Raw genomic sequence first — 72089 nt, forward strand, 5'->3', positions numbered from 1 at the left:
AACATTCATGAGGTGACCCCTCAGGCTCCCTTATGACTGTGTCAGTTGGAAAACAAAAAGAAGTAACATCAAAATTGCCACATCCTTAAAACCTCACACTTGATCTTCCCGGCAGTGCACTGTGATAATGATGATGGCTCTGTCTCCATAAAGATAGAACTCATTATTTTTGAGATACATATTTCTACATCAATTTCTGAAAGGAAATTAATCTTCCAAGCAGCTATAATTGCAATGCTCTTCTCTGTGCTCTTAATTCTCATCAACAATAGCAACAAAAAAAGTAACAAGAATCTCACCACTAAAACATCTAAAACTGCAATTGTCAATTACCTGATATATATCCTCAAGAGAGGTCTATGAAGCCTAACAAAAAGTCAAATATTCAGTTACTTTCACTAGAGATCACTGACACATAAAGTAGGCAGCTCTCCAAAAAAACATAGTTCACCTTTACTAATGCACAGCACATGTGCCCAAATAAGATATTGGTTTTAAGTTCAGAATTCTGACACTAGGCTCAAGATTGCAGCTAAATATGAAGACCAGCAGTGAGAAAATGGACATGTGAATATCTTTCCATTCACTCTTTTCCCTTAAATTCAGCTGACTTTATGTGTTAGGTGCCTTGAATCCCCAACTGAAAAGTGCTTAGAGAACTGACACAATTCATCCAGCACTATGAATTTCTCTGAGAGTTGTCTGGGCTTGATCTAATCTTCAGTTTCTCAATATCTCAGAAACTCATTTTCTTCATCTTCCAAAAAAACACAATACATTGCACTCCCAGCAGCTGAAGTAGTAGCAGCTGCTTACACTTTCCTCTAAGAAGGCATCAGGTCCAGGTACAAATGTGGTACTTCTTTATTCCATGGCACAGTATGATCAAGACATGCACTAAGAGTGGCCTTCTTGAAAACTGAACTCAAATACACCTCTGGGTATAGCATGCAGTTTCTAGATGATATGGATCTAGCACCCCATCTGGAGAACACCAGGGGCAGTATGGACATGCAAACGCATGGCTGGACAGGATGGAGGGCTGGTCAGGGAGAAATTTAATTACATTCAGTAAGGGCAAATGTTGAGTCTTGCACCTGGCAAACAACAACCCCAGGGATCAGCACAGGCTGGGGACTGACCTGTTGGAAGGCAAAGAAGGAGAAAAGGATTTTGGGGGTCCTAGTTGATGGGAGGTTGACCATGAGCCAGCAATGTGCTCTTGTGGCCAGGAGGGTGTTGTGGAGGCAGGGAATTAATGTGGCCGAGTCAGGAATTTTATGGAAAAACAGAGTTATTTTGTTTTCCCAAAAACCTGCCCCCAAATTTAGAAATTAATTCAGCTTTAATTAGCAGATTGAGAAGATCTGCAAGGATACCATAGGTAATTTTGACTATCTGGGAAGTCAGAAGCATCCCCACTATTAATCAGGCTGACACATTATGTTTACTCACAGGTGAGCCAGGCTGGCTGAAAGGAAGGGCGCTCCAGATGCTTGTCCCCTCGCTCTCTTTCAGAAGGGTCCAAGGATCGTTAAGGACTACTGAGCCTGCACAAAGGATGCTAATGGTGCAAACCCTCCAAAGCAGAGCTCCTGCCCCTCAGGAGCTTGTCCTTCCGAGCGCCAGGGGACTCCTGCTGAATCTATCCAGGCGCGGGGGGAGAACTCTAAGGTGAGCACCCCATGGCGGGAAGCCCCCCAGTATTTATACTCTGGCTAGACACAGAGCAGAGTTAGCACTGCCTGGACGCGAAGGGCTCAGCCGATCCCAGCCCGATCCCAGCGCGGGCACTGCACAGGGCACCCCTCGTGCCGGAAGGGCCCCTTGCTGCCCCCCTCAGGCCTGCAGGGCACGGAACAGGCCTCTTCCCGCCTTTTCCTCCCCCATTCCAACCACTGAGGGAGAGGAATTTAGGGGTATACAGGACTCCAGGAGAGAGGGCCAATGCATTCCAGGGTGTATTAGAAGGGCTGTGGTTAGTAGGTTGAGAGAGGTTCTCCTGCCCCTCTACTCTGCCCTGGTGAGGCCACATCTGGAGTAGTGTCCAGTTCTGTGTCCCCCCCCCCCCGTTCAAGAGGGGCATAGAACCGCTTGAGAGAGCCCAGCACAGAGCCACAAAGGTGACTAAGGGAATGGAACATCTCTGTCACAGGGAGAGACTGAGGGAGCTGGGGCTCTGCTGCTTGGAGGAGACTGAGAGGTGAGAGGTGACCTCATCAACGTTTATAAAGATGTAAAGGGTGAGCGCCAGGAGAATGGATCCAGGCTCTGCTGGGTGATGCCCAATGCCAGGACAAGGGGCAATGGGTGGAAGTTGAGGCATAGAAAGTTTCATTTAAACATGAGGATTCTTTTCCCTGTGAGGGTCACAGAACAGTGGAACAGGCTGCCTAAGGAGAGTTGCTCTCTACAGCTACCTGGAAGGAGGCTGCAGCCAGGTGGAGGTTGGTCTCTTCTCCCAGGCAACCAGGGACACACAACGGAGTGCACAGCTTCAAACTGCGTCAGGGGAGGTTTGGGCTGGATGTTAGGAAACTCTTCACAGCAAGTGTGATTGGCACTGAAATGGGCTGCCCAGGGAGTTGGTAAGAGTCCCTGTCCCTGGAAGTGTTTAAAAAGAGACTGGACGTGGCACTTGATGCCACGGTTTAATTATGTGGTCTTGGTCGATAGTTGGACTTGATGAGCTCGAAGGTCTTTTCCGACGTGATTTAATTCTGTGATTCTGTGAACACCCATCTCCAGACATATGATCCCCAAATGTTAACCTCTTCCCCTGGAGAAACATTACCTATTTTAGAGTAAGACGTATTCAGCACTCGAAGCGGGCTACCCTGCACTCGGACGGTGGCAACACAGCACCGGCGGCTGGCTGGGCCAGTGCCCTATTGTCTCGCCGCTCTCCTGTGGCGCCGGGGCGGGAAGGAACTGGCGAAGGCGGGAGGGGGTGCGAAACCGGCCGCAGGAACTGGCGAAGTCCAGAGGTGCGCTGTGTGTGGCAGCTGGCTGCAGCCCGGAAAAAACAGTCTGCTTCTGTTCCTTTGGCTCCAGCGGAGCCGCGCCGCGAAGGTGGCGGCATCTTTCCGCCCTCAGGAGGCGCCGGCGATGCCAGCCGCGGCCGCGCCTCTCTAGTAAGCCCCAGTGCAGCCCCGGCGGAATCAGCAGGAAGAGGAAGCGCAGCCGAGGTGGCGGTGGCTCCCTCTGGCGGAGGCGAGCGGCGCGGCGGGGTGCGGCGGGGGTGGGGTTGCTGCCGCCAGGCCGTGGCCCTGCCGCGGCCGCCTGTGGAGCGCCGCTGCCGGCGCTTTTCCCGTTCCCGCCCCGTCCCTCCCCCGCCAGGGCTGCAGGAAGCGGGTCTGATGTCAGCGGCGGCGGCCGCGGCGCGGCTCTGAGCGGCTCCCTTACCCCCGCCGCCGTTCCTTCGCCCGCCGCCGCTGGCGGAGGCGGTCAGCTTCGGCCCCAGGGGCGACCCTTTCTCTCCAACGGAGATTCGCGGCCGACGCGGCTGTCAGGCTTCGCAGAGGCCGCGGCCTAGGGCAGCCAGCGCAGCGTTCCGCGGGAGTGCGGGAGGGCGCGGGATGCGGGGTGGTGGTGCCGCCGGCGGGGCCTCCGCCCGCCGCCACTGAGGCCCGCGGCTGCCGCGGATGCGGCCTCGCCCCGCGCAGCGGCCCAGGGGGCGCCTAGGCCAGGCCCTCCCCGCCTTGCGCCCGCGCGGAGGGCAGGAGCCGCCCCCGCGCCCCGCGTAGCCCAGGCCCAGGTCCTCGGCTGCCCGGCGCCGGGCCCTCCGTCCCTGGCCTGCCCTGGCCTCTCCTCCTCCAGGTGAAAGAGGAGGGATGTCCGCTGCCGCCTCCGCTGAAATGATTGAAACCCCCCCGGTCCTCAACTTCGAAGAAATCGACTACAAAGAGATCGAGGTGGAAGAGGTGAGTGAGGGCCCCGCGGCCGGGTGGCTGCTTCGTACACACACCCCCTCCTCCCGTGCTCGGCCTGCGGCGGGCCAGAGGGACCAGCCTGGCGCCGGCCTCCGCCGCGTCGCATGCCCCCGCACAGCCCCCGAGGGCCCCAGGGGTTGCTCTGCCCAGCACCATCTCCTGCTGCGAAAGGGGCCGCGGAGGGTCCCTTGGTGTGCGAGGCTGTCGGTACCTTTCCCTTACCACCACGAGTGTACCTGCCCGGGGATTCCCTTTCTTCACTGGATGCTGCAGTGATTGGCACCAGAGAACAAAGGTGCTGTGGCTGGTAACAGAGTTGCCAGCTTACTTCTACCAACCCTGGGGCTGGGTACTGTACTCCGGGCTTTTATTTAAGCGGGATTGATTATTTGGAACTTTTAAAATCGAAGTTTAGCCGCCCATTTTGCCACCCACTTTAGTGTGGGTTGCAAACACAGTTGTCAAATGCTGTCACAAGAGGGAACTGTTAATTCTGATGTTTCTTTCGGATCTCTATTTCTTTATGTCTCTGCTTTCTCCTTCAGCCACTGAACTGAACCACTGTGTATTTAATCATCATAGCAGTGTAAATTATTTGCTACATTTACAGCTTTGTTTACTGTTGGAGCTTAGAGATCTTTCTTAATTATTTTGATTAACATAGGGTAGTAATGCTGCACTCATAGATCAGTAACATTTATGACCTGTACATGTGACCCAGAAAGTTATGTTCTTTTCTGTATAGCATATCTGGAAACAGTTACTTCTTCCCAGTTAAAATCTGCACCTTAAAATCTTACAGGATGGATGGGTGAAGTACAGAATCTTATGTGTACCTTTGAACTGTCTAGGATGGATGTGATGTAGGATAGCTTACATCCTTCACTAAAACGTTCAGTAGTATACCACAATGTTTAACTCTCAGAATCCCCTGCCAGCATCTCTACATGAATGAAGACGTTTCATGCAGATCCATACTGAATTTGCTGAGGCCAGCATGAACCTAACAGACATCCAGGACTGCCGAAACAGCCTTTGCACATTTATTCATAGATTAGCTTCTGACAGTAACAATTATCTTCTTTTTCTTTAAAAAAAGAAAAAAGTGAAAGTGAATTTAGTTTTGTGTAGTATCTTTTATAGATAGGGCAACCAGTGTCTTGAGTTAAGTAGTTTGCTAGGTACTGGTGTGTTCATAATCATTATACTGGGCTCGCATGCCCTGGGAGAGTTCACAGAACATAAAATCTGCAGTATATTCATAGAACACCAGGGCACTTCCTTCTGTATTCAAGTAGTAGTCTGGTAACTTTGGTTGTTGCCATAGCAGACACTGGAAATTCTTATCTTCCAAAAGGGTGATTTTCCCCTTTTCTATGAGTACAACAGGCAGGAAGATTTTTGACTGTGTAAGTTTAACCATTCTTCTTTCATTGTGTTTAACTGCTATGAAGTGAGAAAATTTCATAGTGTTTGAGAACTGAAAGTATTTTTGCATTTGATAGTGTGCTGATGGTTTTACAACACTTCACTAATGTCACATGCTTTGAGAGAAATTACTTTTCTCACCCAGAGAAGAAAATGAGGTTGACAGAAATTTATCCATCATAAAAAGGTGTGCTGTGATGACTCATAGAAGTGAGTATCACATCTAATATGTAAGACGTAGCACTTTGAAGGAATAAAACACTATACAAACCTTTAATCCTCCTGACAGCCTGTTAGCAAGGATTCTGTTGCTATTTGACACGTCAGAAATGTGGAGCTGCATAGTGGGTAATTGGTGTAACTAGACTTTATCATTCTAAGGTCAGTGTTCAGAGCTTGTCTGTGCCCTGCATACCTGCCTAGCACCCACTCGCACAGGACTGTATGTACAAAAATGTATTTCGAGGTGATGCCTAACTTGTGCTTTATTTAATATGATTGTTGCATTATCCTCTAAGTAGTATTTCTGGTGAGGTTGACAAAGCTCATGTGATGTAAGCCCAGGAACTCTTCAGAGCCCTCTCTGAGAAAATCCATTCATAGCTGATGTAGTATTTTGAGTTATGCTCACTGTACCTGTCCTACCAGAAATTATTGTCGGCAATGGGGATATCAAAGTGCTCAACAGTCTAAACATCATTACAAGGACTTTACAATAAAGTAAGTGAAAGAGAGACCATACTTAAGCCTTGTGTTTTTCATGATGTAGTTTGAGTCCAGATAATCTACTGCAGTCATAACGCACCTCCTTACAGAGGATTTTCTGTGCTCTCACTTCAGGCTGGGAAGTTTTTAGAGATTTTGAGATGGCTGTAAGGACTAAACATGGTCAGATTTTAATATGCTTGGCAAATGTCAGGCACTTCAAAATGGAGTGTCAACAGAGCTACACTGGGAACTCAGATGAATGCTAGTATAATCATAGCTTTGCTGTTGTATTATCAAAGCTGTCTTGTCAGCAGATAGCAGTCCCACTCTGCTGCTGGTTTATTAATAGATATTGAAGTTCTGGAATACTTTCAGGCCCTGAGTCCTTACTAATAAATGTGAGATCTATAAGTGTGCTTTCATTTAGGTTTGGTTGAACACTACCATGCATATGACTAACTGTACTGTAGTGTTACTTTCCACCAGTCAAACATGTCTCTAACTTCAAGATGCCATTTCATTATCTAAAATGCTTAGACTGAAATAAAATACAGAGATAATTATTTTGAATGAGTTGAAGTCAAATCAAAATTGGCATGATGAAGTGGGAGCAGGTTGCCCAGGGATGTGGTTGAGGTCACATCCCTGAAGACATTCAAGATCAGACTTAATGTGGCCCTGGGCAGCCTGATCCAGTTGGTGATGTCACTGCTAACTGCAGGGAGGTTGGGTAAGATGACCTCTGAGGGTCCCTTCCAACCCGATGCAATCTGTGAATCTTCAAAATTAAAAGGGGATAATGTAGCACAACTTGGATTCAGCAGAAAGGCTCCCTGCTTTAACCATGCAAAGATCAGACTCTGAGAATGTCCTCTCCAGTTTTTGGATATTGGACAAATCATTAGAAACTAAATAAATATAACTACGGAATTTATCTGAAAACAGTATAGCTGAAATCAAGTTAACAATAAAAAGCCTTATAGCCTTGTTTTAACGTCTTGTCTTTAATTCTAGCTGAAATACTGCTGTCCTCTCTTCCTTGTGGAGATGTTACATCTGAGCAATAAGCAGACTTTGGGTTTGAATTGGTTCTGGCAACCTGCTCCCTGCCACTCTTTCCTGAAAATCCCACAGCCCTTCCGCCATCATGTAACCTGATAACAGTCCCATACATGACCAAACCACAGACCTCTTCATCACGTGATGTGTGTGTGCCTTGGATCACACAGACAAAAGATGCATGTCTGGTCATGTATGCTGTGTCCCTGCCCAGTCACTGATGTAGCCAGGTTGGAAACCATTGCCATATTTACATAGTTGCAAATTAGTTTTGAAAAGTCTGAAAGCAGTTGTTTGGTGCTGTGCTGGTAAACTGTAGCATAGACTGAAGTGGTTATTAGGGAGTCAGGGTAATGCTTCCTCTGTGATCTACAGGTAAGCTTTCTAAATATTTATTTGCTTAAGCTGCTAGCAGCTAAGGAGATGCAATTTATGGCATGTTCACCTACTTTTGGTGTTCCTAAACCAGCTTAATAATTATGCTAAATGTCTGAGAAGTGTTCTTGCAATTGTGGAGCAGAGCAGTTCATAGACAAGAGAATGAGAAACAGACAATTGTTTTTTGCTGACCTTTATAGTAGTTATTTTTTTCAAGTTAATGAGATGCCCTTACGCTACAAGATAAAAATAGAATCATAGAATCAAGCATGTTGGAAGAGACCTCCAAGATCATCCACTCCAACCTAGCACTCAGGCATGTCCAAGCAACTAGACCATGGCACTAAGTGCTTCATCCAGTCTTGTCTTGAACACCTCCAGGGAAGGTGACTCCACCACCTCCCTGGGCAGACCATTTCAATGCCAATCACTCTCTCTGGAAAGAACCTCCTCCTAACATCCAGCCCATACCTCCCCTGGCACAACTTGAGACTGTGTCCCCTTGTTCTGTTTCTGGATGCCTGGCAGAGGAGACCAACCCCACCTGGCTACAGCCTCCCTTCAGGTAGTTGTAGACAGCAATGAGGTCACCCCTGAGCCTCCTCTTCTGCAGGCTGCACACTCCCAGCTCCCTCAGCCTCTCCTCTCAGGGCTGTGTTCCAGGCCTCTCACCAGCTTTGTTGCCCTTCTCTGGACATGTTCCAGTATCTGAACATCTGTCTTGAATTGAGGGGCCCAGAACTGGGCACAAGACTCAAAGTGTGGCCTGAGCAGTGCTGAGTGCAGGGGAAGAATAACCTCCCTTGTCCTGCTGGTCACACATGTAAGCTGCTGATGAACACAGAGTTGTTAGCTACCTGTGTTGTTTTTACATCCTGGGAGATTGTGTCCAGTTGTAGAACAGCAATCTGCAAAATTGGAGGAAGTTTGGGTGAAAACCATGGGTGTAATTTTGGACAATATTCTTGCATAGCTGATGTGAGTACAAAAAACTTGGCTCCCAGGACTAAATCTGTTAGAATTCTGTTCTGCATACTATTTCTCATCCTTTTTCAGAAAGCAAGGCTTTGGTGTTCAAAGTTGGGCATCCAGAAGCAAAGGCAAAAAAATTAGTCCATGGTGCAAAACACAGGGCAGAATTTTCTGTGATTTTACCCTAAACACATTTCTGATTTAATTCAAATTGCCTTTTTGCTTTTGTGTAGTTACACCACTGGAAGGTTCTCTTCACTAATCTAGTAAGAAAATAGCTGAAGTGTCAGCTGGAGTGTGAATTTACAGCAGAAGTTACACAGCCCTAATTTCATGTGGATGAATAGTATGCAGTAAGTGTTAGAAGATGGCTAATAAACTGCTTAAGCTGTTAATATAAGACTTTACACTGACTTCTACACATGCAAATCTAGTCAGTGAATCAATTTGTCCACTGTAAAATAAAGTATATTTTACTCTTCTAAAGGATGTGTGGCAAAGAAACCTTACAGGCTCTCTCCTGATCCAATCATGAAATAAAAATGTGTATTTATGAGATACTAATAAAGTCTTATGTCTGATGCTGCAGCTAAGGACAAAACTGTGTGACAGTGTAACTCCTATTAGAAATTGTAAAGGTCCTTCTCTAAGGGAAAAAAAAACCTAAAACAGCTGAACAAACTTTCCCATGTCTCTTACTTAGCCTACTCAGTGGATTCTAGCAGTATTTTACTGACTGCAGATGATTATTTGTTTGTTAAAGACCAGTAATTTTAGACTCTGCCAGCCCAACAAGCCCAAGTCATGCTGGAGTCCCTCTGAGTGCCTCATTACCCAGCATTTTTTGTCTAAAACTAGAATTCCCTTTCTGGGCTGCTGTAACAGAACAAACTGATTCATGTTAGAACATCAGACAAGTGTTCTGTGAATGTTTTAATATTATTGGTAATTAAGATGAGTTCCTGGGACAGATGTAAGTAAAAAGCTGGAAGGAAATTGTGACCTGATAGACTACTACCTTTGCTCAAGATGCACGCGTTTCTTGGAATGGCCAAGTCAGAGGGGGTTGGTTGTGTATTTAGAGCAAAGGAAGAACTTCTGGAAACACCCATAATTTTAGGAAGATCCATGATGGTACTTTAATTGTGCATAATCATAGAAATGTTTTGATTGGAAAAGCCATTTGAGACCTTTGATCATTGAGTCCCACCATTGTGTAATTCACTGTGAAGTCTGGTGCTAAACTTGTCCCTTAGCACCACTTCTGTGTGGCTTTCAAATATCTCAAAGGATAATGATACAGCCACCTCTGAAGGAGCTTATTCCAGTCTTCGATAACCCTTTTAGTGAAAAAGTTTCTTTTCATGGCCAATCTATACCTTCCCTGGTGAAACCTGAAACCCTATCCTCTCCTATGACTTGTTACCGCTGAGAATTGACCAACACCCACCTCCCTACAATCTCCTTTCAGGTAGCTGTACTGGGCAACAAGGTCTCCCCTGAGCCTTTTCCAGGCTAAACAAACCCAGTTCCTTTAGCCACATCTCATAAGACCTGTTCTCCAGACCCTTCCCCAGTTTCATTGCCCTTTGCTGAACCTGCTCCACACCTCAGCATCTTTCTTGTAGTGAGTGGCCCCAAAATTGAACTTCATTATTCAAGGTGTGACCTCACCTGTTTGGAGTACAGGGGGACAATCACTTCGCTGGTCCTGCTGGTTGTACTATTTCTGAACATGTTCTGAAGAAATTGAAAAGGGAATGTTTTCTTTATTAAAAACAGAGTTAAATTCAGATAGCAAACTCCCTATATAATAGTGGTACAGTGTTGTGCAGCTCTAGCAGACAACGACCTAAATGTGGACCAACTGTATCAGTTTGTGACAAGCATAAGTCATGTATGTTTATTTAGAATATAAGTTGATACATATTAAGGGACTATTTTTTCATTAAAGGATGTTGTGGGAGTTGTTTTGGCTTCTTTTAATAGAACTTTAAAACTTGGATACTAAATCTGAAGCAAATTATTTCATTTACTTAAAATCATGTGTGATTATTTATGGTATTTGGGGCAGAGGGAAAGAGATGACCCAGAGCAGTTTTGGGGTTTAGTTTTTTTATATTGCTATATGAATCCCAGAATGGGAAAGCAACATTTAGAATTGGTTTGAGCACCAGCACAAATAAACTTAACCAGTCAAAGAATGTAGCTGTAAGAATTGGCAGATCTGAAGTCCTTCCTAAAAGTGCTGCCAGGGTATTGGCCACAGTCATTTGTGGCATGGGGCCGATTGGCTTCAACCTGCTTAATAAAGCATAGCGCACACAGAGAAACCGAAGCTGGAATTTGAGGCTGGTTGAATGAATGATAGAAAATGTAGACACATATTTTTAGGGGCTTGTAAACTGTTGTTCATGGCTTCTTTTGGCACTTCATTTTTATTTTTTTATCTCCATGCTTTCCATTTGTCATACAGGCAGATGTGTGGAAACCGAGAAATATTTGCACCGTTTATTGATACTGTTGGAACTCTGCTACATAGAAAGAATAGAAGCAACTAAAGTTGAAAATGTGTTTAAGCTTTTAAAAAGCATTGTAGAGCGTTTCTTGTCTTTCTCTCTTTCCATCTTTCTGTTTGTCTTTCCCCTTCCATCTTGCATTGTGCCTGAAACTTGTAAGATGCAAGCGTTCAGTTTGTATAAAGCTTTCATTTGCAAATATACCAGTAACTAAATGGACAGATGCTGGTATGGACCTGCTGGAATGTGTCCAGAGGAGTGCCACAAGGACAATCAAAGGGAAGGCTGAGAGAGCTGGGGCTGTTCAGTCTGGAGAAGTCTCCAAGGAGACCTTATATTGGCCTTGCAGTATCTGAAAAGAGCTTAAAGAAGGAAGATGAGAGACTTTTTAGAGTGTCAGGTAGTGATAGGACTAGGGGGTATGGATCCAAGATAGAAGAGAGGATATTTAGATTAGATGTAGGAAGTTCTTCACCATGAGGGTGGTGAGACACTGGAACAGGCTGCCCAGGGAAGTGGTGGAAGCCCCATCCCTGGATGTGGCTCTGTGCAGGCTGATCTAGTGTGAGGTGTCCCTGCCCATGGCAAGGGACTAGATGATCCTTGAATTCCCTGACAATTCTGTGATGGTAGAAACTGCTGTCTGTCTGGAATCATGGCATTTTATTGATAGCGTTGGTTTTGCTGTGTTGTGGTTTGGGTTTTTTGGGTTTTTAACTACTTGTCTTGCCCCCCAAAACTGTAAACAGATGTGTCACATAGACGCTACTAGTTGTGAAGACAATTCTCCAAAGAATACTATGGCTGTAACCAGGGAGCTATTATGTTTTATTGCTGTATTATTTATCTAGCAAGATTATTTTTTCACTAGGTATCCAGCATACAGAGCTAACTAGCATGGAAACTTCATAGACAGAGAGAAAAACTTTGCATCTTTATGCTTCTGAGTGAATAAAAAGCCTAAGCAGTTAATGCAAAGTTGCAGTTAATTCTTCCAAAGTTTGGGTGTTTGATAGGAGAATATGTTGCAAGGAAATAAACAGAGGTGCATTTTCTTTTCTTGTTTTCCTATGGGGAGGGGAATTATTGCTTTGATTCCTTAAGACAAAGTATATCTTGAAGGTCTTAAGCTAACCACAGTCTTTATTTCCTGCACGATTATCAGTCAGTATAGTTCACATACTTACCAGTCAGTATCATGTGTCTTTGTTTGTGTACAGCGTTCGATACTATTTGTACACAGTGTCAGAGGTAATGTTTGTTCCAGGGCTCTTGTATGGTTCATATTCTTTAAATAAGACTTGAAATACATTATCTGGAAAACATGCAAATGGCACTTTATTTCCACACATCACTTTGTTGCACAGTAAAACATATCTTTTTACTGATAGACATTTTATAAGGAGAAGAATAAATTTGTAAATACTTTTCTGAACATTAAAGCTCTTTATAGCATTGCTGCCAGTTTAAAATGTGTTTGTGTTAGTTACTAACCAAGTGGTTCTTGGCAAACTTGATTCTGTGGAAGAGTAGGAGTGCTCATGTTCTATTTCCAAACATGTCTTCTGCCCTCTCTTTTCCTTTTTTCTCCTAGAAGATATGTAGAGAGGCAAAATCTTTTACCAAAAGAATGTGTTTATTTTTATATCATTTAGCAAACATACACAGTGCTACAGATAACTGCTTTTTATTGATTGGTTGTGTCAATAATTCCATTAACTGCACTTCATATAATTCAGAATATGCACTACTGCCTAAACATATGGTGTGCCATCGACAGCAGGAACGAGTGTGAAGAAACTAAAGTTCAGACAGTGCCTCCCTCCTGTGCTCTTAAGTTACTTAGTTCCAGCACACGATGTAGAAGGAAACTATGTAGTGTTTAAATTGTTATGACAAATTCTAAGACTTACTCCTTTAAAGAATATGTTCAGTGAAAATTTGAAGGAAGAAAAGAAAATGTAAGAGGAAACCGTCACATGCTGCATTCTGTTGATTATAAAGGATGTTTTTGCCATGAGTAAGATACTTTTTCTGGATTAAGTGGGAGAGAGATACTGGTCATTCACACAGAGTAAACGTCAAGTTTGTGTCAGAGCCGTCATTGCTTCTGACACTTGCTCCTTTCGTGTGCTGTCCAAGAGGCTGAGCTGCTTTAATGGAGGATGGGCTCTTCTCTGTTTTCCCTGTATCCTAGGTAAATATTCAGTGCATTTGTGTCCTCTTCTCAAGTTCAACCCTCTGCCTAAACAGGCACCAAGGCACTGATAAATTGTTATGAAACCTTGCCTGCATAGTCATTTATCAAACTCTTTTCACCAACCATAAAATTTATGTATCTACCTGATGGTCTCTTACAGCTTTCTATTACATAACTAAGATTTAGATTGTCTGCTAAACTCTTCCTTGTCATGCCTGACACTGCTTAGTGTTAGGTTTTGGAGGGGGGGTTTAGTGTTGTGGTGGGGTTTTAGTGTTAATGTTTGTTTCAACCCTGCGTTTTATTACTTATCATTTTCCCCCTATAAAGTACTTCTGATTCATGGAAGTTATTCCAGTTATCAACTAGAGCATGGCATAACAAAAAACATCACATGGGGCAGTATACTTATTTATGTTAGTTTCTTCATTGAATAGAGATATTACTTTAAAATGAATCAAAATGGAAAAAATAATTGTTTAGCAGATGAACTAGAAACACATATCCCAGTTCTTGGTATTAGATTTATCTTCAGGGGGCCAGTATGCAACTGTATTGCTTTAGGGGCTGAATTTGACTATGTAGAATCAAATGTAAGAGATACTTAGGCTTTTGTTGTTGTTACAAGTGATTACATCTTTATATACAAGTGAAAAACAATATATAAGGATACAGTGTGTACTATAGAAGAAGAGAAGACCTCATTGCTGTCTACAACTACCTGAAGGGAGGCTGTAGCCAGGTGGGGATTGGTTTCTTCTGCCAGGCACCTAGCAACAGAACAAGGGGATGCAGTCTCAAGTTGTGCCAGGGGAGGTATAGGCTAGATGGTAGGAGAAGTTCTTCCCAGAGAGAGTGATTGGCATTGGAATGGGCTGCCCAGGGAGGTGGTGGAGTCACCACCCCTGGAGGTGTTAAAAAAAAGGCTGGATGGGGCACTTAGTGCCATTGTCTAGTTGACTGGCTAGCTCTGGTTGTTAGGTTGGAGTGGATGATCTTGGAGGTCTCTTCCAACCTGGTTGATTTTATGATTCTATGATACTACATAGTAAAAATAATATAATAGTATAATATCTCCGTAGTACGTATATGTACATGTTTGGATATGTGCAAGTCTTCTGTAAGGAAATGCGTGACTGGCCAAAAAATGTAAGCTTACTCCCTCATAAACTGTTTTAAGTGGTTCAAACTAAATAGAATGTACTTTGTGATCACACGGTGTTAGGGGCTGGAAGGGACCTCTGGAGATCTTTGAGTCCAATCCCCCTGCCCAAGCAGGACCATAGCATCTAGTGAAGGTCACAGAGAAACACATCCAGGCAGGGCTTAAAAGTGTCTAGAGAAGGAGACTCCACAACCTCTCTGGAAAGCCTGTTCCAGTTGTCTGTGTCCTTTACAGTAAAGAAGTTCTTCCTCGTGCTGAGCTGGAACTTCCTGTGCTGTAGTTTACATCCATTGCCCATTATGGACAGCTCTTGTTCCAGTAGAAGAAGATGGGATTGTGTGATTTTATTCAAAACATGCTCAGAGAGATGAGAAAATACCAAGGGAGATTATCTGGGACTTTAAGCTCTTCCAGTGACTCACAGTTTCCAGTTTCTTTGTGTGTACTATTTTCGTAGACTGCTTGATATCATTCATATGGTTTGGTGTTTCCAACCTCTGTTGTGGTCTGCAACAGAACAGTTGGTGTGTGTTTTATTAAGAGAAGAGCCAAGGTCTTAGAGTGTAGGTGAGGAAGGAGGTTATAATCTACAGGTTCCTTTTTACATGGACAAAATGGGGCATGTTCTCTGGATCTGCTGTGGTTATCTTGAGGATTCAATCCATGAATCAGTGGTGTGGGAGAGTAAAGGTGAGAAGTCAGGAACTCCTGGAAAAGTATGTGCATGCTGTAATGTAAAAGAGAAAAGTACTTCTGTGTGTGTGTGTGTGTGTTAAGGAAACTATAAGAGGAAAATATCCCTGATCATCACCATTCCTGAGCAGCCATCTCTCATATCCATATATAACCTTCACAAATATTGAGCTTATTTCCCTTTTCTTCATCTGTCTTAATGCAAAGTCTTGATCTCTTTTTAATTTCTGCTTTCCCCTCTTCAAATCTGACCCCTGCTTGCAGACTTTCTCATATGGTAAAGTGAGAATGTAGAGTTGTTCTATGCTATTTCTTTATAAAGGGTGAGCATTAAGACAGCAGGGAGTTTGCATTGTTTTAGCATTGGGAATCACTTCCCTGATTTTCTTATAAGCAAATATAGTATTAGGTAATTAGGATCATATTTTCCTGAAATGTTAATAACAAAATGGTTTATATTTGTGTTTTCCAATCCTTCTATAAATGTTCTCTGAAGAGAGCTTAACTAAGTACCAGCTGTGCTTCGATGGCACAGTATTAAGCTGCTGCTATAAAACTTGGTTATTCTGTGTCTTCATTTTTCCAAGTTAAATATCTGTTTGTGAAGTCTTGCACAGCAAATGAAATAATTTACCGGTTTAACCCAAGTGTTTTATATTTTGTTGTAGGTTGTTGGAAGAGGAGCCTTTGGTGTGGTCTGCAAGGCAAAATGGCGAGCTAAAGATGTAGCCATTAAGCAAATAGAAAGTGAATCTGAAAGAAAAGCCTTCATTGTGGAGGTACAGTAAGTTTGCTGGAAAATGAGGGGTTTGCTAGAGCTTGTTTTCTTCAATTCATGGATATATTTAATATATTAAATGTCTGTGTTACAAGGTAAATGCAGCTTCTGGTACCAAGTACAGGGTTAAACCCCTTATCTTGCAGAACAGGCCACTTGTCTCAGCATATTTTGTTTACCATAAAAAGTGAAAGGCAAGGAAGGAGAAACACCACTTCTTAGATTCTGTCCCAGTGTAGAGTCAGGGTGCAGAAGTACCCACCAAAAACTTGGGGCTGATTAACTCCTCCAGGAACTACAGTGTAGGTTCTTCATACAATCAAGTCCATACTTCAGACTGTTTTTTTGGTGTGTTTTTTTTTGGCAGTTCCAATTATTTGATTATTTGTACTTCCATAGAAGATAGTACCTGTCTGTAATTCCTGTAAAGGCAATAGTTCTTCCCATTCATTGTCTACTTCAAAGGCAATAGTTCTTCCCATTCATTGTCTACTTCAAAGGCAATAGTTCTTCCCATTCATTGTCTACTTCATAAAGACTTTGAGTGGTTCACTAATAAACTTCTCAAGATAACATAACATATTCTAGAATCAGAAGTTAGGGGTGCAATTTAAATTAGGTGTTTTTTTGATGTGCTGCTTAATATTTAGTCAGGAAGCATCTGGGATGTTTAAGATACACAAAACATGTTAAAAATAAATCTCTTTGGTTTGAAACTGAAAAGGCAACACACTGAAGGGTTAAAAAAAAGCATATTTGTAATAGACATCTCTGTGTAAATATTTAGATGTTGTTCATTACTATAGAAAGTTTTCAGTGTTATTAATAGGAGGCTAATATAATGAGTAGACCTGATCAGTCTCCTAGCATATTTGTGTTTAAAGGAGATCTGAGAAGACAGCTCTGAAAATACTTCAGTAGTGGCTGGGGTTCAGGAGACCCTGCACAATGTAAGCTCCATTACATCTTTTTAGGACTTGTAAAGTATTCAGAAATAAGTAGTATTAGCTTCCTAAACGCTGAACAGGATAAGCTGCCTCAGAAGTCTGTGTAAAAGGAAAAAAAAAAATCTTTATTTGCTTCCCTCTTTCTACCTGCTAGGAAAGAAAATTTCAGTGCAAATTAGCCAAGTTATTAATCAACAGAAACAGTGGTGAGTTCTTGGAACTGTCACATTGTAAAATAAGGCAGCCAGTTAACGTTAGAGTTGTGGGGTTTGTGTTTTCAGAGAACACTAATTTTCTGTAGTGTGAATAAAGCAAATCCAATTTGGATTGTTTATGTAATCAAGACAATTGGGATTCCAAAACTGGAGGCTCCATGGAGAGCACTAAACCTATAGAAACCTTAACTGAACAGTGGTTCAAACTTGAGTCACTTCAGTACACCATGAAAAAAAGCCTTTTTTTTTTTTTTTGCATTTAATTTCTTTTGAATTATAATTGCAGTTAGACACAGACCCCATTACATACATTAAAATGCAAATGGGGACATCAGTCTTTTAATTCTTAACCACACTATCTAGGGTTATGCAGAGATGTCAAACTGTAATTGCTACAGTATATTGTTGTCATTGTTGTGGCATGTGAAGTATACAGCTGAAAATAAAGCATTAGGCTGTTTATTTTTTCCTGGTTTGAAATGAGTTGTGGTTTGTCTTGCAGCTTCGACAGCTGTCACGAGTGAACCATCCCAATATCGTCAAGTTATATGGAGCCTGTCTAAACCCAGTAAGTTACAGCTTTGCCAGTAGGAGAAAAGATGCTTAACACATGAAGCATCAATGCACAAAACATGTATTTTACATACAAAAATACATGCTTTATATATATGTTGTATGTTTAATCCATAATAAAGAAAGAAATACACAGATATATAGGTCAGTTTATATTTTCAGGGGTTTGGTTTTCCTTTGTCTTGCTAGAAGAAAGAAATTCAAGAAAATCTGACAGTTATTTCTAAACACCTGTTTGTCAGAGTGGCATTTGGTGTAGTACACACATAGTGTCACTCATACCTGTAATCCTATTAATTGCCAAATTTATTTCACAGAATCACAGAATTAACCAGGTTGGAAAAGACCTCTAAGATCATCAAGTCCAACCTGTCACCTAACCCTTCTAATTAACTAAACAATGGCACTAAGTGTCTCATCCAGCCTTCTCTTAAACACCTCCAAGGATGATAACTTCCCCACCACCCCAGGCAGTCCATTTTAATGCCAATCACTCTTTCTGTGAAGAACTTCCTAACATCCAGCCTAAACCTGCTCTGGAGCAGCTTGAGGCTGTGTCCTCTTGTTCTGTCACTGAGTGCCTGGCAGAAGAGATCAACCCCACCTGGCTGCAACCTCCTTTTCAGGTAGTTGTAGAAAGCAAGAAGATATGCCCCGAGTCTCCTCTTTTCCAGGCTGAACACCCTCAGCTTTCTCAGCTTCTCCTTACAGGGCTGTGCTCCAGCCCCCTCACCAGCTTGGGTGCACTTTTCTGGGCACATTCAAGCACCTCAACATCTTTCTTAAATTGAGGGACCCTGAACTGGATACAGTACTCAAGGTGTGGCCTAACCAGCAGAGAGTACAAGGGCAGAAGCACCTCAGTTTGTCAGAGTGGCATCTGGTGTAGTACATACATAGTGTCATTCATACCTGTAATCCTATTAATTGCCAATCAGCAACACCAAAAGAAAACACATCAGCAGTACATGATTCATAGCTTGTGAATCAGTTCCTACTCTCAAATATGCAGTCTTCAGGAATTGCTTCCAGAGCTGCCAAGAACCCCACAAATTCTCAAAGCAGAAAAGCAAGTACTGTGACAGGACAGATGCATCCTTAGCTGTATCTAGTATGGCTGTTTAATTGGTTAAAATAATGCTGCATCCATCTTTTTTTTGTATAGCACAATTGAAATGCTTTTGACATCATATTGAATGTGAAGGCTAATTAATTGCAGTTTGAAGCCAGCATTGTTTTTTAACATTGAGGGGAGGGAGGGCATTCTCTTTCCTGACTTGCAGCGTGGACTTGAGTATAAAACTGATTTCTTTTTCTTGTGTGTAAATATGTACCTATAAAATTAACCCTTTACCTCAGAGAAATTTTCCATTAGCTTAGGTATGGGGACTGAGCAGATCCTGTCAAAGAACTGTCAGTTTACAAAGACTGTTTTCCACCCCTATATTTAAAAAAACCCTATTTTTTGTCCCCTCCCTCCCCCCAAAGGTGTGTCTTGTTATGGAGTATGCTGAAGGAGGTTCTCTATACAATGGTGAGTATCATGTCAACATAGTGTCTTCCTGGAGTTGAAGTGCTAGTGTTAGTGTTGTACCCAAAGTACAAAGTTGCTAACTACATGTGTCTCCACCCTTGAAGATACCACCAAAGCTACCAGGACAATGTCCTGGGCAACTGGCTGTAGGCAGCCTGCTTGACTCTGCCTATTGGACCTCCAGAGGTCTCTTCCAACACTAACCATTCTTTGAAATTCTAAAAGTATTTTTAAGGAGAAAGGAATGTGCTTTATAAAAATAACTGTTCGCTCCACTGGCTTGTTTCTTATCAGTTTGGTCTGTTTTATACAAGTTATTTAAGGTTTTCCAGTGGAACATTTGAAAAGATTCTTCCTTAACTTGTAAATTCCCTGTAGACTTTATCAGGGGCTAGCTGAGAAAAAGCAACACCTTTCATATTGAATTTTAACATCAAAAACTATGAAAAACCTAATAACAGTTGGAAAATATCCTGACCTTTCCATTGTTTTAACAGTCTACTGAAGGATATTATCAGTTGCAGTAATGAGGTTTTGATAATTACTTAGATTCCTTAGAGCTTTGTGACTGGTATGTTGTTAACTCCTTTGTATCTCTTGTAATATGCAATAAAGTTCTTTTTAGTTTGTGCCTTTGTTTTGCAGTGCTACATGGTGCTGAACCTCTGCCTCACTATACTGCTGCACATGCCATGAGTTGGTGTTTACAATGTTCCCAAGGAGTGGCATATCTCCACAGTATGAAACCAAAGGCTCTCATTCACAGAGACCTGAAACCACCCAAGTAGGTTTTATGGTTCATATTTTGTATTTGTTTACCATTTGAATTTAAGATCATTTATAATAATTTCATTGCACTTGAAATAAATACAGAATCACAGAATTGTCAGGGTTGGAAGGGACCTCAAAGATCATCCACTTTCCAACCCCCCTGGCCATGAGCGGGGACACCTCACACTAGATCAGGTTGCTCAGAGCCCAGTCTAGCCTGGCCTTAAAATCATCCAGGCATGAGGCTTCCACCACCTCCCTGAGCAACCTATTCCAGAGTCTCACCACCACTTCTTCCTAACATCCAATCCAAATCTACCCACTTCTAGTTTCGCTCCATTCCTCCCAGTCCTATCACTACCTGACACCCTAAAATGTCCCTCACCAGCTTTCCTGTAGGCCCCCTTAAGGTATTGGAAGGCGACAATAAGGTCTTCTGGGAGACTTCTCCAGACTGAACAACCCCAACTCTGTCAGTCTCTCTCCATAGGAGGGGTGCTTCAGTCCTCTGCTCATCCTCGTGACCCTTCTCTGGACATGTTCCAGTGTGTCCAGATCATTGCTGTAATAGTGGCTCCAGAACTGGATGTCACCAGAGTGGAGCAGAGGGGCAGAATCACCTCCCTCGCCCTGCTGGCCACACTTCTCTTGATGCAGCCCAGGTTCTGGTTGGCTTTCTGGGTTGCAAGTGAACACTAGAGGCTCATGTTGAGCTTCCTATCCACCAGCACTCCCAAGTCCTTTTCCTCAGGGCTGCTCTCAAGCCAATCCCTTCCCAGCCTATATTGATGCTTGGGATCAGTATCCTTTAAGTGAAAGCTGTGCATTTAAAACTTCAGTTACAGAATGATGGTGCATGGTACAGGAAGTTAGCTGTACTCAGTTACTTTCTGTTAAACTGGAAAACATCATTCTCCTCTTCTGTTTCGTGGAAGACAATTTTGATAAGGATAAGGCTTCTAATCAGAGGCATTTTAACTGTCCTGATTTTACAGTGGGTTGTGATGTTCAATAAGAGAATATTAGATGGATATGTTTGGTTGGTTGCTTGATTTTAACATAATATTTAATCTGATATTAAAAACAACCCCAAGCAGCGCTACAGGATGGACACAGAGTGGCTGGAGAGCAGCCAGACAGAAAGGGATCTGGGAGTACTGGTAGATAGTAGGCTGATAGTGGCCAGTAGGTACATAGTAGCCAGCAGTGTGCCCAGATGGCCAAGAGAGCCAATGGCATCCTGGCCTGGATCAGGAACAATGTGGCCAGCAGGACAAGGGAGGTTCTTCTTCCCTTATACTCAACACTGCTCAGGCCACATCTTGAGTACTGTGTCCAGTTCTGGGCTCCTCAACTCAAGAGAGATGTTGAGTTACTGGAACATGTCTATAGAAGGGCAACAAAGCTGGTGAGGGGCCTGGAAGACAGCCCTGTGAGAAGAAGCTGAGGGAGCTGGGGGTGTGCAGCCTGGAGAAGAGGAGGCTCAGAGGTAACATTATTGCTGTCTACAACTACCTGAAGGGAGGCTGTAGCCAGGTGAGGATTGGTCTCTTCTGCCAGGCAAGCAGCAACAGAACAAGGTGACACAGTCTCAAATTGTGCCAAGGGAAGTCTAGGCTGGGTGTTAGGAGGAAGTTCTTGCCAGAGAGAGTGATTGGCATTGGAATGGGCTGCCCAGGGAGGTGGTGGAGTTGCCATCCCTGGAGGTGTTCAAGAAAAGACTGGATAGGGTACTTAGTGCCATGGTCTGGTTGACTGGACAGGGCTGGGGGATAGGTTGGACTGGATGATCTTGGAGGTCTCTTCCAACCTGGTTGATTCTGTGATTCTATGATCTCTTTCTCTGCGTGGCCATCCCCTCCATCCCCTACTTCTTCCCATTCCACTGCCAAAATATCCCATCACTTTCCATTGAAACAAAAATGAATACTTTTCTGCCCAGACAATTTGTTGATCTGACTCTTTTTACTGCTTCAGGTCTGACTCCACAGATTAGATGGAAACCCAGGTTTGGGGATCAGCAGGATCATCCCCTTTTGTTGTCAGCCTGTGATTATTACCAGATAAAATTATAACTTGAAGCCACATTTTAAATCTTGGATTCTTTCTTGTATCCCTAGTTTTGATTTAGACAGCTGTTAAGATGTAGCTTCAAGTGCTTTCATTTAAATAAATAGCTTCAGTGACTGACATTAATGGGAGTCTTGATCGTTTTTCTGCTGGTAAAATTGTTACAGCACTTGTTAGTTTTCAGCCTCACAGCTGAAAGACTCCTTTTGTCAAAATGTGCTTTGTGCTTTATTATGGCTCAGTTTATTTACTTAGAGTGCAACATCTTGGAATATTAATAAATGATAATATTTGTTGGATTGTTTTAAAGTATTTCATATGATCAGATCAGGCACAGGTGACCTTACTTATGTCTCACATTATAAAACACAAAGCACTAAGGAGCAAAGCCTTGGATACTCAACCATATTAGAGTGATAGTTGTTGGAATAAAACAATCAGTGGTTTATTACCAGATTATTCCATCCTTCCATTTTAACATTTTTGGGGTGTTTTTTTGTTTGTTTGTGACAGCTTGCTCTTAGTAGCTGGGGGGACAGTTCTGAAAATCTGCGATTTTGGTACAGCTTGTGATATTCAAACACACATGACCAACAATAAGGGAAGTGCTGCTTGGATGGCACCTGAAGTTTTTGAAGGTAACAATAATTTTCAGTGTCAATATGATATTTTCTTTCTAGAGATGCAACTCTGCAGGAATTTGGCATAGGAAATAAGAGCATCACGTAAGGTCACTATTTCAGTGAGTCTTGCAGAAGCCTAACATGTATAATCTGTATGATTCTAGGTTGCTAAATATTTTGGAGAGCAGCACTGAACTGACTCTCAGACAGTTAATTACATGAAGTGGAACCTTTGTTTGTGTCGTTGCTGAAATTTGCATATGGACTACCTTTAAACACCTTTATTTGTATCATTGCTGAAATTTGCATATGGACTACCTTTAAACACCTTTATTTGTATCATTGCTGAAATTTGCATGAAGACTACCTTTAAAAACCTGCTGTTTCTTATAAGTAAGCAAAAGGCAGCCAGAGGGCTTTTTTTCCCCAGGATTATGCTGTTTCTGAGATTCTTAAGTCATTTCAAACTCTTCTGACATTTAAATACACTGTCATTACTTTCACTGCTAGCTTTTATCTTTAGAATTGCCCTGTTAGTGTCTCTAAATTGAACATAATTGCCTTCATTTTTCAATCCCCCACTTACAAGAAACTCCATCTTTGTCTGCTTTTTTGTGTAATCGAGAGATTTGATGTACATAATAAGGAACATTCTTGTTATTAATAGTTAATTTAGTTAAGTAGGAAAACAAGATCTTTTGTGGGGAAGACTGATGACACGTGATAATTAGATAGGTGTAATTGCTGCATGATTATTAAGGAAATAATCCAGTGAATATTAGATTGAAGATTATACATCTTGTAACCAGTCAGCACTTTAAATTATCATTGTGATTAGCACAGTGGTTTGCAGAAGTCATCCTCATGCATTCAGGAGCAAGTGTCCTGGCTTTGATATATTTGGCAAGTGCAGCAGTGGTTTCACAGATTCAGTATCCTAGTGACCTCTTTTACTGGCCCTATTGCAGAGGGGAGGACCAAATTATCCATATCCATATACAGTTTTAGGGGGTGTTTCCTACTCAACACCACCTTTGGAGCATTTGTTTTGAAGGTGCCATTTTTTCCTGCATGTTGCTTAGACCCAAGGGTCATCTATTTCGCTCTGGTGCTTAAAGATCTTCTACTATGTCACTTCATAATGAGACATCTGCTCTGTTTCTTTAACAACAGCTAGAAATGCTTATTTTCTTAATATTTATTGATTTTTAAATTAAATTTTATAAATAAGAGAGGGTTGGTTTTTTTTTTTTAGAAATAATCAACTGGACAATCAGTGTTTTCAGTAAAAAGTCTTAAACTAAACCAGACTTTGAATTAAATATTGTAGTAGGAATTCCTCTGGTGCATGGATTCAGCAAGGCAGAGCAAAGAAAACTTGAATTGCAAATTCATTCTTGGGCAGCACTGAAAGCCTTCAGTTTACAGATGCTTTTAAATACTTTCATCTGAAAGCATTTACTGATAGTGACACAAATATCTGTAAAAGACCAAGTAATAGGGAAAGAAAGATAGCTTCTGTGATGCAGCATATCAAGTTGCTTTTGAAACCATCATTAAACTGCTAAAATTATCATGTCAAATTTCAGAATTGCTAAGTATTTGTTAATGCTGCTGCACTAGAATTCAGCAGTGCCCTAAGTGCTATTGATTCCTTTACAAACTGTTGTAGATGGCAGAGTTTTGTTGAAGTAGTTGCCCTAACATCATATCCCCCCCATTTTAAACATTAAGGCACCTGAAGTCTTGTGTACAGCTAAAACATTCTCAAGGAAAACAATATTATTTAGATCAGGATAAAGTGAAAGAAAGCAAGTCCTCCCTGGTGGTTTGGGTGTTCCCTGCCCCCCCCCCCCAACTTTGGAAATCACCCAGACTAGACTCAGCAGCTCTGGAAATTGAATGAAGCTTAATTCCACCATTTGAGTTATTTTGTATCTCAATTATACATATTAACAAAAAAAATCTCTTGGCCACTATGTCAGTTTTGATCCTTGTTTGAAGACAAGAACAAACCTGTCATCTATAGTCACACATTTATCATTAGCCATTCCCATTTCCTCTTAGTATTTACAGAGTATCCAGCCTTTCTTTGCAGCCTCTGAATATTTTCATTCATCATTTTGTATCACCTGTGTGTTTTCTGCACTTTTAACAGGAATCTTGGAACTATTGAATTTATGGTCAAAGAATATTAGTTAAGTAAGGACAAGACAAAACGTAGTAATAATAAACAAATAGGAAATAAGATGGTGAGGAGCTGAGGAATCTGCTGCTTTGTTCACGTCGTAGTTCTGCTAAAGACTAATTAAGGTCAATTGACATGACAGAGGTGTTATTGGCTGCCATATTGTGACTTGCCTGGAAGAGGTGAGTTAAAGAAGAAGATTTAGGGGAAGCAAGCAGAGTCAGTTAAATCCTGAATAAAAGAGCTCTTCTAAGCTTACCAAATCACATTTAATGTAAGAGAAGTGATGCATTTTATCATTTCAGGATGACTCCAGGTGAAAAGGATTGATTTCCAGAGAGAGACATCCTTAACAATACTACTGTCAAATGACTTCAGACTGAAGTTAGTGTGAATCAGCCAGATTTAGAAAACTCTTTCTCCTCAGCAAAACAAATGTGAAGTGAAAGGAAGCATATAGAGCTATTTATCAACTCAATCTGTACTTCTCTTTATGTCTTACATAGAAAAGAGACAAATTACAATGATGGCTTTCTTCCAGGTAGCAATTACAGTGAAAAATGTGACGTTTTCAGTTGGGGTATTATTCTCTGGGAGGTAATCACCCGTAGGAAACCTTTTGATGAAATTGGTGGTCCAGCTTTCCGCATCATGTGGGCAGTTCACAATGGTGAGTGGAAAATACTTCGTTGCATTTCACGTTGTATATTTGACCTATACATGTGCTTAAAAATTCTTAACCATGCAGCCTCAACTCGCTAGTTTTTCTGGTTTAGACTTCATTAAATATGCATTTTTGCCAAGGAGACTTTAAATAGATGCTGTCACTTTTGTGTCACTCTGGGGTTTGTGTTATTTGGGGGTTGGAGCAGCTCTGTTACGATGACAGGCTGAGGGAGCTGGGGTTGTTCAGTCTGGAGAAGAGGAGGCTCCGGGGAGACCTAAGGATGGCCTTCCAGTACCTGAAGGGGGCCTACAAAAAGGCTGGAGAGAGACTGTTTGCAAAGGCCTGTGATGATAGGAGCAGGGGCAATGGCTTCAAACCAGAGCAGAGCAGATTTAGATTGGATGTTAGGAACAGGTTCCTTACTGGAGGGTAGTGGAACACTGGTACAGGTTGCCCAGGGAGGTAGTTGTGGCCCCGTCCCTGGAGACATTCCAAATCAGGCTGGACAGGGCTCTGGGCAACCTGATCTAGTTGAGGATGCCCCTGCTGACTGCAGCGGGGGTTGGAGTAGACAACCTTCAGAGATCCCTTCCCACCCAGACCATGAGGCACTCAGTGCCATGGTCTAGTTGACTGGATAGGGCTGGGGGATAGGTTGGACTGGATGATCTTAGAGGTCTCTTCCAAACTGGTTGATTCTATGACTTTATGATTCTAAGACTCTACACTGTTTGCATTTCCTGCTATAGATTACCTAGCATATGAACAAACAAGGGAAAAGAGCCATGTTCTTTTTGTTAAGACACTCTTGTCTTAAGAGTGATCTGAATTACATGCTTCAGGAAAACTCACAACCCTTCTGGCTGGGAGAATGACAATTTTATTAGTCAAGTTAGTTTTTTTTTTGTTTATTTAAATTGGGTGTCTACACTAAATGTGTGAGTTCAGATGACTTGGCCTGTCTTTATAAGTGCTCAAAACTGTCAAAACTCCTGCCAGGACCATTAGACATTAAAAATGTCACTTTGGTTTTCATTTTTCAGAATAATAGAGCACAGCATCTTCTTACTAGTGGTGTAAGTTTAACAGTGTGCTTTTAGGTACCATGGCAAAACAGAGCTTTAAGAAGAACAAGTAACAGTGAAATATCTGCAAAGGCTTTTTGCCATTTGTGAAAGACATAAAGGAGGACCTCAACTTGTTCAAAAGATGCAATTAACCAAACAATCAATGAAGGCTGCTACTCTGAGTGTCTGTCTTTCAGTAATATATGATAGATGCTTAAGGTGAGCACAGGCATCCCTTTTGATGAAGAAGGGGAATGGATAGACAGTGATAGGATGGCTAAACATTATAGTCATAGTAATACACAGAGATAGATATTTTCAAATGGCATTTTTGAGGGAAGAAAGAGATTCTCCATTTCAGTTTTTCCAGACACAAGTTCTTGAGATTAGGAGCAATAAAAGCATTAACTGTAAAAGCAGGCATAAATGTAATGGTCAGAAATCCTCTGTGAGATTAGCCTTTAGGGGAAGACTATCCCCTGGTTTTGCTTCAAAACTTCTTTCCTTTAATTCTTTTCTTATTTTCACTAGGAAGGCAGTGGTAGGACACACCATCTCACAGAATCACAGTGTCAGGGGCAGGAAAGGACCTCGAAAGTTCATCCAGTCCAACCTCCCTGCCAGAGTAGGATCACCTAGAGCAGCTAACTACATATACCCCTGTGTTTAGTTAGCAGACTGCTGGAGAGAGATCAGTCAATGCCATTCATCTTTGAGTCTGTTTAACAAATGAAGGGCTTTTTCTAATTGCCGTTACAGGTACTAGGCCACCACTGATCAAAAACTTACCTAAACCAATTGAGAGTTTAATGACCCGTTGTTGGTCCAAGGATCCCTCACAACGACCATCCATGGAGGAGATTGTTAAAATAATGACACACTTGATGCGGGTATAAACATTTATTTTAGTACTTCCATCCTTTTTTTTGACCTGTTAAGTTGGGAAGTGGGATTATAAAAGTTATGCATTTTATCACACTCTAAAGGCAGGCTTGCATGTTTTCTCTTGCCTTCTCTTTGCTAAAAGTTATTACAGTGGAAAAGGAGATAATTCCTCTTCTTCTGGGAGAGGTATACTAACTCACAGGAGATTTCATTAAATAGTCATATATCTGTTTTAATGGATTACTAAAAGTAATTGGATATATTTATACTCTAAATAAATGCTTACAAACCTAATGCATAATTTACAGATAGAAGTTGTTTTGTTAAATACTATTTAAATAATTCAAAACAACTGTTTATTACTTTTCTTTTTATCAAGTCATTGCTGTTTTTTCACAGTACTTTCCAGGAGCTGATGAGCCTCTACAGTATCCTTGCCAGTATTCAGATGAAGGCCAAAGCAACTCTGCCACCAGTACAGGTACACTTGTATAAGTAAGGGGAAATAACATCAACATGAAATTACACAGCTGGATGATAAAGCACATTGTCACATTCATTTTAAGCTCACACTGGGACAGAAACCTTTCCAAAATCTGAAGCATTAGCAGGAATCTATTTTTTTTATTAAGACCTTATGCCATATCTTACTTAGTATTCTCATGCAATGCTTTTTGCTAAAGGATGCTTTTAATGGAGAAGCAGCAGATAACAGTAAAAGCTGTCTCCAGATGTCCACATTTAGTGTTTCTTCCCTTTTTTCCCCCCTAGAAAGTTGCTATGAATTGACACATGATTTAGATTAGACATTGGAAGGAAATTCTTCACCATGAGGGTGCTGAGACACTGGAACAGGTTGCCCAGGGAGGTGGTGGAAGACCCATCCCTGGATGTTTTTAAGGCCAGGCTAAGAGTGGTTCTGAGCAACCTGATCAAGCGTGAGGTGTCCCTGCCCATGGTGGGGAAGTTGGAACTAGAAGATCCTTGAAGTCTCTTCCAACCTTGACAATTCTGTGATTTTGTGATTTTTTTTTTTAGATGTTTTACTCTTTTTGAAAGCTGCACCTGCTTTCAGTTATCATCTCCACAATTTAAACTTGTAGTTCTTTTATGTTAAATACAGTAATTTAAATTAGAATCATAGAATCAATCAGAGTTACAAGGGACCACAAAGATCACCTTATTACAATCCCCCTGCCATGGGCAGGGGCACCCTACCCTAGATCAGGCTGGCCACAGCCTCAGCCAGCCTGGCCTTAAACACCTCCAGGGATGAGGCCTCAACCACCTCCCTGGACAACCTCTTCCAGGCTCTCAGCACTCTCATGCTGAAGAACTTCCTCCTCACATCCAGTCTGAAACTACCCACCTCCAGCTTTGCTCCATTCCCCCTAATCCTGTCACTACCTGATAGCCTAAAAAGTCCCTCCCCAGCATTTGTATAGGCTCCCTCTCAGATACTGCAAGTACTTAGTGGTGTATTCTTTTTCACTCCTTTTTGCATTAATGGATCTGTTGCAGTCTTGCATCTTGCCTTTCACTAAAAGCTTTACATCTTTGGTATTTTTAATGGGAACTTACAGCTGTTTTTCCTTGCTGCTGATTTCTAGGTTCTTTCATGGACATCACTTCTACAAACACGAGTAACAAAAGTGATGCTAACATGGAGCCAAGCGACTTCCAAGGAGCTTCTACCAATGACACTATTAAACGTTTGGAGTCAAAATTAGCACAGCAAATGAAGAACACAGCCAAGCAGCCGGTAAGCCAACCTGTGCAATTTTGAGCCACAATAATGAAACAGGCAAAGATAGACAAAAAGTAGCTTCATTTTATTTAAAAGGGAGTCATTGGTCTAAAAAAGAATTACACTGGAAAATTGGTGCCTTAATTTAGAAGCGTGACGTGAAAGGCTGCCCAGGGGAGTTGTGGAATCTCCCTCTCCGGAAGTATTCCAAACCCATCTGGATGCCTTCCTGTGTGACCTCCTCTAGGTGATCCTGCTCTAGCAGGGGGGTTGTCCCAGATGATCTTTTGAGGTCACTTCCAACCCCTGACATTCTGTGATTCTGTGAAAGGATTAAACGTCTATGTGAATTTTGAATGTGCTATGTTTTGTTTCCAGGACAAGGAGTAATGGTTTTAAACTGTCAGAAGGGAGATTTCAACTAGATGTTAGAAAGAAATTCTTTACAGTGAGGGTGGTGAGACACTGGAACAGGCTGCCCAGGGAGGTTTTGGATGCTCTGTCTCTGGAGGTGTTTAAGGTTAGGTTGGATGAGGCCTTGAGTGCTGGTTCTAGTGGGAGGTGTCCCTGCCTATGGTGGGGATTTTGAGCTAGATGATCTTTGAGGTCCCTTCCAACCTAAACCAATCTATGATTTTAGGATTTCAAATAGGATGAGAAAATACAAAGATTCTCTTGGGACAATGTTGACCTAATTCTACTCAGTTTTTCTCTGCATACCATTAGATTCTTCTGAAAGTTGCAGATATTTGGTTCTTGAATGCCAACAATACCTGAATTACTACCAATTATTGAACTATATGTGTTAAGTCACTTTTCCCACGCCCTTTATAAAACCTACATGCCTTTTTTAACCTACATACTGTGAGTATGACAGAGGGGCATCTGCAGAAGTGTTTTTGCTGGGTTTTTTTCTCTTCAAACATGTGTTTGTTGAAACAGGGTGATCCTGGCCGCCTCAGTTTACCCCCATCACGTGGGAGCAGCGTGGAGAGCTTGTCAGATGTCCGTGCACGACCCCAGTCAGCCCTTGTTTCAGAAGGCAAAAGGATGAGTGCTGACATGTCTGAAATAGAAGCAAGAATAGCTTCCATCACAGGTAAAACTAAAGGATGTTTGGGGGATAGACTAAGAAGGAGGGAGATGTAGAATGTGCATAGCTTTGCAGAAGGTTAATGCTATTAAGCATATGAAAATACTTATATAGTCTTTATTGTCCTTTATTCATTGGTAAGGAAAATGCCTGCATTAATGGTTGTACCCTCAACAAGGTTGAGTGTTTTAATGGGGTACTTTTAAGGTTGTGGAAGAGTTTACTTCTGGTGAATTAGACTTCTGCCTTTAAAAAAGAAATTACTGTCAGACTTCTAAATATGAGTCCTATTCCAAATGCACAACTTTCTCCTTTATGTTATTCCATCTTTGTTAGTGTAACTTTTCCTGAAATAACATTCCCTTCAAAATCTTGAAATAGTCTTGAAATTTAGAGATAGATATGAAGTTCAGCTTGTTCCCAAGTAACTTCTAAAATCTGCTTTGACAAATTTCAGAAAGAGAAATGTGCTTCTATTTTATTAATCAAATTAACAAAGCATTGGTCGCTTTTGGCTAAAAAAAATCAAAGAAGGAAGAAGGAACAATTGAAAAGAGGGGAGGGAAAAAAAAGAAAAGGCAGAGGTGTTTTGCCAGGTAAAAAAGGCAGAGGTGTTTTGCCAGGTTGAAAAAGGCAGAGGTGTTTTGCCAGGTAAGAAAAGGCAGAGGTGTTTTGCCAGGTAAGAAAAGGCAGAGGTGTTTTGCCAGGTTAAAAAAGGCAGAAGTGTTTTGCCAGGTAAGAAAAGGCAGAGGTGTTTTGCCAGGTAAAAAAAGGCAGAGGTGTTTTGCCAGGTAAAAAAGGCAGGGGTGTTTTGCCAGGTTTGCTTTGGGTAGCTATAAACTGTTGTGCCTAAACATTTCGTCCTTGAGTGAATTGGAATTCATATGTAAGTATAAATACACACTTCTATATAATGAAAGCAAATCTTTATTCTTCCCAGAAGAGCAAATTAATAAAACTGTGTATACTTGGCAAACACTTTTCCTGTCTCTTTTCTTCATCAGAGAGATTGTTTGTTGATCTGTGTGAACTTCAGGTTTTAAGTTTCATATGTAAAACATTTTGTTTGTTTGTTTGTTTTATGGTGTGGAACTACAGATTTAAATAATCAGGTCAAATTATCTCGGTTAGTGCTGGGATGATTTAGCTGTTCCAGTGGTTTTCCTGCAATCTGAAAATTAGGGTAGTCAAGTAGCTATAATTGATAAGAAAATATGCATCCTATTCTGGCTATCTTGTGCACCATGACTGTTTTAGTTTTGTTCTTCATTGTGTTATTATTACTCCAGGATCTTGTCTTTACTAAATGCTGAGGTTACTCATGATAGAATATTTATCTTGCCCTAAACACATTTTATTTTTGTCTTCTTATTTTAAAGCCTTGTTCCAAAATTTGTCTTTTGTATTGTCAGTCTTTGACTGGATTGTGTAGCACATCTCACCCTGAATATCTCTAAAGGTTTCCTAACACAGAAGGCAGCTGTGTCCTTCCCTGATAATAATAACAACATCTTGGCTTTATTTTAAAACATGTCAGGACTCATTTTGGTCACTGACACTCTAAAGTCAATGTAAGTTTTTCACATTGGTGGAGATATCCTGCCCCTCCTTCCTGTGAGTTTTCATTTTCCTGGTTTGTCTTCCCTAAATACATTGCTCTGGATAGTAGTTATTATTTCAGAATATTCTTAAGGTCTGTCATTGTTATGACTGTAGGGCTTCTTTTTCTTGAAACAAAAGTATATATTTGACACACTAGGTAGGGGGGTTAATAAATCTCTTCAGTGGACTACTAGAAATGAGGTCAAACTCATCTGACCATAAATTTTTCAAAAAGAGCTGAATCAGCACTGTATTGGTTTTGCTTTGGTTTTTAATCTTGTTAACTCTAACAGAAATATGCTGTGAACCTGAAAAATTTGTGGCTGAGTGAGAATTGAGCTGTTAAGAGTAAATCAAGTCGAGAGTTATTTAATCTTCTTGTCCCATCTATTGCTAGATTAAGGGTAGCTCACAGTGCACATCACCATTACTTAAGTTTGAGATGGCTAATCTGCAATGTTCTACCTCTGGAAGATGTATTCAGACATTTCTCTAAATGGGAATTACTTATCTTAAGCTCCATGAGTATTAAAATTTAAAAAAGCATTATTAGATTTGTTTCCAAAGTATATAATTGTTTATTGAACAGCAGTCAAAAATTAAAAGCTTGGTACTCAGTTTGCCAAAAAAAAATTCTCTAGGAGGACAAAGGAATGGAAGGCAGGAATGACTGCAAGGTGTAATAAGTTAGCATGTTTTGAGAGACAGATGTGATTTCCTTTTAAAAGCAGATGATTTAAAGAGTCAGGAATACCCACCTATTAACCTTGTTTGTAAACCAGTTTGTACCCAACACTAAAAGTGAAAACATTCTGTAAGTTCAGACAGTTGCAAATCGATGCAGGGTGATCTGAAACAATTGAATTTGTTCTTTGTTTGGATCATGACATTTGATTTTATTTTTCCCCCTTTCTTTTTGCCATGCTGCTTTTCTCTGTTTGACTTTTGTGTTGCTAACTATAACTAATTACACAGTGTTGTAACAATGGCTAGTTCTGCATTTTTTGCTTCTTAACAGTTGCTTTACTACGTGTCAGCATGAGTGGAAGGCAATGCAGTTGATTCTGCATGACCCTTTTTTTTTGCATGAACTTAGAGTTTAACCAAGTTGATGAAAAAAAAAGAAACCAAAACAACAATAATGCAGTATTAGGGATTTAATAATTTTTGCTATTGCTCTTTTAGTGTCTTGCATGTGTATTGTATATGTGTATTTTTTCAGCCTATTCCAAGCCTAAACGAGGCCATCGTAAAACTGCTTCATTTGGCAACATTCTGGATGTCCCTGAGATCATCATACCAGGTATCGCAGACCAGGTGAACGGGTCAGTTGGTTAAGATGCCGGAATAATGATCAGACTGCTTGGAATACTTCTTGCTCCAGTGGCTCTAGGACAGAACTAGAAATTAGCCAAACAAATAAACAAACAAATTTACACACTGCCTCTTTTAAGAGGAGCAAACTTACTGGTGAAGGATTTGAACGTTCTAGTTGAGTGATAATTTTTAATGCCTTTGTAAAGAGGAGCAAGACTCCTGGTCCTTCACCAGGAGGTGAAGGTGAACTTTCTACTTCTAGTTGACTTTGAGGGATAGTTTTTAATGCCTCTTTAAAGAGGAGCAAACCTCCTGGTGAAGGATATGAACTTTCTAGTTGACTTTGAGTGATAATTTTTATGCCTCTGTAAAGAGGAGCAAACCTAGGGGTGAAGGATTTGAACTTTCTAGTTCTAGTTGACTTTGAGTGATAATTTTTAATGCCTCTTTAAAGAGGAGCAAACCTACTGGTGAAGGATTTGAGCTTTCTAGTTGACTTTGAGTGATAATTTTTAATGCCTCTGTAAAGAGGAGCAAATGTATGGGTGAAGGATTTGAACTTTCTAGTTCTAGTTGACTTTGAGTGACAATTTTTAATGCTTCTTTAAAGAGGAGCAAAGTTACTGGTGAAGGATTTGAACTTTCTAGTTCTAGTTGACTTCGATAAAGCTTTTTTTTTTCCTTTGTGATCTTCTTACAGCACAGGTTAGGCTACACCTTGAGTACTGTACCCAATTCTGGGCCTCTTGTCTTAAGAAAGATGTTGAGGTGTTTGAACATGTTCAGACAAGGGCACCAAGGCTGTGAGGGGTTGGGAGCACAGCCCTACGAGGAGTGGCTGAGGGAGCTGGGGTTGTTCAGCTTGGAGAAGAGGAGGCTCAGGGAGAACTTACTGCTCTCTTCAGCTACCTGAGAGGAGGTTATAGCCAGGTGGGGTTGGTCTCTTCTCCCAGGCACTCAGTGACAGAACAAGAGGACACAGTCTCAAACTGTGCCTGGGCAGGTTTAGGCTGGATGTTAGGAAGAAGTTCTTCACAGAAGGAGTGATTTGCTATTGGAATGGGCTGCCCAGGGAGGCAGTGGAGTGTCACTATCCCTTGAGGTGTTTAAGAGGAGACCGGATGAGGCATTTAGTGCCATGGTTTAGTTAATTAGAAGAGTTAGGTGATGGGTTGGACTCAGTGATCTCAGGTGTCTTTTCCAATCTGTGCTTCTGTGATTATCTCTCAAATAAAACTGAAATCACCAGACTAGCTCAGAAGGTTTGGAAGCAAGATAAAGCTGTATTTTACAGCAAGCTAAATTTACAGGCATAGATACAAAATATATTTACATGGATATACAATTACTTACAATTTAGAAATAACACAGAAATCCAGACCTCCTCCACCCCCAGGTAAAGAAAGCCTAGAAGGGGCCAATGCCACCTTCTTCCCCCAGGTAGAAAACCAGCAAGATCTCACATGTTACCAGTTCAGTCAAGGTTAGCATTCAGCCACGCACAAAGGAGGAGTGGAGCAGTGGAGGAGGTGGAAGGCAGAAGGCAAAGGGAGCAGAGTGAGAAATTGTTTATACATTGCAGTTTTATCCCTCTTAGCAAACCAATGACTGGTAAAGACTTTATCATGATTTTTCTTTTACATCCAATGCTCTTCTCACTTATAGACTCAATTAGGTTGGAAGAGACCTCCAGGATCATCCAGTCCAACCTATCACCCAGCCCTGTGCAATCAACTAGATCATGCTCTTGTTTATACTTTAGAAGCAAAACAGAGCATTATCTCTTAAACTGCTACACAGACCAAAACTGAATGTGCAGTCTTTCCTTACAATATTCCATTTGGATGAAAATGGACTTAAGCTGAAAAATTCCTATTCAGGAAGTTACCTCTACCCTGATCTCCTTTTGTTGCTTGAGTTTCCATTTTTAATCCAATCAAATAGGAGTAGAACAAAATACTTAAATACTTGAAATCCATGTGATACTTGTAATTAAAAAAAATAACTGTGTAATTCTTACATTTGACTACACTTTCCTACAGCTAAAAAGTGTCTGCATGAGGCATTTCTGCTGTGCTTAAGTTAATGCAAGCTGAAGTTATTAGGAGAGCCTTCTGACAGGAAGAAAATCAGTATAATCAGGCACCATAGCTGGTGATTTCATTTGGGACTTTAATGAATAATTCTCATCTATCTCATGTCTATATTTAGTCAGCAGCATATCAGTTTTCCTTTCCCATTCCTTTTTGGCAATCAGAGGGGATTTATTTCTTTCATTTCACACTTCTCAAAGCCTAAAAATAAGTATAATCAATCCCAAACTGTGCTAGGTATACAATTAGCAGTATGCCGGTCGCTTCAAAATGACTTTTAAGAGGCAGGAGATGCAAAGTAACAGCATTAAAAACTGGACCCCCCTACTCTAAATTTGTTTTCTTGTAAATAATGGCTTTCATATTTTAAAGTTGAATACAAAAGGTACAAATGTTTCTTTGAAATAACTTTATTGAAGTTTGGGTATAAAAATACAGGCTGAAAAAGTCAAGCAGGAAAATAAAACCCATTTGGTTTTGAGGCTAACAAATCAGTAATCAATTTCACTAATGTAGCTTTCAAGCAGTCCTGGCCAGCCATGACATAAATGAAATCCTGAAAGAGCAAGGAAAGAAATCTTCCAAGTTCTGCCCTGTGAACATGTGATGAGAGCCTGTGAATAAGCTTTAGAGGTGAAGTGTTTTGTCCATGCACAGTATGCATTAATAGCACTGAGCCTTCCAAGAAACCTTGACACTGTTGGAGAATACTGAGAAGTCAGTGAAATAAAATGCCATGTTATTTTCACAGGGTAGGTTGTACCAGTCTACTGGTTTGACTTTTTTAGGTAGTCAAGTAGATAATTCTTCACCTGGGCTATTTTAACTCAGCTTGCCAGGGTGGCAATGCCAAGATGAATTTGGGATAACGAGAGAAACAGCAACCTGTAGAAATGAAAGAAGGCATACAACAGGAGAAAGCATATTCATGAACTGTCTCAAAGTTTACTCTGAAGGCATTTAAATCTTAAATACATGGTAATGAAATTCATTGTTAGTGCTTCTTCAGAAGCAACTATTCATAGAGGATTACATAGGATGGCCTTTGTAGTGACTGAGAAGGAAAAAGAGAGGGTAAAATCCAAGGTCATGCACTGTGGGTCATATATTAACAAGAATTTCTTTTAAGATGATGATGTGTGACCATAGCAGATGCATGCAGAATAAGCCCAAGTAGTATAAGCCACTAATGTCATGCAGTTGTGGAAAAAGTGTGACATTTTAGGAGAGATAAAGAAGCAGAAACACTATTTACAGGCCCTTATGGAAGTTTAATCAGGAATTGAACATTCTGTTCTGGCCAGCCATGTGAAAGAAACATACCTGTGATCTGAAATAATAGCAAGAGCTGAAAGGATACTATAGACAGTATAAAGAAGAATCCGAAAGCATGGCTTTTCTTTTTAAGCCCACAAAATTAAAGCTCAGAAATCAACAGTTATTTTCTAGAGAAGAATCTGCAGCTAAAGTCGAGGAAGAGTGAAGTAGGTAAATTAAAAGACAGTATTAGCACTATTAAAAAAATGAAAAGTAAATAGTCTGCAAGTCTGGGCTCCATGGTAAAAGTTCTCTGGTTGTCAGAACAGCTTTCCTGGAAGAATCTCAAGGCCAGAAAAAACCAAAAGAGATGAATCATTACATGACAGGGATGTGATCATCTGTCCAGTAAACTGATTATATTTATCTGGATACTTAAAGCAGTTATCCAAAAGTTCCTTGCTTGGTTACTCTTTTAAAGACAATGCAGTGTGGCAAATTTCTCGCCTCTTTCCTTACCTTTTCAGCACAATGCACTCAAGTCCTAGCTTCTTAACATGCTTTTTCCCTTATATTTCCAAGACTCCTAAACTGGCACCTCCGTCTCAATCCCACCCCATTACATTCCTTAGCACTTCTGCCACATACCCAGCTCCTCCAAACTTCCCTGGGCATTTCTGCAGCGTGGCCAGGAGCCCATCTCCATCCTTGGGGCAACTTGAGTATGCCGACCCAGTCGGTGCTGCTGCCTGAAGTTGTTCTGAACACATGGCAAAGCAGCTGCGCCCCGCAGAGGGGAGGCACCAGGCAGTCATGTTACCGTGAGTCAGCTGCTTTGGGGCAGGCCTATTTTAGAACTATGAATACTACATCTGCTATCACTGGGGGGTTTCATAATGTGTTGCCTCAGCTGCTTTTCATCCACAAACCAATTTTGCTAGCGAGGTCCTAGAACGCCAGATTTTACCACTTGAAGGTGAAATGTTGGCAGAAGTGGGTATGTTTGAGCAGGTGTACACACAGACATAAATATATACACACACATATATATCCATATATATCCATATATCTTCATATACATACATCCACACACACTTCTTTTTAAAGAGGTGCAAATAAGGGTGAACAGAACTAATTTGCATTTAAGATGCTGGAGGGGATTTACTAACTAACAAAACTTAGAAACTGAAAAATAGATCAGCTAATGCTGGCTTCGTGTAACAACTTGAGAAATGAGTTAGCAGTGATAGAATCATGCAGCCAGATAGCCAAGAGAAGTGTTTCTATTTGAATTATTCTCCATTTGTAGTATATTAGTATGTATCATATAGATAATAAACACAAGTATTTTATATTTAGAGATATGAAATAAAAGCCCCAATAAGAACAAATGGCTTAAGTAGCTGTTTAAAGAAACAAACCAACCCAAAAGAAGACTCATGCAACCAGATCATTTAGTGAACTGTTTCTACTTTAATTATTCTCCATTTGTAGTATATTAGTATGTACCATATAGATAATAAATGCCAGTATCTTATATTTATATTTTTATATATATATGAAAAAAAATCCCCAATAAGAACAAATGACTTAAGTAGCTATGTTCAAAGAAACAAACCAACCCAAAAAAAGACTCATGCAACCAGATCATTTAGTGAAGTGCTTCTACTTTAATTATTCTCCATTTGTATATATTAGTATGTATCATATAGATAATAAACACCAAATTTTTATATTTGTATATATATGAAAAAAATAAAAGCCCCAATAAGTAAAAATGGCTTAAATAGCTATGTTTAAAGAAACAAACCCAAAACAGACTCATGCAATGATAGCCAAGTGAAGTGTTTATACTTTAATTTTTCTCAATTTATAGTATATGTCCTATAGCTAATAGACACCAACATTTTGTATTTATATATATATGAAATAAATAAGAGCCCAAATAAGTACAAATGGCTTAAGTAGCTATGTTTAAAGAAACAAACCAACCCAAAAAGACTCATGCAACCAGTTCATTTAGTGAAGTGTTTCTGCTTTAATATTTCTCAATTTGTAGTATATTTCTGTGTATCACATAGATATTAAACACCAACATTTTATATTTATATATATATATGAAAAAAATAAAACTCCCTATAAGTACAAATGGCTTAAATAGCTATGTACAAAGAAACAAACCAACCCAAAAAGAGAATCATGCAACCAGATCATTTAGTGAAGTGTTTCTACTTTAGTTTTTCTCAATTTGTAGTATAGAGTATGTATCATATAGATAATAAATGTCAGTATTTTATATGTATATATATGAAGAAAATTAAAGCCCCAATAAGTACAAATGGCTTAAACAGCTATGTTTAAAGAAACAAACCAACCCAAAAAATGACTCGTGCAACCAGGTCATTTAGTGAAGTGCTTCTACTTGAATTTTTCTCAAGTTGTAGTCTATAGTATGTATCCTATAGCTAATAAACACCAACATTTTATGTTTATATTTATATATATATATATAAAATAAAAGCCCCAATAAGTACAAATGGCTTAAGTAGCTATGCTCAAAGAAAGAAAGAAACAAAAAAGGTATTGCTTGTAACATGCTCAAGGAAAATAACCAACGCGATTTTGATACAAGCCACTCAAGCAGCGTCTCTCAAATATCAGCCTCCTCTTCACTAGCAGCATCAGACACCTCATGCATGACATGCATGTATTTGGCTTTGTCATTTTGTCATCTGAAAACTGCCACAGCACTTAGGTTTTTATAGCATTGACACTGCATAAATGATCACTCAGAATAGACAGAGTTTGTTGAGCGCCTTTAGAAAGTGGAGAGGAGTTGGAGATGCTTTAGGGCTGTCGTTTGTTCCGTCTGCTTTCTTAAGAGCCATATAAGCCAGAAATCCTACGCTTGTCTCCCCACATAACTTCTTTTCTCTTTTTTTTCTGGAAATCAGATCAATGTTTTAACTTCTTTTAAAGTGTCTTCTGGCACTGTTCTATTCGCTGATCATCCTGCACTGCGAGAGGGGTTTGGTCCTTGTGTGTAGGTGTGTGAGAAAGAGAGTACTGTGTGCAAATAGAGTGTAAAAGGAGACGCCAAGTGTCTGCTAAAGGGCAGGGAGGAATGTTCATAGCTGGTCTGGGTATTTGGGCCAGGGTGGGGGGGAGGAAGGAGGGGTGTGGAATTTGGTTTTGCTGGAATATGTGATGGACATTTCCTGTTCTTTTTTGAGTTTCAGTGTAGAAAATAAACAGCATTACATGCAAGGGATTTTTTTTTTCAGGCCGGGAAGTAGGTTTGTGGTATTTGATATTTAATCTCAAACTCCTGAAAAGCACCGAAATCTTGCGCTAAACTTGCTTTTATTTCATTGACATATCTCTTAGGTTTTTATAGTGAGGGAAAAAAAATCAGTTTTAAATCAATGTGGAGGTAAGAACAAGATGAAAACTGAGAGAAAAGCATAGGAGGAGTAGCAGTGATCAGTTCAAGTAAAGATTATCTCTTGGATAGTGTAGCTTTCAGTTGACGTTTGTCTCAAATCTGGAGCAATAAGTATTTGTTGATTCGTAGTCTGTTTCTGCTTTGTCTAAGCAATTTGCCAGATGTCTGCACTAGTTACACTAATTAAAATGGCATTGCCTAGCAGAGCTTGCTCTTCCCTCATGCTACTAACTTGAAGGTATTTCATTTAAAGGTGCTCATTTATTACAACACAATAGTTGTGGCCCCTCCTTCTCCTCCCCCTTCTCCCCTCCCTGCCCAAAGCATTTTCTTTTCTTTCTTGCACCCCACCCTGATTATTTTAACTTTTTGGCAACCACCTTCTAATATTTCAGCAACACATGTGCTGGGTTCTTCAAATTCACAAACGTTGCTAATCTGAAATGAGAATTTCAGATATTTTTGCCAGCCTATTTCAGCTGAGCTAATTTTATAACAGTGTTGTTGAATGAAACATGCACATAATTTTGTATCAGTCGTGGGCGGATCACCCATATCTTGAATATTGAGATGAGCTGTGGCAGCCAGATAAAGAATCCACAGCACAGGAGCCTATTAAATGTATATCTCATTCCTTAAATGATTAGGTAGTGAAAAAAGTTCACTGCAAATGAACAAGCCCATGAATTTTGATGTAGATTTGCCATTCACATCATCTCTGATATCAAAACATTAAGCATAATATAGCCATCCTTGCTTAGGTAAGTATATACTTGCCATGAATTTCAGAAGCAAAAGATCAAGACCACAGAGAAGTTGCAGTTCAAGTTCATTTGTAGTGAGAGCAAAGAACGTCTTCCTGTACTGGAACCCTTCTTGATTTTCTTACATGCTTGTTTCTCATCCTACTTTCTATGAATTGTAGACTATAAAATGTCTTGACAAATTGGTAAGTGACACTGAAGAATTTCATGTTGCTGTCCTGTGGTAATGTGTTCCTACATGTAAATTTCAAGTATGATACCATTAAATGTATTGATAAACATTAAATAGTCTTACATTTTCGTAGCAACTGTTGCAAATCAAAACACCTGCCAAGATAGGCGGTGGCGCTCTGTGGAAATGATGCTGAATGAGAAGCATCTAAAAGGTTAAGGGAGCGATGCCTGATACAGAGCCTTGAGCGAGCTGGGTTGGCTGCTGCGTGTAGGGTCAGTGGGTGAGGGTCTGCCAAGGCTGCAGGACATGTTTCAGATGCTCCCCTCCAGTAGAAAAGTTACGTAATACAGAGTGAAGAGCAAGAATTTTGAGCATTGTCAGCTGTTACTCAGGACGTTTTGGTGTTTCCTTTTGGACAGCTGACCTGCTCTCAAGAGACAATATAAACAATTGCCCTAATGAAAATCCAGGCAGCCAGGGAGATTCGGTTGCATAATCTCCTTTTATTTGTAAGGAGACTTTGTTTCCTGGAAATGCCTTTGATTGGGTGTCAGTGTTAAAATCTCAACTGTTTTATGTAGCTGTCATTGGTGGATAATTGCTAACAGGTGGAAGGAGAAGAGGAAAAGATTACAGCATCATGCTCAGAAGGTTGGTGGTGAGATGTGATTTAGCTGAACAGTCTCCTTTTCACACTTTTCAGAGCATGAGAATAGGACATAATTTCGTTCATCTGAGGGAGACAGAGGCCAGAAGGAAGCACTTTGGCTTCTTAATTTTCAGGAGAGGAGCAGCATGCAGGCAGAAGTCCTTTCTGTGTTCCTTGAGCACACCAAAGAGCAGCAGGTTAAAGCTGGCAGCCTCTTATCTTCGCGGTCTAGCTTTTAGAAATCCCCATAACGTAACACACTTGAAATAGATGTCGTCATCAGCTCCTGCCCCGAGTACTAAGCCTGAGCAAACACATGTGACAGAAGATGGTGGAGTAGAGTGCAGCAGCGATTCATGTGGTAGGAGTGGTTATTGTATTAGGTTATACTTTTGTTGACAGGCCAGCATGTTTTGAGTTAAAATTCTGCAGCTGTCTCTCTCTCTCCCCCCCCCCTCACTTTCTCTCTGGATTTGTACAAATTCCAAGCTCCTCTGCAACATTCGCACCCTGCTTATTTTGTTCTGAGTAGATTTCACTGGTTTGTTTTTGTTTGGTTTTTTTTTTTCCCAGCAGGAAACGGACAGCAGAGACGCAGATCCATTCAAGATCTCAGTGTTGCTGGAACAGAGTCCAGTCAGGTAATGTTTTTTCTCATCTCTTCTTTAGCTTGCAGTCAAGTCAACACCCAGTCTGTATGGGGAAAAGTGGTCTGGAAATCTTCACCTTTGATGCTTTCATAGAAGTGATGTAGAAGCCTGGCAGATTGTAGTCTCATTTGTATTGCATTTAAATGAGATTCCATGAGGATAATCTATGAATGAGCTGTAGATGAGAAGTGTTTTCTGTATAGTTTGTGCAGCATTTTTATGCACCCACGGTTACCATGTACCACTTAATTTAATTGAGGGCAGGTGTTCTGCAGGAAAGCCTTTTCATCTCTCTGTGAAAAAAAAATACTGTTAATAACTACTCATAATTGTCTGAAGCAGTTCTATACATACATTAGACTCACTTTCAGCATAAAAAGCATGTGCAGCAGTATAGTAAAGGTGTTTATAATCAGTCTCAGAACCCTGATCAGCACTTTACAGTAGTATCTCTTCATTTCTCACAAAAGGTTTATAGGGAGGTACTGTCACAAAGTTGGTTGGGGTTTATCTTTCAAGAAGCCCCTGTCTCAAAGTATTTTACAACAACAGAGCTTCTTGTCTGCTATCATAAGTGCCATGGTAACAGACAGGATGGTGTGCTACTTAAAATTGACAGTAAACTAAGAACATGTTAAATGAGAGAAGCACAGCTAATGCTTCCTACAGGTGGGTTTTATTTTGTGTTTTTAATTGCTTTGCTGCCTTTGTTTTGTAGTAACTCAGAGGCTGTGACTCTGAATTGGCGATTTTGAGGTCTTTACTGTTGTCTGAATGTGGGGGAGTGGAGCTTTAGCATATTCCTCAGGTTGATCAGGTTTCCATATTCAATTTCCATATTAAACAACCTACTGCAATATTCTGAAATAAATGATAATTTGGAGGGGGGGGGCTAGTTTTAATCCTTCTTTAATTCCATGGAGTGTGGTAGCCACTGAAAGCTCATCAATCTTCCAGGTATTATTAGTAGGATTTGCTATGTATATCTATCAGAAATTATCTAAGCAAGTCTAAATACATTTTCATATCTTCAGAAGGGTTTGTTAGAAACAAACAAATCTGTAAAATGTAGTAAAGAAATCGATGAGCCTCTTCAGTTGATTGTAGGATGAAATTGTTCAAGGCTTGGGGGTTAAAAATGAAGTAAGGGTGAATCAGCTATACCAAATTGCCCTGATTGATGCACGTAGTAGCTTTTTTATTTGCTATTTCATATGAATGAATGATTAGTATTTAAAATATATATCATTTCAACATTTAATTCCTATCTTAATGACTATTATAATCTTTCTTTGGAAGCTGTTCTGCTGCTTGTATGGATGCTTTAGCTAAGTTATCCTTGTAACCAGGAGGATACGGGAAAGGTTTTTGTTTCCCTCACTCATTTCTGGTGAGGGTCTATAGAGGCACCAGATTCATGTTTTATTTTCTTGCTTCTGGTAGTGTTCATACTGGAAATCAAAGGGGAAGAATTACAGTTAGCTGCTTCTATCTTACAGCTATTTGGAAATGCTATGATAAAATCTGGAAAACAGAATTTTAACAGGCATGAAAAATGCAGTGTGAAAGAATTTTTTGCACTGTCCATATAAACAATTAAGGAATTTTCATCCCCTTTTTAGTGTAGGAAGAGATAGAAAAGTCTGCTGAAACTAAATTTTGACATACTTGTGCTTGAGTTTCTGAGCTGTTTCTTTGATTTTTAATTAAGAGTTTACAGTTATGGGAGGCAATGAAGAAAGCAGGCACGATATAATGATGGCTGGAGGCTTAAGATTGCTGTGTATGGGATTATGTAACTTTGGACCTCACTGCCTTGAATTTTTATGACAAATCTTGAGCTGCTATCCATATAAGCAATCTCCTAGCCAAAGCAGAGCAAAACCATCTGTGACTAGCATAGCTCTGGTCAGTTTATCCTATCTCCCCATATGCACTGTACCATATATAGGTTATCCTTTCTAATGTGAAAATCCCCTTCCCCCTCCCTCCCTTCATTGCAAACATCCTTCTTCCCTGCATTCCATTCTCCTTTACACCCACCCTGTGGCACAGACTAGATAGGGCTGGGGGATGGGTTGGACTGGATGATCTTGGAGGTCTCTTCCAACCTGGTTGATTCTATGATTCTATTCTGTGATTCTTCCCCAAGCTGCCATGGCACTGCATGCCTCTGCTCCTACATCCAGTGTTTGGGAGCTCCAATCCCACTCTAAACTGAAGGAATGCCACAGTGCCACCTTTTTATCACTGTTTTTGAAACTGTTTGACATACTAAAGCTGATCAGAAATCTTTGTCTTAAATATGGTTTTCCTGCACAGATGAGCAGAAAATTGTTCCTTTTTTTTTTATCAGGAAGTTTTTTTTCCAATTCAGAAAATAGCTTTGGTTAAGGTGGATGAAAACACCAGACTTCATAATCATAAATATACCAACATTTGGTGGGTGTACCTGAAAGGTAGACCTGAGGCTCTTGTCTCCTTGCTGTTCTGTTTTGATCTGACCTACTTGTGTGTTTTTATGGTTGTAGATTTACTTTATTTCTGTTTACTCTTCAAATAATATTTTATGTAGTTTATAGGTTTATTGTTGTCATGTTGTTGAGACACTTAAGGCCTTTTTGCAGTTGTTACTGGTGTTACCTACAGCAGAGGGTAACAGTGCTTTGCAAGTGGTTTTACTGTTCAACTGACCCTTTTGAGTCAACAGTTTGGGGAAATATGCTAAGCCAAAGCTTTTCCATGACTGGATTAGCTGTTGGAATGGTTCAATATTGAGAATGGGTTTTAAATCCAGTCTTTCACAGATTTCTCTAGTACTCAGTGACCTTAGGCTGGACTTTACTCCAAGTAACATGAGGTAAACTGACACAACCCTCTCTGTGCAGTCAAATGCTGCATTTTTATTTGTTTCCAGCCATGTACCATGATGCTGGATTAACTTTCCCACATAATTTCTTTATTTGCAATGAAAAAAAATTCCTTCTGCCTTTCCATTTCCCTGTACATGTACATTCCCTGTGTACATTCATGGACTTGATGGGTCCGGAGGAGGGCCACAAAAATGCTCAGGGGTTGTGGCACCTCTGCTACAAAGACAGGCTGAGGGAGCTGGGAGTGTTCATCCTGGAGAAGAGGAGGCTCCATGGAGACCTGCCAGTACCTGAATGGGGATACAAGAAGGCTGCAGACAGACTGTTTGCAAAGGCTTGCAGTGACAGAATGATGGCAGCGGCTTCAAACTAGAGCAGAGCAGATTTAGATTTTATGTTAGGAGCAGCTTCTTCACTATGAGGGTGGTGGAACATGGCAACAGGTTGCTCAAGGAGGTGACTGTGGCCTCATCCCTGGAGATATTCAGAGTGAGACTCAACAGTGCTCTGAGCAACCTGGTCTAGTTGAGGATATCCCAGCTGACTGCAGAAGGGGTTGGACTAGCTGACCTTTGGAGGTCTTTTCCAACCCAGATCATTCTGTGATTGTAAAACATTGTGTTGTGTGGTCTGCCCAATGCTACTGCTCTTGCCTACATGCCTTCTCAGCACAGAAACAGATGTGCTGACTCTGAACTGCAGTCACCACGACTTCTGTGGGCCTCAAGAAACACAAGAAAACCTTATACTGGACAGAGTCTTAACACATTTGATCTTTTATTCAGATTCTGAGAAACGTGTTTGGCATAATCCCTACAGAACTCTAGTCTGCAGTCAGATGCCTAGGAAGGTATCCATGTCTTTGCCTGTGTATGTTTCATGCAGATGGTTGTTTTGGTACATCACTCTTCACAAAGCTATTGTAATAGCAAAGCTACCTCTTTTAAACCTTTGAGTTTTGGGTAGTACCTGTTGCTGGGCCTTCATGGCATTCTGATTACATTAAAATAAGATTGTATGTGTCCACATGCATGCAAAGCAAGTGTAATAATGTAGGTGAATCATTCTGCCCATGAGATTGTGAATTTGGTCACAGGTACCACTTCTTTTTCTTCCACTTTCACAGAGAGAGAAAATCTCTAGATGAGGCAAGGCTAGTAAAGATTATTTCTTTAAACTGTGTTTTTGTTTGAATTAAACTTGAGTTGGGGATCATTCATAGAATCTTAGAACCAACCAGGTTGGAAGAGACCTCCAAGCTCATCCAGTCCAACCTAGCACCCAGCCCTGGCCAATCAACCAGACCCTGGCACTAAGTGCCTCGTCCAGGCTTTGCTTGAACACCTCCAGGCATTCCTCAGAGCATGCCAGCTTCTCAAGGCTTCAAGTCATTGAAAGATGGAAGCTAAGAGGCTAATAGTGCATGTGGGTTTGGCCACTCAGCAGATACAGTTTGAGAGTAACATGGTAAGAGTTCTTTGGGATACCTGGTTTTGATCAGGCATTGGAATGGACCGCCCAGGGAACTGGTGGAGTCATCAAACCTGGATGTGTTTAAAGGTCATTTGGATGTGGTGCTTGGGGATATTGTTTAGGGTGCACCTTGTAGAATAGGGTTCTGGGTTGGACTTGGTGATCCTGAGGGGCTTTTCCAACCTGAATGTTTCTGTGATTGTGTGTGAAGCAAGGATGAAAGAGAAGCAGAAGCTGTTGCAGAGCAGTCGCTGTCAGAGGGCAGGCATCAAGGAAGCCTAAAGCATCTCACAACACATGCTCAAACACTACAGTCAAACCTGTTCGGTTTTGGGAACTTCCCTTGGACTTTACACTGTTTGTATATACACTTCAAATACAAATAACCAGTTTCTATCTTGAGTAATTTTTGATGAAATAGTGTTATAAAGGAAATGAGTCTTTCCCTGTTGGTGGATCAAAACAGTCTGGTACAGCAAGCAGTGTAGTACAGCACTGAGAACTTACATTAACTGGAATGCTTTTCAGGTGCCTTTGTTGTGAGCTGTAGATAGTTGACAAATCTCTTAGCTTCCATGACTTGCACATTGTTTGAAGTGCTTGTTCTGTCTTTTGGCCTTTCACATAAGCAGACTGTTTAGGAGTAGTATCTAAGGACAATGACAAAAACCACTAAGCCGAACAATTCAAACCTTACTTAATATCAACAAAGACTCCCAACACAAAAGATTTTTCAAAATGTCTGGTGCCATCACCATGATAATATCATCTGTTGGATTATCTCTGCAACAGTTTATTGCCCCATTTCTGGCTACTCACATACAGTCACAGAATGGTCTGGGTTGGAAGAGGCCTCCGAAGGTCGTCTAATCCAACCCCTTCTGCAGTAAGCAGGAGCATCTTCAACTAGATCAGGCTGCCCAGAGCCCTGTTAAGCCTCACATAAAACACTTAATGGGTAATAAAAATTAGAGGAGAAGCATAATGCAGTTGCAGTAAAAGGTAATTCAGTATGCAGAATCTTGTTATTTTTTGTTTTTACTTGACTGAAATCCTGGCTTTTAAAAATTAAATTGCTGTAAGGTGGTTGGAAATCACAGCCATGAAGAAATACAGTGTCCAAGTAATGTGTATTTGAGTGCTTTTGAAAGATTAATTATTTAATGATAAGTGCACCATAGTGTAAATAGTTGTATTTTAATAGCATCTTTTCTTTCTACTTTATTTTTTTCTTGCAATGCTTGCTGAGGTTTATAGTCTTAAGTCCTCTACTGTGTTAATCTTGTCATTGAGGTGAGGGCATGTATGATCTTGGAGGTCTCTTCCAACCTGCTTGATTCTGTGATTCTATGAAATAACGATGGGACTAAGGGGAGTGCATCCAAGCTAGAGCAGGAGGGATTTAGGTTAGGCATTAGGAAGAGGTTCTTCACCATGAAGGTGGTGAGACACTGGAACAGGTTGCTCAGGGAGGTGGTGGAAGCCTCATCCCTGGATGTTTTTAAGGCCAGGCTGGATGTGACTCTGGGCAACTTGTTCTAGTGTGAAGTGTCCCTGCCCATGGCAGGGCAACCTCCCTATAGCAGGGAGACTGAAACCGTGTGATCCTTGAGGTCACTTCCAGCAGTTCTGTGCTTCTGTGAAATACAAGAATATACATTGTGAAGAATAATTCTGACAAAAAGCTCAGGGCAGTAATGAAGTCTGTGTTACATTTTTGTGCTTTGGTAAAGAAAAGGGTTGGAGGCCTCAAACTGTATGTAAATGAACTTCCCACTGAATTTTGTTTCAGTTCTTAATTTACTTTGTGAGAGTAAATGTGTTAATTTTCTAGTTGCTTTGCTTTAATTGATCCTTTTTGATGCAACACTTCTTTTCATGTTTTCTGAAGATGGATCTCCCAATCTCATGAGTTTACACAAGAGTTGTGAGATAACTGTAGGTCAGTATACCTCGGCCTAGGACAGTGACCAGGCTGCATTCCTTTAGTTGAATGTAGCTCTGTTACAGAATCATAGAACTGTCAGGGTTGGAAGAGACCTCAAGGATCATCTAGTTCAAAGCCCCATGCCATGGGCAAGGACACCTCAAGCTAGATCAGGTTGCTCAAAGATGCATCCAGCCTGGCATTAATGACTTCCAGGGATGGGGCTTCCACCACCTCCCTGGGCAACCTGTGCCAGGGTCTCACCACCCTCATGGTGAAGAACTTCTTCCTGACATCCAATCTGAATCTACCCATTTCAAGTTTTGCTCCATTCCCCCTAGTCCTAATCACGACCCAACATCCTCAAAACTCCCTCACCAGCATTCTCGTAGACCCCCTTCAGATACTGGAAGGCCACTCATTGACTAACCATTGGAAACAAGCTTTATTTCTTCTTTAAGTTGTGGAGCTGCTAGGTTTGACTGGGTACTGGTGTGAATCTGGCTAGGTACAGTGTCACACTTTTCTCTAAAGGTCTTGAGCACACTGTTCAGGGCTTTCTTTGTTTTGCTGATGAGCCAAATGAGAGCTACTTCTTTGTACGTGACAGAGAAGGAGTAGAAATGGGGATGAAATTATCCCCTGCAACACCTGTAGAGTTTATCAAACTATAGGTAGAGCTTTGAGGCTAAAAGCTTGAAGAGGAGAGGTTTTGGGAGGATTACAAGCTCAGATTTCATCACATATCTTTTTAATAATGTATTTTGAAATGAACTTTTCCTGTTACTATGTTTTTATTATTTCAGGAGAGTAGAAACAGCAGTAGATCATCTAGTCCTAGTGTGAGAATGATCACTACCTCGGGACCAACCTCTGAAAAGCCAACTCGTAATCCATGGACACCTGATGATGCAGGTAATCTTTTGTTCATTAGGTCACTGTCCTTATAAGAAAACCCAAACATTTGGTTATGGTGTCAGATGTATGCCTAGACATTAACAAAATGAAGCAGTGAGTCAGTCCTTTTTAGTTCTGTTTAAATAAAGTCATTATATTGCTTTCCTTTGCACATTGGATTTAAGAACTGTTTCTAGATACATTATGCTGTTACATAAACCTGCAAGCATTTTACTTGCAAGAAATTACTGTACACATGCAATGTTAATAGCATTTAGTGCAGATCTTCAAGCACCAGTTTTTAGCTGTGGTGTAGTTTGAGGGTATTAAGAAAACAGACATCTTACAGTGTTTTAGTCTTGAGCATTTGTGTTATGAGTGCACTGTTAAAGCTTTCATTGCTCTGACTTCTGGAATCAGATGCTAGATAGGTGAATATCAGCTGGAACACATCAGTCCTGGTTTTTATCTACTGTAATGTTGCTTGTTGTGCAGTATCCACATGTGCACACAGGCTTACTCTTTTTTAAATGCTTCTACTGTGGCATCACTGTTCTTCTGTTGTGCAACAGGATTAAGAACTAACATAATAGCATAGCTTAATTCAATTTTATAAGTTGTGTTCCACTCCATTCTGAAAAGAATCAGTACTGGACTGCATGAAAACAATGGATGCCTACCAATTCCTCTTTAGACTACAAATAAGAAGTACCCTTTTGTTGCTAAACTAATACATGTTTAATCTTAAGCCTCAAGATGGTACCTCACAGTGCCTCAAATTCCAAAATCTTTTGCTTGTGGTCCATTTCATCTTTGGCTGATAAGGCTCTCATCCCTGTCCTGTAACCAGCTGCAAAATGGAAACTCACCTGTGGACTGACTCTTGCCCAAGCTTATTTATACACAGATCTCTCTGTGTGTGTGTGCACGTTTGTATTTTAACAAATATAAGGTGACCCAGTATGTAAGATGGAGGTGGAGGGGGTTGCCCTTTTGTTTTTCAAGTGGGAATGGCCAACATACTCTTGTATTTTGCTTTTGTACTTTCTTCCTTCTGTTCCTTGTCACGTTGCCTGATTGCACTCTATGCCTTGTCACTCTCAATTTCCTAAAACCATTGCCCACTCCCAGAGACCTCCCTGGTCTTTTTGTGTGGCATGGGTCCTGAGTTGAATCACAGAATGTTAGAGGCTGGAAGGGACTTCAGAAGATCATCTAGTCAACCCCCATTTGCTTTAGGCAGTGAGCACTTAAGGGAATCACTTCCTCAAACAGAAGCAAGTGGACAAGAAGCAATGGGTGTAAGTTGCAGCAAAAGAGGTTCCACCTCAACATAAAGGGGAACTTCTTTACTGTAAGGGTCACAGAGCACTGGCACAGGCTCCCCAGAGAGGTTTTGGGGTCTCCTTCTCTGGAGCCTTTCAAGGCCTGTCTGGATGTGTTCTTCTGTGATCTGTGTTAGATAGGATTGTCCTGCTCTGGCAAGGGGGTTGGACTCAATGATTTCCTTGGGTGCCTTCCATCCCCTAACATCCTGTGAAGCCTAGTTCATTGGCAACTGAAAGTTGCTAGTCGTGGTGCGAAGGCAGTTTGTCCCAAGTCTTTGGCCTTAAATGCAGCACAGCACTAGAGCTAAAACCCAGGTCCATTTTCTGCCCCACAGAAATCCTTTACCTTACATTCAGGTAAATACAGGATGTACCACCTGTGTATTTTTTCTTGTTAGGTTTATGCACTCCATGAACAATAAATTATTTGCTTTTCTAAAGAGAGAACTCATTTTAGATTTCTGTAAAAGAGAGTACACATTTTTAGGTTCATGAAGCAAAATGATGAAATGAAGATGCAGCCAAATCTGGTCAGTCACAGGAGTTCTCTAACACAGTGCTGACATGCTCAGGAATGCCATCTGAAGAATTTTGCATGTGTTGATGCATTTAAAACATTGCAGTAATTCCTTTGTTGTAGCAATATTTCATACATGGCAACAATCTAACATAGGGAAGGACTTTCTTCTGTTGTTCTAGTTTAAGATACTGTGGTGATTAGTTCTCTGGTTTTAGGGTTGGGGTTTTTTTCTTGCTTTTTTACCACCTCCCCTTTTCCTGGCAAGCAGATCCTGAACCACTTTTTCTCCATTCCCACTCTCTTATTTCTATTTCCTTTTGAAGCTGCTCTTGGAGATAGCATAGTCTTTGAGAGCAACACTTTAGTTTCTCTACCACAACTACTCTGTGGCAGTGCTTTTGGGGTATGGGCAAGCAGCCCCTTTTTTTACCCCACCTACCCTCCTCCATGTAATCCTCTAGTAGCAATGATACAGCTATAAAATCAGTAGTTTCTCCATGTGTCTTTACCCCTGTGTCTCTTAACAGTAACCTTGTGATCCCCAGACTGTGGGCTACCAAAAGACAGGATCTGTAAGAATTCAGAAACATGTTAAATCTGAAATGAAAGCACTAGAAAAATGCAGAGTAAGAAGAGGGCAGCCAGGCCCAGGATTTAGATTGATTATCAGGTTCCTTGCTACCCATAAAGTATCTCTACAGAGCAGAGAAGATGTCCTAGATGCTGTGAGGAAAATACTTACAGACCTCACTGGGAGCAGGTTTCAAAACTGAGCAGGAGGCTATACTTATTTTATTTTGGCAGAGATTGTTTGCACAGCTTCTAATTTTAAAATCATTAGATGCATGGGTGGGGGCTGCCTGAGCCTTCATAAACAAGAGTAAAATGGCAGGGTTTTTTTTAATCAAGAAGGTGATTGCAAGCTGAAAACAAAAGTAGCATTTGGAAAAACCTTTCTGTTGCCACATGGCTTCTAAAAGTGTAGCTGCTAACCCTAATTCATATTTCTTCTTGGTGGGATAGACCAGACTTTGCAAGTTCTTACCTTTAGCAGAAAGGCAAAGTGCTGCATCTGCCTTGGAATTGGAACACTGCTATTTCCATTTGCCTTTCCACATTCAGATTAATATTGTGAAATGATTTACAGTTCTTGGGTCTGTCCTGTAAGAATAGAATTAACTCTGAAAATACATTAACGTTTTCTTGCTATTGTTACAGAGACCAATGGGTCAGATAACTCTATCCCAATGGCCTATCTAACACTAGATCATCAGTTACAGGTAAAAAAAAATATGCTTTATTAGCTTATTTAATTCTGGAGTGTGAATTTGGGGCTGCAGAATATAGTGTCACATATTTACCTGCGTTTATATTCTCTCATAACTTTTGACCAAGGCTAAAAAAATACATTATGTAATGTGAAACTGGCTGAGTCGGATTTGATCAGGCTGTTAAAAACAAACCCTGGGAAACACGATCCCTAAAAACAAGCAGAGTGTGTAAGCAGAGTTTGACTGTCAAAGGCATAGATTATTTACTTGAGCATTACTGAATTAAATTGTTGTATACACTTTATTTGTTGGGTTTGGGATTGAATACTGCTTCTGGGGTTTGTGAGAGGTTTGATGTTTCAGTCAACTTTGACATCAGTGCAGTAAGATTTTTCCAGGGCACTTATTTTTAAAGAGCTTACTGGTTTTTAAAAGATGTTATAAATACACTGCAGGGACATTCTAACAGACTATAGACCAAGATATCAGTTCATTAGTTTTTAACATGTCTGATTTATTTTCAGCCTCTAGCACCATGCCCAAACTCCAAAGAATCTATGGCTGTGTTTGAACAGCACTGCAAAATGGCACAAGAATATATGAAAGTTCAGACAGAAATTGCATTGCTGTTGCAGAGGAAGTAAGTGGAAATGTGTATAACTTTTTCTTTCTTCTGTGGCTATTATTTCTGGTCTAAGGAAGTAACATTTCATAAGGCATAATTATTTTCTAGCCTTATTCTGAGAAATACTGAGCTGCTCCATACAGGTGAGACATCTAGAGCAGATAATTGAAAGTTTTAATCAATATCAAGAGTCTTCTTCTGGGCAAGTCCTACTTCAAAGTGTGGCACATCTGTGTATGTAACGTAATAGTAATGTTTGTATCACCTGAAATGAAAGTTGATGAACTTTGGAATTTTATTTCCAATTATGTTCTGTAAAAGATATTTAGTTGTAATTTGTAGGTAGTCACTTGGATAATAGATTATAGAATTTTGAAGTTGGCTTTTACCTTGGATCTAGCTTTTGCCAATCATTACTTTTACAACAGTATCACCAACACCCATCTTGTGGTTTTCTGTCAAGAGTTTAGGACTTAAAAGTTATTTTGTACCTCCCTATCCTTCTGGAATGGAAATAAATTCTCACACACTGTGTGCACACAGTAAGCAAAGCAACTGCAGGTATTGTTGAATTAGGGCCAGAGTTATTGCTGACTCAGAACTTGAGTTTGCAATACACTCTGATGTATTTTGCCTCTTGTAGTTTCTGTTCCCTGATGCTGGGTAGAATTCTGAGAGGTCATATGTACCCCCATGCTAGACCAAGTAAGCAGCTTGTCACCTGGCCACCATTGCCTGAGCCACTCAGACAAGCAGCTGATAATGAGGCACTTGCCTTGGCAGGCAAGCTAATTAGAAGAGTGTGTGTAAACCTCTTGTAGATCAGAAGTAGGATGCAGACTGGAGAAAAATGCTGCTGTGAGATTGACCTCCTATCATCTATTTGCTTTTGGTTTAACATCCTGAATGCAAATTTTTTTTGTGAGGAGATGCAGAAGCTAGCATAAAGATCTGGATTTTAATTTTATTTCTGTTGTTCCTAGGGGCAAATAAATTACACAATTTTCTGTGCCAAAACTGTTACATCTGTACCTTTAGATTCCTACTTTTAGCTTCTTCTCAGGGAAGTCTGATTACCCATTTCACCCAAACTGTTTTTTCTTAGTCAAAGCATAATGGCCCATAGATGTTAAAATACAGTGCTGTGGTTGATGAATTCAATTCTGGTTAAGGTTTAACCTCTTTAGAATGATTAAGTTTTCTTTAACTGTAATTAAAAACCATATGGCAACAATGAACATGAACTTTCTCCTCTACTGTTTTGTTGCTAGAATGCTGCTGGCAGCTTGCCTTCTTGTCACCTCATAAACAAATAGTAAAGCAAACTGCCACATGAGTTTTGCAGGATAATTTATAGCAAGTTTATCAGTGTGTGTGTTCTGCGAAAATGGTTGCTGGAAAACAGAGTTTGAATGCTTATGGCACACATTAAGTGAAATGACAGTCACAAAAATCATAGAATCGTAGAATGGGCTGGGCTGGAGGGCACCTGCAAAGGTCATCCTGTTCAGTCCCCTCTGCGATAAGCAAGGCTATGGATTCTTCTACTGGTTTAAGTTCAAGCCCAAGTAGAAAACAGCACTTCACTAGAAAATTACCAAAGTTGTTGCACTTTTTGTCAACTGTTTAAATGTAGATTTGATTTGGAAGAGCATTTTTCCCTAGACCTCACTAAATAGCAGGAACTTTTTTTCTCCTCTCTCTCTCCTCTCCTCTCTCTCCCCTCTCCTTTCTCTTCACAAGATACCATCAGCCATGAGTTCAGACTGATAACAAACAGTGATTTGAAGCATGTCAAGTCATTTACAGACAAATAGATTACAAATGACAATTACTTTTTCTCTCGTTGTTGTTATTTTAGACAAGAGCTAATAGCAGAACTGGACCAGGATGAAAAAGACCAGCAAAACACATCCCGTCTGGTACAAGAACATAAAAAGCTGTTAGATGAAAACAAAAGTCTCTCAACTTACTACCAGCAATGCAAAAAACAATTAGAGGTCATCAGAAATCAGCAACAGAAACGACCAGGCACATCATGATTTCCTGGGACCTTTGAAATTAAAAATATGCACAGAAAAGACTGATTATTTTTTTTATTGTTACTACTATCCCTTATTATGACAGCTCCTGAGTGTTAGCTTCTTGGTGTGATCTGTATTTGTCTGCTACACTTAACATCGTTCAGTTTTCTTTTTTCCTATGGTGGACATCCAGTTCAACAGGTTAATCAGAGAAGGTGAGAAAACAGTGACTTGAATTAACCAACAGCCCTCAGTGTAAAGCAAGCCCAGAGGCTGTGTGCATGCTCCTTGTGTGAAGGCTAGCCTAACACGTGTTCAAACAGCTGCTAAGTTGTAAGATCTCGGGATGAGTTTTTGCTATTACCTCCATGAGAGCAAAACAAAAACTTTCCTGTTTTAAGAATGATTTCGTTCCAGTGTCTCATCTCAAACTATGAATATGATGATTATTTTTCAGGACTTAAACATGCACCAAGATGCAGAGGTGATGCTGGCTGACCAGAGCAGTTCATGATGCATTAGGGATGCCTTTTACCTGTAGACAGAGTGTATTTTTCCCACATGCAAAATGGTATGCAAACTGATGCCAGCATCCTTGGTTCTGTGCTTGATACCCCTGCATTTTGACTAATATGTTTCTTGTAACCTTGCATTCATAAAATATTTGAAGTAAAAAGCTGTATTTTCTTTCTTGGGGGGGGGGGGGAATGACATCCAGTTTCCTGCAAAAGGTATGGTGGTGATTCACTGGGTGAGGTTGATCCCTTCCATAAAAGAGAGGAAGAATCAAAAACGTGTGAAAGTGTGTTTGAAACCTCTGAAGCTTTTGTCTCTCTAGCATCTTTGGAAGGAACTTTAAATACTTGCTCCCTTTATATCACTTCTTAGGTTAATTTTTTTTCCTTACAATTTATTTGCTGAAAAGCATTTGCCATAAGTATGACTAAGTTTGGTTTAGATTGGGAGAGAAAGATTTGGGAAAACGAATTTACTTGAAATAGAAAATTAAGTCATGGAGCCAAGTATGCAAATAGCAGAAACTATTAAGAAAATTTGGGAAATGGCTCAGATCTCCATCAGGAATCTCAGTAATTCCACTCACTCAAACACAGTTCAGAGGAAGGCCATCACAGAATGGCTGCTCTCTTGGTGGCTGAAGTGTGGCACTTAATGAACTCAAGCTGAATATGTAATGATTGGAGTCGTTACCATTCTTACACGGGGGAAAATAACTACTTGTTTACATTGTTGATTGTGAATTAACTTTTAACTGGTACAAAAATGAGGCATTTCTAAATATAACAAGAAGTTATTCTTGACATAAGCTTTTGGTGTACTCATTTGTGGGCAGGGTTTTAATAGAACATTATTTTGTGGAAGGAAAACAAAGCATTAAAGTTTTGCTGCTGAGCCCTCAAAATAGAAGAGAAATCATCTGAAATTTGCTGTACTCTTTTATAGAGTCATAGAAGCAGTCAGACCACAGGATCTTCTAGTTCAAAACGCCCTGCCATGGGCAGGGACACCCTACCCTAGATCAGGCTGCCCACAGCCTCATCCAGCCTGGTCTTAAACACCTCCAGGGATGGGGCCTCAACCACCTCCCTGGGCAATCCATTCCAGGCTCTCACCACTCTCATGCTCAACAACTTCCTCCTCACGTCCACTCTGAATCTGCCCACCTCCAGCTTTGCTCCATTCCCCCTACTCCTGTCACTCCACAATATACTAAAAAGTCCCTCCCCAGCTTTTTTGTAGGCCCCCTTTAGATACTGGAAGGCCACAATAAGGTCACCTTGGAGCCTCTTTTCTCCAGACTAAACAGCCCCAACTCTTTCAGTCTGTCCTCATAGGAGAGATGAATCATCAAATTAATAATTACTCATAAGAGCCCATGAACAGAACTGAAAAACACTAAGGACAAAAACTTTCCACTCTTTTCCTCTTTCTGCCTACCTAATAAAAAGCATTAATGCTACTGTGCTTATCTGTGAGCAGCAAAGGTGACAGTTTACAGAACAGTGTCATCCTGTCTGTAAAATAAAATCTATTTGTGGCAAGCCTTTGGGAGTTAAAATCCCTTCCCTCGTTTTATTTAAATAAATGAAAGGTTACCATTCCCAAAACCTTAGCAGATAATTTGATTAGTTAGCTGAAACTGACACTGGGATCAGCTTAAGGGCACACATATTTATAGCAAAATGTAATTGGCAGGGAAAATAACTGTAGTATTAGGAATAGCACGAGTTATCCAGAGCATTGCCATTCACATACATCTGTCCATCTACCAAAATGGGCATGCTCGGTGCTCAGCAGCTTCCTCAGCATATGCTGAAGCCCAAAGCAAAACAGCATAAATCCTAATGCTCAGCTTCAGGTACACAGCTGATAATTTACATACACAATTTCCCAGGACAGTTTTTACAGGTTGCCTTGTCATGAAAGAGATGCACTAAAAAGGGAAATCAGCAATGGATATGAAAAGTCACTTGGTGCCAACTTGGGGTAACGAAAGTGAATGCAATGCTCACTTAATGGTACGTGATAAAAGTCTGTTCTGACAGTTGCTGATGGCTTTTCAGGGTTTACATTACTTAGGGTCTCAAACTGTAAAGCACTGTGCTGCCATGCACTGCTGCACTCAGCTCCATTCAGTAGTTAGGATATATTCAGTAGTATAGGATATATATATATAGGCTGGGTGTCAGGAGGAAGTTCTTGGCAGAGAGAGTGATTTGCCATTGGAATGGGCTGCCCAGGGAGGTGGTGGAGTCACCATCTCTGGAGGTGTTGAAGAAAAGCCTGGATGAGGCACTTAGTGCCATGGTCTGTTTGATTGGCCAGGGCTGGGTGCTAGGTTGGCCTGGATGATCTTGGAGGTCTCTTCCAACCTGGCTGATTCTATGATTGTAATTTTCAATGGGAATTTAGAGTTCAACCTTTAACCTTCAAATTGCCTCTATCTTAACTCCACCAAAATATTTTCCCAGGTTTCTCAATGTTGTGTGGCAAAATCTATGTATCATTAAAGCAACCCCAAACCTGTAAGGGTAGCATATAGTGGTTTGGGCTCAGAAGAGTTTAACAACTTCATTTTCAGTGTCCTAGCCAGTCAACTAGACCATGGCACTAAGTGCCTCAGCCAGGCTTTGCTTCAACACCTCCAGGGATGGTGACTCCACCACCTCCCTGGGCAGAAGAGATACCAAGGTAAAATCATATAAAAATATATATAAAATATATATAATAGAATCATTAAATATATATCACAATCATGATAATATACATATATACGTATAGGACATAGATAGATATCCTATATATATAAATAAATATTTTTATATATTATAGTATTTATATATATATATATAAAAAAAATCATAGGATGGTTTAGGTTGGAAGGGACCTCAAAGATCATCCCCTTCCAACACCCCCCCTCACCACAGGCAGGGACACCTCCCACTAAAACAGGTCACAAAGATGCTCAGAGGGCTGGAACACCTCTGGTATGGAACACCTCTGCTATGAGGACAGGCTACAAGAGTTGGGACTCTTCAGCCTGCAGAAGAGGAAGCTTTGAGGAGACCTTAGAGTTAGCCTTGAAGTATCTGAAGGAGGCCTGCGGAAGGGCTGAGGAGAGGCTGTTTACAAAGGCTTGTGGTGACAGGACGAGGAGTATTGAGTTTAAACTGGCAGAGGGGAGATGTAAACTCCATGTTAGGACAAAGTTCTGTACAGTGAGGGTGGTGAGACACTGGCACAGGCATATAATATATGAATAGTGTCTATATCTATATCTATATTCAGGCTCAGTCCTGGCCTACCCCCTGCCAGGCGAGGCCTCAAGACAGGCCTCAGTCAGCAGGCCTCAAGCAGCCGAGCCTCTCCCTCACAGACGGAAGGGCTAACAGCTGCCGCGCACGCGTGCAGAGGAGGAGGCAGAAAGAGAGCTGGTTGTGAACTCTCCTTAGAGAGGCAGAGGCAGGATTATGTGATGGGTTGGACTGGATGATCTTGCAGGTATCTTCCATGCTGGTTGATTCTGTGAGTCTATTCTGGAGGCGTTCAGGAGGGGACTGGATGGGGCACTCGGTGCCATGGTCTGGTTGACTGGCTGGGGCTGGGGGATAGGTTGGACTGGATGAGCTTGGAGGCCTCTTCCAACCTGGTTGATTCTATGGTTCTAACTCCTGTGTCCACCCTCTGGGGAACATCCAGCCCCACTGGGTGCTCTCTGTCTTCTGGAGGAATTTGTGGTAGGACACTTAAGTCCTCAACCTGTAACAGATTGCCACAGACATGTAGTAATGCCCCAGTGCCTGCCAGGGCATCCTGGGTGCCTGATGGATTCCCACATGGAGTAGGGGATGGATCCACCACGTAGTTGTTTCCACTGCTGCAAGAAAACACTTCTCTGATTAGCTCTTCCCTCCCTGTGTGCAGAGGTAAGGTGCAGGATACATAGTCCCACTCCTAACGGAGTGTCAAGATACGTTAAGAATGCCACAGCTTTCATTGGGGAAGTCTGAAAAAGGATCCCTGGAACTTCTGTTCATAAAGGATTTTAGTGCTTGAGAGTTTCCACTGCCCCTCAACTGTCTCCTTGCCCATGGAGAACACAGAATTGTGCTCCAGCTCTGTTTCAAGTGGCTTTGAACAACTCGGCCACCTTAGGTGCTCTGCTCAAAACTGAAGGAAAGTTTTGGAGGGAAAAAGGCAAAAAAAAATAACAGGATGCAGCACATTCAGCCCTCAAAATAGAGATTTCCCTCTGGTGAACTGTTTGAAGAGGGGGATGTTACGAAAGTGAGCCTGTGCACGTGTTTGCACGTACATGTGCACACTGTTAGGTGTGTGAGCCTGGAGAGCTGCGTATCACAGGCCCACAGGATATTAGAGGTTGGAAGGGACCCAAGGAGATCATCGAGTCCAGACCCCTGCCAGAGCAGGACCACACAATCTAGCACAGGTCACACAGGAACACATCCAGACAGGCCTTGAAAGGCTCCAGAGAAGGAGACTCCACAACCTCTCTGGGCAGCCTCTGCCAGTGCTCTGGGACCCTTACAGTAAAGAAGTTCCCCTTGTGTTGAAATGGAGCCTCCTGTGCTGCAGCTTGCACCTATTGCTTCTTGCCCTATCCCAGGGAGCAAGTGAGCAGAGCCTGTTCCCCACTCCTGAACCCCAGCCCTCAGGTGCTTATAAACATTTATTAAATCCCCTCTAAGTCTTCTCCAGACTAAGCAGCCCCAGGTCCCTCAGCCTCTCCTCATAAGCCATGCCTTCAGTCCCACAACCATCCTTGTAGCTCTCCACTGGACCCCCTCCAGCAGATCCCTGTCCCTCTTAAACTGGGGAGCCCAAAACTGAAGGCAGTGTTCATATGAGGTCTCAGCAGGGCAGAGGAGAGGGGAAGGAAAACCTCCATTGATCTGCTGGCCACACTCTTCTTAATACACCTCAAGATCCCATTGGCCTAGGCCATCAGGGCACATTGCTGTGCCATAGTTAACTTATTATCCACCAGGACTCCCAAGTCCCTCTCCACAGGGCTGCTCTCCAGCAGATCACCTCCCATATAGCAAATCAAAACCAATATAATATATATATTTTTTATAATTATGTAATATATAATCCTTTTTATTGCCAAAATCTAAGCCTTCTGTAATTTACTTTAATATTGTCAGTAGGTGGAGGGGGACTTTAGGAGTTCTGTACAGACATTTATCTAGAGATGTGGTGTGTGTGTATGTGAGAGCATCCGTTATTATTTTGTGCTTGTCTAACCCTGCTCTGCCTCTTGCAGGGATAATTCAGCTCTCTTGCCACACTTTAAACAGTTGTAGCCATTCTCTGTTCAACTTCAAACCTATATCCTGACTCTGGTCATGGAGGATTACTTAATGAAAGAGCAAAAGTGAATTTAGACCCATTTTTAATTGTTAACAAAATACTGGCTTAAAACAGTTAAAAAGCACTGCTAGTCCTGGGGCTTTAACCTAAGCAAGCATGAATGAAGAAAATGGGGGTTTCTTGGCCTTGTGCTTTACACTGAGTAGTAAAAATATGAGATACTCAAAGGATCTAATAGGCTTGTGTACACAAAAGCACACATCCTTTGTCTGTACCCCCCTGCTAACTTGGATAAAGGCAGCCCAGCTACTCTTGTGCATGGGAACTGTTGCCTTTTACGGACAGAAAGAGAGGAGTGAATGGCTGCATTATATAACGTTAAGAACACATCCAACCCGCTGAAGCAAAAGGCACTGGGAGAGGCAGACCTGGAAACAACCAGAGTGGTACAAGACTACAGCACTTCACCAGTACTGGGGGAGAAGAGGGTGACACTGCACCTCGACTGTGGCTCCTCAGCAATGCACAGGATGCAGCTGCAAGTTGTGGCTTCCCTCAGACCTCTTCCTGTCCTTAAGCACTGGGTGCTCCCTTCGTAAATGCAAACCCAATGCTGACGTGCAGACTGGTGGAAATGCACTGCTCTTCTCTTTTGCTGCCCATGCTTTCCCCTCCCACTGGTGATCAGTAGGATGGGCTGTAGAGCAGCTGAACATAGCCTGCTTTTCATGGTGCTTAGGCAGATGACCAAGGAGTGACCTGCATTCATATAATCTATGAGTTTGGGATGTGGGATGGGACACAGTTTTAACATAGAGCAGAAAATTAGGTCAAGTAGTGGTAGGAGTAGGGGGAATGGAGCAAAACTAGAAGTAGGCAGATTCAGATTGGATGTTAAGTTCTTCACCATAAGGGTGGTGAGACACTGGCACGAGTCACCCAGGGAGGTGGTAGAGGCCCCATCCCTGGATGTTTTTAAGGCCAGGCTGGATGGTGCTCTGAACAACCTGATCTAGTGTGAGGTCTCACTGCCCAGAGGGGCTTTGGAACTGGATGATCGCGGAGGTCCCTTCCAACCCTGACAGTTCTCTGATTCTGTAATTAGAAGGAATCCCTAATTGTAAGAGACTTTTGTGGTCACATGAGGTGGATGAGCCTAAGAGTTCTGACTCTCTTCCTCTTTGTTTTCACAGCAAACAACAAAGTGGTCCTTCACCTGCCGGGTCACTTTAAGTAAGTGACTTGTAAAGCCACCATGACTACCCTGTGGTAGTTCCTGCAGTGTGGAAAGAGGGGTGGCCACATGGTGCTTAAAGAAATAAGGAGAGCTGCTTGCAATTAGCCTCTTATGAAGCATTCCTGGTGTCAATACAATAGACATTTGAGACTACTCATACTCCGCTCCAAAAATGGCCAAAGTTACAAGGATTAGGCTAAGAGAGGGAATAAATTTCCCTGCCATCTGAGGAGTTGCCAAGCTGCCGTGGCAGAAGTGTTCCTGTGAACATCTTTGTTTTCCAAGGCTCCAGAAGAGCCTGCCTGTGCCCATCAGCAGAGGACGACTCGAACAGCTGTCTGCAAAAAGTTAAACCTGGTACGTGCAAATCAGACTCTTATTTAAGTTCCTTACATCATCATTAACAACGTGGCTAGAGCATAGCCGGGAATTGTTCGTGAGGTAGGAGGTGAAGCTAATTTAGTTTGCCCTCTGAGGGCTGCCTGGGGCGTGGGTCTGCTGGGCACGAACTGCTTCTGTCAGTAAAGTGCTTGGATCGGACCTAAGAAGCAGAGACGACACAAGGAGCCGTTTTGGTCAGTGCACCTGTGCCTTACATCAGCTCAGTGCCATAGCTGAATGTTAGCAGTCCTGCCCGGGACAGCCACACTGCTGTTTTTCACTAGAGGTATTTAGCCACCACTCCAGGTGGTCTTGAGTGCTGGTGGACACTGAAGTGTGAGATTTAGGGTGATCTTTTCATGCTCATCAAACAAAATATGCCAAGAGGTGGTTGAGGGTTTGTTTGGTTTTGAAAAACAAACAAACACCACAACCAACCAATAAGTGAGGGTGAGAGTCACTGAGCACAGTGTATCTCACATCTTTGCTTCAGGGAAAGACACACAGAACCTTGGCACAAGCCCTTCCTGAGTGCACTGCTGAAAGAACTATGTGGTGAAAGAAGAGGCTTCATGGTTGCTCTTCTGTGTGCTCTGACTGAAAAGACTTGAAAGGAGAAAGAGGACAAAGCCTCAACAATACAGCTGGGGACCCAAATGTGGCTGGCCGATTTATTTTGCATGCTATGCCATGTACCTCCCTGCCCCCTTCCCCCCGCAAAAAAAAAAGAGGTGCCATAAGTCAGCCTGAATTTTCAGTCTCAAATGCTTTACTTCAATGGTTTTACAGCCACATAACCTGCACCTCCGGGGCAAAACTCAGCCTTCACTGGCTTTGAGCAGGGACAGCTGAGGGCTATTCCTTTCCACCAGTGGAAGGAGCCAATGTACCCATGTCCAAACTACCAGCAGCAGCAACTTCTTTTCTCCAGGTCAGTGACTTAAGCCAAAGTGGAAGGGGCAGAGTAATTTGTCCCTCCGTAGGGCATAAACTTTTTATCTAGCTACTTGTGGAGCAGGACTTCAGGATAAGAACTTGGATCTCTTTTTAATAATAATCTTGTTGTGGTAAATCATGAAGCATGTGGAAAAGGATGAGCATTAAAAATCTACAGAATCACAGAATGTTAGGGGCTGGAAGGGACCTCAAAAGAACACCCAGTGCAACCCCCCTGCCAGAGCAGAATCACCTAAACCAGATCACACAGGAATGCACACAGGCAGGTCTCCAGAGAGGGAGACTCCACAAGTCCCCTGAGCCACGTCCTCCAGTGTTCCGTCACCCTCACAATGAAAATTTCTCCACGTGTTTCCATGAAACTTCTTATGCCTCAGCTTCCACTCATTGCCCCTTGCCCTGGCATTGGGCATCACCCAGCAAAGCCTGGCTCCATCCTCTTGGCACTCATCCTTCACGTCTTTATAAACATTCATGAGGTCACCCCTCACTCTCCAAGCAGCAGGCCCCAGCTGCCTCAGGTTCTCCTTATAAGGAAGATTTGGTTTAATTGTGTGAGGGCTCAGACAATTGGGGAAATTTTCCCTTCTGTGGTGCCCAGACTCCAATCCAGAAGAGGAACTAGCTGATGGAACTGATGGCACATAGCTTTTCTGTGTCCTCTTCGGCTCCTCTAAATTTAGTCTCTGCCAATGAGGTCCATGTACAGAGATTAGAGTTGCTAAAGAAGACCATAAAATCTAATTACATAGAAGATGACTCTAGAGAGGTGTCCTGGAGTCCTGTATACCCCTGAACTCCTCTCCCTCTGTGGTTTGAATGGGAGAGGAAAAGGTGGGAAGATACCTGTTTCCCCCCCCTGCCCTGCAGGTGTGAAGGGGGGAGCAAGGGGCCCTTCCGGCACGAGGGGTGCCCGTGCAGTGCCTGTGCTGGAATCAGGCTGGGATCAGCTGTGCTCTTCATGCCTAGGAAGCGGTAACTCTGCTCTTTGTCTAGGAAGGGTATAAATATTGGGGGGGTTCCTGCCTTTGGGGTTCCCACCTTAGAGTTTGTGCCTGCCTGAGCGTTTGTGCCTGCCTGAGACTTCTGCCCTGTACCTGGATAGATTCTGCAGAAGGAGCCTGGTGCTCTGCTCCAAAGGAGCCTTTACCCATTATCATAGAATCATGGAATCATAGAATCAACCAGGTTGAAAGAGACCTCCAAGATCATCCAGTCCAACCTATCCCCCAGCCCTAGCCAGTCAACCAGACCATGGCACCGAGTGCCTCATCCAGGCTTTTCTTGAAGACCTCAAGGGACGGTGCCTCCACCACCTCCCTGGGTAGCCCATTCCCAGGGAATTAGCGCCTATTAAGGCCTCAACGACTCTCCTGCGGCTTCTGAAAGAGAACCCAAGCAGACAAGCAGCTGAATCACCCTTTTCAGCCAGCCTGACTGTGAGTTATTTGGCTCAGCTTTACTATTAAGGAAGAAACGCTATAATTTAATAGCTAGAAAGCCTTTTCCAACTTCTGACTTCCAAAATAGTCAAATTATCTATGATATCCGTGTAGATCTGCTCAAACAAACCGAATCTGGTAATTAAAACTAAATTAATTTCTGTACATAATTTGGGGGTGGGTTTCCCATAATTACCTGTTGCACTTCAAAGAAAACGTTAGAATAAATTAAAAGGCAATCTATGACCTAAAAATTTAGAAGTCTGAGGTTTAGATCACTTGTTAAAGCAGAAGAGGTGTCTATGCTGGCGCTATAATAATTATCTGTAGCAGCTGTCTGTCAGGTGGTGCTGCCAGGTCTCAAGAGCCCTTTTTCTTACAGGATGAATAAGCTGAATGTTTTACAAAGTGCTTTAAAGAAGTTTAAAAGTGCTGACTGATTATGTTCTGGTTCAGTGTCCCTCCTGCTGTGTAATAGGCAAGTGCACAGTAGCTCTAAAATATGGCTTGAAATACAGACGCATTCAGGCAAGTCACTGATTCATCTGTATTCAAGCCACTGTAGCAGCATAGTGAAGAATTCTGCCACATCATCATAACACATTTCTCATATCTCAATGCTATCAATTCCATTGTCTGCCCTGCAGCCCAGCCTGAGCATGTCAGGAAAAGAAATGGGGCCACCTCCACAAGCCAGTCAAAAATTGAGTGCAGCATCAGCAGTATTCAACTGCTTGCATAAAGATGCTGTTGTAATGTTGCAATGAATCACAGAATAACACAATCCCAGAAACATTCCGGATGGAAAAGACCCCTAGGATCACCAAGTCCAATCATTATCCCTACTCTACAAAGTTCACCCCAACCCATAGCTCCAAGCACCACATCCAAACAACCTTTAAACACATCCGGGGTCTGTGACTACCACCTCCCTGGGCAGCTCATTCCAATGCCTGAACACTCTTGCCCTGAAAATATTTTTCCTACTGTCCAGTCTAAGCCTACACAGTCACAGCTTGAGGCTGCTCCCTCTTGTTCTACCACTACTTACTTGTGAGAATAGACCAGCAGCAGCCTCTCCACAATGTCTTTGCAGGTAGCTGTAGACAGCCTTGAGGTCTGCCCTCAGCCTCCTCTTCTTCAAATTAACCAGCCCCAGCTCCCTTAGTCGCTCTTCATAAGGTTTATTTTCCAGACCCTTCAATACCTTTGTTGCCCTCCTCTGCGCTGGCAGAATCACAGGCTGTGATTACTAACTTGGCATGAATACAAAGCCCTTAAGAATCAGATGATGAACACTAAGCACTCTGAGTGCATCTGAGCTGTTATGATCTGGTGGATGGTGTTTATTTGGACTGTTGTTCCCCATGGTATATGCTCACAGCTAATCGTCGTTCTGTGAGTGATGATAGTGCACTAATGCAGGTTCCCCTTCCTTTCAGGCAGAGCAGAGTTTAAAAAGGTTCAGAGTGATTGTAATTAAGCCACGACTCTGGAGATCTTTGTTGTTCTGCTCTGCAAGAGCTGTGGAAAAGAAAAGACAGCTTTCTCTGTATTTTCACAAGCTGAGCGTGCTTGCCAGGGTTGGAAAACCTACCCCAGCGTATCAGGGCAGCAGTGAATGGAAGACTAATGGTTACTGTGAGTTTAGGCAGCCTCCTCTGTGCCAAGGATTGAGCTTGTAAAGGGATGATGCTGTCTCTGTTCCATATATGCCTATTCTGACTATTCAGTTTGAAAAAGAGGAGGCTGAGGGGAGACCTCATTGCTCTAGACAACTACCTGAAAGGAGGTTGTGGAGAGGTTGGTGCTGGTCTCTTCTCAAAGGTATTTAGTGACAGAACAAGAGGGAATGGCCTCAAGCTGCCATTGGGTAGGTTTAGACTGGACATTAGGAAAAATATTTTCAGGGCAAGAGTGGTCAGGTATTAAAATGGGCTGCCCAGAGAGGTGGTTGAGCCATCACCCCTGGCTCTGTTTAAAGGTCATTTGGATGTGGTGCTTAGGGACATGGTTTAGGGTGAACCATGTAGAGTAGGGTTATAGGTTGGACTTGGTGATTCTGAGGGGCTTTTCCAACCTGGATGTTTCTGTGATTTTGTCAGAGCTCAGCCCTGAAGTAGGTAACTGGAGTGGTGGTAGAAGTATTCACAAAGACACTTTCTCCCAGCTGCTTTAAAGGCAAGAGAGATGTGTTCCTCTGTGATATTTTGAGCTATGAGCCTAGTTTAGGCTCCTGAAGTGGATGACACAGGCCTACATCTGTCTCATCTTGCAAATCAGCCCCCCCATAGAGTACACATAGGTGGATGTGAGTAAGATTACTCTCAGATGCCTTTAGTATATGTGAATACCCTGCAAAGTCCCCAGATGTCAGCATCTGCCAATGAGGGAAACCAGAGATGATACCTACATCCACTCTGACCCTTCTGTTGTGTTTGTGCTGCTGGACCTGTTCACAGGATCACAGGATGTTAGGGTGTGTTGGTTTGAGGCTAATTGGGATATTTTAATGAGAGAAATTAGATTATAGGCTGTGAAAAGAAAACAATAGTGATGTCTATTCCACTCATAGGTTTGCTGAGACATATAAATGCAAGGACACAAACAGAAGCAGAAGTATTATTTACATAGAAGCAGCCCAGGGCATTGACTGTGACAGAGAGACACACACATACACTGACTCTCTTGCTCTGTCTTATCTATGTTTTGTGTTCTTGTTTTTATACATCTCAGCAAGCCTATGAGTGCAGTAGACATCACCACTGTTTCCTTTACACAGCCTATCACCTAATTTTCCCATGAAAATATTTGTTAGCCTCAAACTAGCACAGGTATGTAATAGCCAGGCCTGCCTAGTTAACCCTAGAGTTAGCAATATCAAGAGTAGCACAAGCCATATGTATCCTTTCTGTGTCCGAAGGCAGGCTGCAGGAGGATCTGTGATACAAGCAGAAGTCTTGTAGCCACCACAACTGTTCAACTCAAAGAGCATGAGGGATATTAAGTTGTGCCACTGGTCTTGCAAGGTGAATGCCTGTAACCTAGGCTAAGGCTGCTCTGTGTTTGCCACCCAGCAGACAAAACAAATTAATGGTGTGAGTCATTGTCAACTCCTGCTAAATAGAGATGAAAGGTTCTGCACCCAAATTATTTTCATTAACTGCACCGTGGGGCAAGGATAGATTTAATTTCAAGGACAGAGGTATTAACCTCAATTCCTTTCCTTAATTGAGTGTGGAGGAACAAGAGGTGTAAGCAAGGGAAGCAGAGAACAAGGGCATGGGTCATTAACACTGTTGTCTGGTCTCATGGGCAGCAGTGTCCTGTGAAAAACGGCACTGCAGCAGCCAGGAGCCAAAAGCTTGCTGGCTCATGGTCAACCTTCCGTGGTTGGAGAGGGCAGTTCAGCCTGCTCCTGGGCCTGCTGAGGCTGAGTGGGTCAGAGCTTTGGGAAGGTTTTGGAAGAGTTTGACCTGCTAGACCCAGGTGGAGAACTGATCCTTATGTGTGTGTGTGTTCCTTTTCCGTGAATATCTTTTGTATTTCTGCATGTATTTGTAAATGGCATTCATATTTTACCTCTGATTCTGTGTGAGTGCTTTTGCTTTACTCCCTTGGGGGTAAAATACTTTTCTGTCCTTTTGCCCTGGGCAGCTCATGGCTCAAAACTTGGACAGTGCCTACCTCGAGGTGCTGCTACCCCCCAGGGGACTCTCCTCCAGCCCCAGCCAGTGAGCCAGCCAAGGCCAATGCCTGATCAGTGGAGCATGCCCAAGATCTGTGTCACCACACTCCGAATCATCCTGTTTTGATCATCGGCTTCTTTGTGCTCAGCTGAGGTGTCTTTCTCCTCTACTTTTCATCACTGAAGTTCAGGTAAGTGCAGAGGATTTACACAATCATTCTCTACTTGTAAGCTCTGTTGTAAGAATTGCATTTGGTTTTGGGCTCTCCAGCTCAGGAGGGACAGAGATCTACTCAGAGTCCGAAGCAGGACTACGAAGGTGATTCAGAGGCTGGAGCAATGCCTTATGAAGAGAGGCTGAGGGGCCTGGGGCTGTTTGGTCTGGTGAAGAGAAGACTTAGAGGGGATCTAATCAATGTTTAAAAATATCTGAGGGCTGGGGGTCAAGAGGGAGGGGACAGGCTCTGCTTATTTGTGCCCTGGGATAGGACAAGTGGCAAGGGATGGAAGCTACAGCACAGGAAGTTCCACCTCAACATGAGGAAGAACTTCTTTATTGTAAGGGTCCCAAAGCACTGGAACAGGTTCCCCAGAAGCTTGTGGAGTCTCATTCTTTGGAGGCTTTCAGGACTTGTCCAGATGTGTTGCTGTGCAACCTGCGCTAGATGACAGGTATTGGAATGGGCTGCCCAGGGACATGGTGGAGTCACCAACCCTGGATGTGTTTAAAAGTCATATGAATGTGGTACTTGGGGATATGGTTTAGGGTAAACCTTGTGCAGCAGGTTTATTGGTTGGATTTGGTGGTCCAACCTGAATGTTTCTGTGACTCTGTGACATGATCCTGCTCTGGCAGGGAGATTGGACTCAATGATCTCCAGAGATCCCTTCCAACACTTAACACCCTGTGATCTTGTGTGCATGGGTAGGTTTTAATCTACCTAATGATTAACTTTATTTGCTAATGTATCTGAGTAAATACATAGAAACAAATAGACAACAGAAAGTGACCTCTAAATTCAAGAATAGTGGAAAAGAAAGATACATTATTCCTCATTTTGCAGTGCATACTGTTAGACAAAGCAATGGCTTTTCACTGTGCAAGTGGTAATAAATAAACACAGGTTTTCCTGCACAGTTTCTGGGCATCAGCTTTGTGGGAGCCAAGACACAGCATTTATTCTGGATCTGCACAATAAATCTGGAAAAGTTAATTAAACAGTATTGAAACTGACAGCAAGGGCTAAATTATGTCATACTATAACCTGAACTTCCTGGAGGTGAGAGACTTCTGCTGAAGGAATGTATAGCAGCAGGAGAAAGAATTTCGTTTTAACTGTATTATTTGTGGAGGTCTTCAAATCCAGACACCTCTGCTCCTCAGATATGATGAGATCCTGAATAAAGACCTAGCAACAGAAAAACGGCACCAAACAGCCCTCATAATCCCTTTTGTGCAAGGCAGTTTCCCCCTTGCATTAACATGTCAGAGCACTGAGAACTTCACACTTACTATGACTTCTTGTTTTGCAATGTCCCACAGAGCGGTGAATTTTGTGCTGCTGAAAGCAGTGATTATGCAAAAATGCAGACTTTTTCTGCTTCTTTTTTTTTCCCTTCCCTTGCCCCTGGCAGAATATCACAGCTTTTGAAGAAGCAACTCTGCTCTGCAGAGAGAGCTCAGCAGCCCTCCTCGCTTAAAATTTGATTGCAAATGAGCGAGTCTTCAGTTGTACACACATTTCATTTCAACACAGTGGCCTGGGAGCGTTCCTGAGCTAATTAAAATGCACTAAGTAGTCGGCTGGTGGTGCTGAAAGCTGGTTTACAGCTTGGAAATGGGAATCGCAGTGGTTTCCTCCTTCTGGCCCCTAATTGTTAGGAAGGAACATCACGTGGAGCCTGTTCAACGCACAAAGCCTCTCTAATGGGTGCAAAATGGTTTTGTGGCTGAAATTAGACATTGTTAATAATTTAAGAGCAAAGAAAATGTGCACTTGGGTTGAGGCTGGCATTTGCAGCCACTACAAAAAAGCCTATTTAAAAACTCAGGCTGACCTTGATGACAGTGAAAGAGGCTTGGATGCAAAAACAACCCCTTGGATTATAGCAGTTAAGTAATCTTAGAAACACCTAAAATTAGTCTTTATTTAACAAACACCTTAGATGTTCCTTTTGCTTTAGGATTTTTCACTTTTTAAAATATACAACAAACAACACAGTGCCTAAGTCACCCAAATTAATTGAGTCATCATAGAATCAACCAGGTTGGAAGAGAACTCCATGATCATCCACTCCAACATAGCACCCAGCCCTGGACAATCAACCAGACCATGGCACTAAGTGCCTCAGACAGGCTTTGCTTGCACACCTGCAGGGATGGTGACTCCACCACCTCCCTGGGCAGCCCATTCCAATGCCAATCACTCTCTCTGACAACAGCTTCCTCCTAACATCCAGCCTAGACCTCCCATGGCACAGCTTGAGACTGTGTCCCCTTCTTCTGTCCCTGGTTGCCTGTCAAAAGACATCAACCCCACCTGGCTACAGCCTCCCTTCATGTAGTTGTAGACAGCAATGAGGTCCCCCCTGAGCCTTCTCTTCTCCAGGCTGCACACCCCCAGCTCCCTCAGCATCTCTTCACAGGGCTGAGCTCCAGGCCCCTCACCAGCTTCGTTGTCCTTCTCTGGGCACATTCCAGTATCTCAACATCTCTCTTGAATTGAGGAGCCCAGAACTGGACACAGCACTCAAGGTGTGGCTTGACCAATGTCGAGTACAAGGGGAGAATAACCTCCCTTGTCCTACTGGCCACACTGTTCCTGATCCAGGCCAGGATGTCATTGGCTCTCTTGGCTATCTAGGCACACTGCTGGCTCATGTTCAGCCTAGTATCTACCAGTACCCTCAGGTCTCTTTCTTCTGGCTGCTCTCCAGCCACTCTTTCTCCAGCCAGAGTTGCCTTTGAAATGGCTGAGACAGCCAAAAGATCCTTGTAATATGTGCCGCTGCCTTCAAAGAGCAGAAGGACAAGTGCAGAGCTCTCCTGCTCCAGGTGGTCACTGCCTGGGTAAGCCCTGGCATTAGACTCATAATGCCTTCGTGTCCTTAATGAACTCCTTTACTCTGAGGGGAGTAGAGCACCAGAACAGGCTGCCCAGAGAGGTGATGGTGTCTCTGTCTCTGGAGACTTTCGACATCCACCCAGACATGTTTCTATGTGATTTGCTTTGGGTGATCCTGCTCTGGCAGTGAGGGTTGAACTTGGTGATCTTCAGAGGTTCCTTCCAACCCCTGTGATTCTGTGACTCTGTAAGTGCTTATTGGAGTCCAGCTTCTGCTTCAGCAGCAGAAAGGACTCATTCCAAGGCAGAAGAGTGACATTTGCAGCACTCTCATCCTTCCACTTTGGATAAAAGATGTCAACTA

At 41.9% G+C, this 72089-nt stretch overlaps 1 protein-coding gene across 7 annotated transcripts; it reads left to right on the forward strand.

Moving 5' to 3' along the window:
- The first annotated feature begins 3471 nt into the window (after positions 1-3471).
- On the forward strand, positions 3472-56426 carry MAP3K7 (mitogen-activated protein kinase kinase kinase 7). Of its 7 annotated transcripts, none has more exons than XM_064169515.1 (17): positions 3472-3923; positions 15723-15833; positions 17497-17562; positions 19056-19101; positions 19747-19885; positions 22456-22580; positions 25295-25423; positions 27247-27377; positions 27772-27853; positions 28983-29134; positions 30062-30218; positions 33037-33117; positions 42088-42155; positions 49244-49352; positions 52401-52462; positions 52978-53093; positions 54940-56426. In XM_064169515.1, the coding sequence occupies exons 1-17, from the start codon at positions 3834-3836 to the stop codon at positions 55118-55120; spliced, it is 1845 nt and encodes a 614-aa protein (XP_064025585.1). In that variant the 5' UTR covers positions 3472-3833; the 3' UTR covers positions 55121-56426. The 7 variants fall into 7 exon arrangements, with proteins under 7 accessions (XP_064025585.1, XP_064025586.1, XP_064025587.1 ...); XM_064169516.1 differs by having other exon boundaries at positions 42091-42155; XM_064169517.1 differs by lacking the exon at positions 33037-33117.
- Positions 56427-72089: the final 15663 nt, after the last annotated feature.

The sequence above is a fragment of the Pogoniulus pusillus genome, chromosome 31 (assembly GCF_015220805.1).
Source record: "Pogoniulus pusillus isolate bPogPus1 chromosome 31, bPogPus1.pri, whole genome shotgun sequence".
Classification (NCBI taxonomy): domain Eukaryota; kingdom Metazoa; phylum Chordata; class Aves; order Piciformes; family Lybiidae; genus Pogoniulus; species Pogoniulus pusillus.

Coding starts and splice junctions, on each gene's coding strand:
- MAP3K7 (XM_064169515.1), top strand. CDS start 3,834: ATGTCCGCTGCCGCCTCCGCTGAAATGATTGAAACCCCCCCGGTCCTC. Junction 17,563..19,055: donor ATGGAGCCTGTCTAAACCCA/GTAAGTTACAGC, acceptor CTCCCCCCAAAG/GTGTGTCTTGTTATGGAGTA. Junction 42,156..49,243: donor CTGGAACAGAGTCCAGTCAG/GTAATGTTTTTT, acceptor TTATTATTTCAG/GAGAGTAGAAACAGCAGTAG.